Source organism: Passer montanus, unplaced genomic scaffold (genome assembly GCF_014805655.1).
Source record: "Passer montanus isolate IOZ18808 unplaced genomic scaffold, ASM1480565v1 scaffold19, whole genome shotgun sequence".
NCBI lineage: Eukaryota > Metazoa > Chordata > Aves > Passeriformes > Passeridae > Passer > Passer montanus.
The window spans coordinates 3,992,750-4,063,889 of NW_024366480.1; the positions used below are offsets into that span (position 1 = coordinate 3,992,750).

The 71,140-nt window shown below is 39.4% G+C and overlaps 4 protein-coding genes across 7 annotated transcripts in view; 2 read left to right on the forward strand and 2 right to left on the reverse strand.

The window, feature by feature from the left end:
- Window positions 1-321, reverse strand: part of FBXO43 (F-box protein 43) — a 9,458-nt gene extending 9,137 nt beyond the window's left edge. Inside the window, exon 1 of the mRNA XM_039706237.1 lies at window positions 1-321. This exon is cut by the window's left edge and continues 6 nt beyond it. The gene's annotated coding sequence lies outside the window, so the exon portion shown is untranslated.
- A 3,485-nt stretch (window positions 322-3,806) lies between these two features.
- Window positions 3,807-7,785, forward strand: POLR2K (RNA polymerase II, I and III subunit K). 2 transcript variants are annotated; one of them, XM_039706360.1, is made up of 4 exons: window positions 3,807-3,982; window positions 6,104-6,167; window positions 6,882-6,974; window positions 7,399-7,785. In XM_039706360.1, exons 2-4 carry the CDS (start codon window positions 6,107-6,109, stop codon window positions 7,419-7,421), a joined length of 177 nt encoding a protein of 58 aa, XP_039562294.1. In that variant the 5' UTR covers window positions 3,807-3,982; window positions 6,104-6,106; the 3' UTR covers window positions 7,422-7,785. The 2 variants fall into 2 exon arrangements, with proteins under 2 accessions (XP_039562294.1, XP_039562295.1); XM_039706361.1 differs by having other exon boundaries at window positions 3,814-3,908.
- A 2,489-nt stretch (window positions 7,786-10,274) lies between these two features.
- On the forward strand, window positions 10,275-46,182 carry SPAG1 (sperm associated antigen 1). Its single transcript, XM_039706320.1, has 18 exons — window positions 10,275-10,416; window positions 10,955-11,114; window positions 11,432-11,557; window positions 15,593-15,660; window positions 17,562-17,680; window positions 18,142-18,247; window positions 20,445-20,575; window positions 21,183-21,289; window positions 23,796-23,958; window positions 28,046-28,459; window positions 28,842-28,941; window positions 31,039-31,191; window positions 35,397-35,569; window positions 38,111-38,252; window positions 39,134-39,260; window positions 42,396-42,560; window positions 44,467-44,844; window positions 45,013-46,182. The coding sequence occupies exons 1-18, from the start codon at window positions 10,277-10,279 to the stop codon at window positions 45,142-45,144; spliced, it is 2,904 nt and encodes a 967-aa protein (XP_039562254.1). The 5' UTR covers window positions 10,275-10,276; the 3' UTR covers window positions 45,145-46,182.
- A 4,487-nt stretch (window positions 46,183-50,669) lies between these two features.
- Window positions 50,670-71,140, reverse strand: part of RNF19A (ring finger protein 19A, RBR E3 ubiquitin protein ligase) — a 58,104-nt gene continuing 37,633 nt past the window's right edge. For 2 of the 3 annotated variants that reach the window (XM_039706180.1, XM_039706179.1), the window contains exons 4-11: window positions 65,487-65,695; window positions 63,416-63,560; window positions 62,691-62,853; window positions 58,147-58,261; window positions 55,971-56,132; window positions 55,108-55,321; window positions 53,250-53,393; window positions 52,199-52,883 (exon numbers count right to left, since the gene is read on the reverse strand). In XM_039706180.1, coding sequence (XP_039562114.1) covers window positions 52,199-52,883; window positions 53,250-53,393; window positions 55,108-55,321; window positions 55,971-56,132; window positions 58,147-58,261; window positions 62,691-62,853; window positions 63,416-63,560; window positions 65,487-65,695 — 1,837 coding nt within the window. Of the gene's footprint in view, window positions 52,884-53,249; window positions 53,394-55,107; window positions 55,322-55,970; window positions 56,133-58,146; window positions 58,262-62,690; window positions 62,854-63,415; window positions 63,561-65,486; window positions 65,696-71,140 lie in introns of all 3 variants that reach the window. The other variant, XM_039706181.1, reaches the window with a different exon arrangement.

Here is a 71,140-nt window from a genome sequence, read left to right on the forward strand (position 1 = left end):
ATGGCGAAAATTGAGACGTAGCTGAGGACCAGCACCCGAGGGTCTCTCAGTCACCTGCGATGCCGGACCCGAGCAAAGCAACCGCTTCGCCTCTCGTCTGGCAAACGGGGGCACAGGAGCAGAGCCCGGAGGCCGCCCTGCCACCGGCTGCAGCTGAGGCGGCGGCGGGGCACCCTGAGCAGGGCTGAAAGCGAGGAGCAGGAGTGACGGCGGGCTGGAGGAACTTGAGCGGCTCTCGCCGCCCGGCCCGGGCCCGTTGCCCTTGGCGAGGAGCTGCTTCGCTCTCCCCACCCACACCGGCCCCTCGCGTGCGGCCGCCGCTTTCCCTCGCTCGGCTTTGAACTACCCGCCCTCACCAACCGCTGCCTCCCCGCCCCCTCCGCGATCCTGAGGAGACCGGGAGCGCCCGGCCGTGCCCGGCCCAGCCCGCCCCTCGGGGACGTGAGGGAGCACCGGCGAGGCTTGCCACGCTCCTCACGCTTTATGCTCCAGCCCCGCGGCCCCCGCCGCACCCAGCCCACTGTTGAAGCGCCCCTGAATCGTTCCTGTCCCTGCTCTGCTTCTCCAGAGGTGCGCAGTGAGGGCGAGGTTTTCCCGCCTCTGCCAGAGCCCAGTCCGCTCCCTACGGTGGAGGGGAATGGGGGGCGGAGGCGCTGAGGGGCGGCTGAGGGGAGCCTCGGGTGTGCCTGAGGCATTCACAGCTGGTAATCCTTATCTGCACCATAGCCTTTAATCTTGCGTTATAAGGGTGCTGTTAATTTGAGTTAATTAACACCTTTTTGCCTGACAGCCCAGGACTAAGCAGTAACAGCGTTTGTCAAGTACATCACCTTCAAAGCAGTCGGGAGGAGGATCCCCGACTCCAGCACCGCATACACTGTCCTCTAATCTCCCCGTGTACTTTTTGCCAGAGATTCCAGGAAGGACCATTCTCCCTGGCTACAGCGTAGAGCACATTTTCCACACCTTGCCCTGAGGTGAATGGCCTTGTCCTGTTTAATTTGTTAAAAAGCTTATAGTAATTCAGAAACTGGCGTCTGGGTTTTGCCAGGGTTTTACCCTGGCTTTAGGGTTTTTTTGGGTTTTTTTTTGTTTTGTTTTGTTTTTTGTATACTAAAATAAACCCAAGCAAAAACCCGACCCAAACACAAACCCGCCAAAACTACCACTACAGGGATGGCTGGTTTTCCTGGGTTCGGTAAGGATAAACGTGAGGCTTCTCACCGGAGGGATGGGGAATGTCAGACCTGAACGAGAGTCCCAAAACCGGCTCTAAAAGCAACACCTACATTTTAAAAAGCAAACTCCCGGCTTAAGTAACGTGACCCCTGCTCGTGGGGTCTGGCAATTTCTCAGCATTCCCCTTTGGTAATTCCGCTCCTCCTGGTGTGAGGCAGCCTGAGAAGGGCTCGAGCAAGCAAGGGATTAAAAGTTCCCTACCCAGAGCAGGCGGAAATCTGACTTTTTAGGGAAAGAATATCGGTTTATTTGACTTCAAGGTAACAGTTATGGCTAAAAAGGAAAAGGCTCTTGGAGTATCTTCCCCCTTCCTTTTTAAAAGAAGAAAACATTAAAAACTTTCTTTAAGGTAGTAGAACTTTTCTGAAAGTGCTTTCTGTAGTACCGTCTGTTTCTCAGAAAATGAATAAAATTGTTTTTCAAATATTTGTATTTATTTATAAAATGCCTTCTCAGTAAAATTGGAACCTTACTAGTGGCACACAGCCACTGCAAGCTCTGTCTCTGTCACTCAAACCTGGATAGATTCATGCGAGCTGAATCAAAAATATCCAATAAATTTAACAAGTCGTAATTGCGACATTTTATGGAATACACAGAAGTGTCACACTACAAAGTGTGTTTCAACAAAAAAAAGTCTCCCTCCCAAAAACCCTCCCCAACAAAACCACCACGCAAACAAACAAAACAAAACAAAACAACCCCAAACAAACAAAACCAAAACCTGAGAACGCTACTTCGAACAAGTGAAACGAGGTGGGACATTCTGCAACACTGGCCCTGCGCTCGGTTACGGCTGCATTTCCTTCCCCCGTCTGAAGTACCTGTACCCCTGTGCCTACCCCGTGTCGACACACAAGCTTTTCCTCTCATTTCCCTGCCAATTCCCCAAAACTATTTCACTTTAGAGTACAGTGGGAGTCTCTCACGCACTCTCAACACTGTCTGCTACTCTAAATCCGAAGGAGCATCTTTAGAGCTAGAATTTACCAGCACATGGGAATGGGGTTTACCAAAGCGCTCCTCTCGTAAGGGGCGGATTTTATCGGAAACGGCTGAAGTAACCGAAGCTTTAAGATCTGGCAAAGCATTCTATTTTTTCAAGAGAATGTTTAAAGGATGCCAATAATCAAACGATTATATTATTTCTTTATTAACAATGGAAACATTATTTTCACAGGATTAACTGAATTCTTCATGGAGATATTTTTAAGTCCTTTTAAATTTGTCGGTTGACAAAGGCGTTTTTAAAATACTAACGAGCCTAGAGAAATAATACCCGGGGCGGGGGGTTGTTATTTGCTTTCTAGGACTGGGTAATTTCTTACCATGCGTTTACCAAGAAAGAGCTCGGGCTGTTTTCCTCCTCTCTTTAAACCCCTTGGTACCCACCCATACCCGCGGCTCTGTAGCAGAGGAGCGGATGCAAGTAGCAATACCTCTGCCATTTACAAACCATTTTTCTTGCCCGTGCTTTATTCTGGCACCCCAAAAGTTATGTTTAGCTTTATTCATAAAGAGCAGTGTGAAGAAGCAAGTCTAAAGCCATTACTGTGATTTCATTTCGCTTAATCGAAACACAAAATTAGGAAAACTACAACTATTTATTATTACCCGAGTTCATTTTAAGTAAGATACAAGTCCTATATGAAGGTGATTTGCTGGTAGGAGAACATCAATTAATTACAACTGATAAAACCTCATCCGTACTAATTTGGATGCTTAGGAAACGATTTTTATTCAGCATTTAGAAACAGAAAGAGATCTTTCCTTAATCCAGGGAACCTTAGAATGATCTAGTAGTTTAAATTGGCATATTCACAAAACATAGTATTCGTTAAACATGGGGGTGGGGGGAGAAATACAGCAAAGACATCTAATTCTGCAAACTGTCAGTCGAAGATTCAAAATTCCTACCGCAAGGGAGGTGGAGCCAGTGACAAAGAGCAAGCGGCGCCGTTTCAAATCTTGCCTGCACTATTTTATTTCAGCACATCGGGAAATACCGACATATGAACTTCTTTCGTAACAGAACCTTACACTAAAAATGTGCAATATATATGTTTGTGGTATGTAAGTTTGGCTTCATGTGGGTACGTATGATGCCGACCACGGCATCAAAATATCAAGATGCCGGGTTTATCCACGAAATTTTAGGTAAAATGCTTCTGAAAACAGAGAGGACCTTGAGGTAGAACACCTCGGTGATTTAAAACTCCGCAGCCGTATGACCAGACCTGGCGCGGGGCATTCTCTATCCCGAATATGTTTGGTACAGCTAAATAAAAGAATAAAAACACCGGGTACCTTTGGGCTCATTTTACCTAGCCATGCAACTGCCTACTCTCTTCACTGGCAACTGACGCTGCTATAATGGAAGCCTGTGTCTTAAAAAAATCTGTGTGCTTTTTTTTTTTTTTTTTTTTTTTTTTTTTTTTTTTCCCCAGGTGGTTAGCGCACAGCACGGAATATTCATTGCTTTCCCAGCCTCATTACTATTCACGCACGGAGGCCGGAGCTCCGGCGGGGCCGAGCAGGGCCCGCCCCGCGGGCGCCGCGCGCTCGTCATCGGCGTGCGCCGGGGAGGCGGTGAGCGGCTGCGGCGGGCCTTCGGGTGTTCCCTTCGCTGCTGCGGGCCTTCGGGTGTTCCCTTCGCTGCGGCGGCTGTGGTGGGCAGGGAAAGGCCGGGACCAGCCTCGTGGGCTTCGCTTCTGCGTGCCAGACCCGCAGGACCGCGGGGGAGGTCGGAATTGGGGCGGGATGGGCAGCCTGGGGCCCGTGGCTGTGAGAAGGGCTGCCTGCCCTTCTTCGTGAGCTCTGCGGGACGTGAGCGGGTTGGCCTCCTTTACGGGTGCATGAAAGATGCTCGGAGAGGGGGTCTCATTAATATGCAAAAATATCTGAAGCGAGGGGTGCCAAGAAGATGAAGCCAGGCTTCTCTTGGTGGTGCCAAGCACTAGGACGATAGGCAGCAGGCAGACCAGCAGGCAGAAACTGAGGCACAGGATAGGAGGAAGAACTTCTTTACTGTGCGGGTGACCGCACACTGGAACAGATTGTTCGGAGAGGTTGCAGAGTCCCCCTCACTGGAGACACTCAGGAACCATCTGGGTGCACTCGTGTGCCATGTGCTCTAGAGTGATCCTGCTTAGGCAGGGAGGTTGGACAGATGACCCACTGTGGTCCCTTCCATCCTTTCCCATTCTGTGATCTGGTGAGGTGACTTGCACATGGTATCCCCATGTCTCTGCAATGGATTCTGGCTGCACCCCAGCACGTGTTCATGCATGAATTGGCCTCTTGGCTCTGTCAGCTTGGTGGCACTTAGTGCTGCAGGGTGTGTGAAGGCCAGCTGAGCTATGGTACCACCTTGCAAAACACAGAACTGTAGTTCACTGCTGCCCTGAGCAGCAGTATAATTTTGCTGCACAAGCAGCACTAACCCAAGTTATTTAGCTACAACTGTCATCCACTTTAGTTCAGCTCTGTGTTTTAGAAGAGTCTGCTGTTTTCCAGTGGTAATGGGTGACTACTCATATCTTACTGCAATGTGCTAACACAAAAAAACTGCAGCACGTGAGTTAAGATGCCACTATGACACTATGATTGTGGTGTAGCATATTTGAAAGCTGTAGATTTTAATGGATTCTTTCCAGTTCTCCTAAATGGAGTGACATAGTGGGAGTTTTAAAAAGATGGTTTATTAAGTGTTGATCAGGCTCCTAAAGTATGAAATGTCCCTGTCCTGTTTTCAGTATCATAGTTTTCCCAGCTGTATTTATGCTGAAACAAACTCTAAAGATGAGAGAAATAATATTTGCTGTAATATTAAGCAAAAGCATCTGAGAGCTATCATTCTAAGGAAGCATGAAGAAGGCTATTCACTGGCATAAGGGTTAGGAATTCTTGTCTTCTGTGTCAGACAGAAGAGCAATACAGAAAACAGCAGCCTCAAAAAACTTAATAGGAAATGTTCTTGTCTAGACTTAAATTTGGTGGGGGAAAAAAGTGTTTATCTATGTACAGTAACCACCTTAGAATTCACTGTTGCAAGTACATTTACATGTTAGAATAGGATTACTTAAAGATTTGTAGAGTGTGGAGAATATGTAACTATTTAGTCTGATGTCATGAAGAAATACTTGTCTTCAAATAAGTCTGAACAATCAGAACCATTGCAGGACATTGAGAGGTGTTTGGAGAATAGAGTTATTACTCTTGATTTGGTAGGATTTGAAGGGTCGAATTTCATCTCTATGGCCCCTTCTTGTTTGGGGATTTGTTTTGCTTTTTAATTTCTGCTACTCTTCTGTTCCCAGTTCAGTCTGTTCCCAGTATTTCTAATACCTTAGAACAATAAATAGTGTATCAGGTTAGGTAGTGTGTCAGAGGGGGACAAAAGATGACAAGGCTTACCTTCTTTGTTAGCACCATTGTTACATGAGTTGCGTATAAGAAATTATTGAACTTTATATTTCCAGGAAGAAAATTCTTAACGTTGGCAGGAAGGAGGAAAAAAATATTACTCATTGGTCATTAATGTTTAAAATACTGTTTAATAGCTGTCCTCATTGTTAGAGGTTTTCTATATCAGAGTGGTAAAGCTCTGTAGAACCTGGTGTTACTTTGCTTATACGAAGTTGAACTAAATGACTTTCTGAAGTCTCTTTCAACCTGAATTAACCCATGTCCTGTGCATCAAATATAAATGGAATTTGTTTGTATTTACTTTTAAGGAAGTGATTTCATGTTCTCTTATCTTTGGTTTGAGATATTAAAGTGACTGTGTATGCCTTGGAAACAAAAAACAAACCAAAAATCCCAAACCCAAGCTAATGTGCATGCTGTGTATTTTTTGTTTTAGAACATGGATTCACAGAAGGACGTTCAGCCTCCAAAGCAGCAGCCAATGATTTACATTTGTGGAGGTAAAGAAAAAGACATTAGTGATTTTTTTATTACTTGTTACTGGACATTTGGTGTTTTAATAATGAATAGTGCTTTGTCATTATACTGAAGGGTACATAGATACAAATAGTTGCGGTGTATATCCTGATGATGTTTAAAGCTTTATGCAGTGATGGTGACACAGGTATGGGGTACATACACAGTGTTGTGGAGGTAATTCCCTAGAGCTTGTGTTGCTGTGTGGAGCTCCTCAATCCCTGTGTGTTTTATTGACAGTGCTGCAAGGGCACTCAGCTTTCCCTGAAGTACAGTAGTCAAATTCCATCTTACCTATAGATAAATCAACAACTTAAAAATTGGTGATTTTCAGGAATCCCTGGAATATTTTGTCTTTTAAGACAATAGACTTCGGGCTTTGGAGGGATGAACTGAAATTTTCATTAGTAGATGATCTAGTATCAAGTGTGGAATGTGTTCTGTGCAGTAATATTTGAGTGATTTTTAGCAAGATTCTCTTTTATCTTAATTTAAGTGAAGCTTGCTTTTTGTTTTCTCTTTTTATTTATTTCATGGTATCTTGTTGTCACTGATCTCTTGATACAGTTTCATTACACTTGCTGTGTTTGTTTTCCACAAATAGTAATTTGTCTATCACAACTTTTCAAAGTGATCTGTGCATTAACAGTGCTGTTCTTCTTTGCCCCCACTTCCTTTTTCTTCCTCCATAACATCAGAATGTCATACAGAAAATGAAATAAAGGCAAGAGATCCTATCAGATGCAGAGAATGTGGCTACAGAATAATGTACAAGAAAAGGACAAAAAGATGTATCCTTTTACAAGTGCACTTGAATACCTTTGGAAAGCTGTGGATGGAGACAAGGGGAAACAGAACAGAAGATTCAAAAAAGTCACATAGAAATTCTTCAGGGTCAAAAATCAATACAGTAGAGCAAACTACTATAGCACAATCTCTGTCTGCAGTGTTATTTGGCACCTGTTTTGGTTTTTTTTTCTGGCACTTTCTCTTTTTTTTTTTCTATTTTATATGCATGATACGTTAAGTTACTGTAGTCTGCTGGGTACTGGGTAACCTACTGTGAATTGTTGATACTATTCAGGGTCTTATTAAAGATCACTTTTGAAATAATTTATGTAGAAAGTTGTGATTAGACTTAGACAGTCTCTTTTCCTCTCCCCCATTCTTTTTTTCAAACACAACATATTTTTTTCTTTAACTGCAGTATTCCAGTGGTAGTTTTTGATGCTCGATGATGTCTGCTGAAGATAGTGACTTCATGATACAATCTTTTCTGATAATTTTGTTCTGTAAAACTCTTTGTGTATAAATGCACACTTTTATTTGTGTTTTAAGAGATTGAAATATTAAAGTTTACTGTAATACTAAATTTTGTCTATATTGTCTTCCATCAATAGATTTCTAAAGCTGTTGTTTAAATTGTAGTCAAAGTATGCAGTATTTTTAAGGCTCAGTGATAATTGTATTCTTTTTGAGTTATCTTTGTTTTCATTACTCGCATCTAAACTTTATTTGCATTTTAACTTTGCTAAACGTTCTTTGGACTCCTATGAACTGCATAAAATCACAGTGGTTTGAATAAATTTTACTGAAAATAAATAGAAGGCTATAGAAGGCTAGATTTGAAACGGATCTGGATTTCAAAAAAAGAGAATCTAAAAGGATGTCAGATCACCCGATTCTGGCACCCAGTTGTGGACTTGTCAAAAGTATTGATGTCTGAAAGTGTGAAAAAATCGTTTCTCCTGAAAGAAGAGGGGGAGAGCAGTTTAACATTAAGAAGCAGTGTGGAAACAGAAATTTCTTAAGTGCTGTTTGACTTGTTTGTATTCAGGAAAAGAATTAGATCTGTGTTACAAAGATTATTTGGGTAGCACCCCCAAAAAGTGGGATCTTGTTTTGCTTTTCAGATGACTTTTCAGGGGTCTGTAATAAGTGGTGGTTTGTGATGATGAGCCAAAACTTTTTGCATCTGGCTGTTTGTAATGTGTGTTACATAATACCACTGAAGGCTACTACAGCATACCGCTGGTTTGTGTGTGCCTGGTGGTGCTAACAGTGCTGAGATAACTTGCTTAACTCATCACTGTAATAATATCTTTTTTAAGGTCTGCATGACTGTGCTGGCTTGTAAATGAAATGCAGTGATTTGTTATAGGGGATAAAAAGAGCATTCTGAGATGCTGTTTTGGAGCTGTTAAGATTTTCTTATGTACCTGATCTATGTTATAAAGACTAGATTTATTTTTTTTTCCTGGAAACCAGATACGCTCGGGTATAAATGATAGCCTTTCTTACTGCACGGTTGCTATCAGTTCACAGCCTGGCCTGCGCAGCGTGCACTCGGCTGCTCGGCAGGGTGAGGAGGGGCGGGCACGAGCAGCGCTGCCGAAGCTCGCCGGCAAACGGAGGCGGGCTCGGCCCCTCTGGCTGCGGGACAAAGGCGGCGAAGAGCCCCCGGCGCCCTCGGGAAGGAGCACGGGCCTGCTTTGGAGAGCAGCGCCGGGGCCGTGCAGAGCTGACGGGCAACACTGCTGCGGGCGCCTGGGGACACCAGCGTCGGGAGAGGGAGCGCTTGCTCCCGCTGAGCGAAACACTACGCTGAAACCCAAGGGTGATGCTCACCAGGGCTGCACCCCCGGGCGCTGCATCCCGTCCCGCCCTCGGCTGGCGCTCCCCTCAGCCCCGCTCCCCGCCTGAGCCCCGCCGCGCCTGCGCCGCCTGAGCGGGGACCGGGCGGTCCCGGCTGCGGGGCGGGCAGGGCCGCGACCGTGTCCCGGCGACAGCGCGGCACCGGGCAGGTGGGTGCCGAAGAACGACAGGCGACGGCAGTGTCGCCGCCGGAGCCCGGCGGGGCTCTGCGGGAGCCTCGGCAGGGCATGCCTGGGGCGGCGGGGCGCGTCCCCGGCGCCATGCTGTACATAGCAACAGTTGCCGGGCACGGGCGGCCCCGCGGCCGCGGAGCGTGAGGGGAGCCCGGGGCCGGGCCGGAGCTGCAGCCCTGGTCCGGGCCGGGCGTGTCTGGGGAAGCTGCGCTGGAGCCGGGCTGTGCCACCAGCAGTCCTGCTCACCGCGGTGCCCGAGAGCTACGCTGGGCAGCTCCCTCCCGGCCACGGGAATAAACGGGAAAAACCGCCGGTGGTGATGAGCTTTTAATGCTTCTGTTCTTCTTTAATGATTTCCTGCATTTATCCCTCTTTCCATGCCTCTTCTTCCTTTTCCAGTACTGAAACCGTAAAGTCTTTGGGCAGAATCTCTATGCAACACCTAATTATGACAAGTTATTATTTAAGTGATACTTAAATTGTATTGTAAACATTTTTGTGTAACTACAAATTAATGTGTGTAATTATGCAAGACATTAGAACACAATTATTTTAATTTAGTTTATAACTACACATGGTTATTTTCGCATACTAGCTAGTTGCCCTTATTGTATTTCATAAAAATTAACTGATTGCTTTGTGCAGTATATAAAAGGGGGGGGGAAGAATTTCATCTCTGTAGAGCTTGTGGTCAACACAGAAAAAGATGCAGATGAACAGATCAAAGGTACAGGGAGACAGAAATGTCTGGAAAAGATTCAGATTAATCCTGTAATATAATTGGAGACCCAAAAAATGCAGTTAGTGAGGAAAGAAAATTGAATTTATTTTGTCTACAGAGAAGACAGATTTTCGTTCCTTTAGATATGCTCCATTGGTTAATGTCTTCCCTCTGAAAAAGGAGTGTCCTTCACAATCTTCTCCTTTGTGATTACCCCACTTGGTTAAAACAGGTATGTGTTAAATAAAACAGAGAATGTGCTAGGCAAAAATTGGCAATTTTTCTTTAAGAGGTCTTTCTGAATTGTTCTGACTTGCAGTAGCGTTGCATACTCTTACAAAGCATTTTTCACACTTCTGTCAGTAAGCCTCTTGTCAGGGACAGTTCATGTGATCAGGCCTTCAAATCTGGTGTTTTTTCTTTTATAGCTCTGCTTGCATGAGAGAGTGGGGTGTGAGCAATTTTATTCCTTAAATTTGCATTACTTCAAAATGTAATTAGAAGCTTACAGAATCACTTTTTTTTTTTCTTTTAATATTTAGTTATGGGTGATGAGTCAGTACCATATTTCCTGGGTGAAGGAACCACTAAAACATATCAAATACCTATTAGTCATCTGGACTACAAATTCATTGAAAAATGCACAGATGTTAAGCACCTGGAAAAGATTCTCAGGGTATTAAGGTAAATTTATTTTTTTACCTTCATTAATAATTATATTCCTGTTCTGTAAAATTTGAGGGAACCCTTTTCTATTTGTCTGAACCTGCCTGTGACTTTCTAATTTAAAATCAAAGTACAAAGTTAAAGTAGTCATGCTAAAAGTATCCCAATGATAACACTAGAAATCCAAGTCCTTTTTTACCCACCCAAAAGTTTGAGTAGCTCAATGCTATTTTTTTTTAAATGCTGCCACTCTCTTTTAGTTCTTTCATGATCCATGTTGTGTGACTTGCAATTTCAGGTGCCACACCTGCTTAACTTTTACTTTAAATGACACAAGTTTCTTTTTTATGAGCACTGTGGTGATATTTTGAACTGTGTATGTGGGCATTGGGAAATGGTTGAAGGTTAACTGGAATTTTCTACTAAAAATGTTATTAGGTGTTTGTAAAATTGGGTTGTATCAGGAAAATAGTCCTCTGCAGTCACTGTATGGACTACACATGGAGGATGTGGTGCAGTTCTTTTTTGTTAACATTTCTGTCTTTGCATTTGAAAGGTCTGGTGAGGAGGGGTGTTACCCTGAGCTTACGTTGGCTTGTGAGAAGCGAATTGAGCGTTTGGATCCAAGGAGCAGAGCTCTGAGAAAAGACAAGCCTGCAGCCACAGCTTCTGATTTCACAGCTGAAGAATGGCAAGCAATTAATAGTGAACTGATGGTACAGGATCTAATTTATAGTGGTCCATAATACAATCACTGTGATCTATCAATCTTCTTCTTGTGCCTAAGTAGAATGTAATTATTTGATTAAAAGAGGAAATGATCAAAGGATTATGTTTTAAAATTTATTTTCTTGCTTAATGTCACTGAACATTAACTGCCCATTTTAACTCTACAGATTTTTTTTTGAGATCACTTTTTATTCAAAAAACCACTAGTGCTCTTTGTCTTAATTGCTTTTCCCCATTAAGAGCACTGCTTTTTAAGGATAATTGCTCTAGTGCCTTAAGGTAAAAATATATTATTTATTTTCAGAGCTGGCTGACAGAAATGAATGAAGATGATAAGAAATCACAGTTCCTGAGAACAGACACACCAAATGAAAGACAAGATAACTTGCCTCCCATTCGTTGCTCCAGCAGCTGCCTTCCCACTAATCAGGTATCTCCAGTTTTTTGTGTTAATGATACGTTTTTCTAAAACTGGGAGATTTTATATGTATGAACTTCTAATCATTGTGCTTTCTTACTAGATTTATTTTGTTAACCAGAAAATAGAAACCTTTAAGCTCCCTTGCAAGAGACCAATGCTAAAACAAAAATGCTTTTATAGTATTAGCATGTGTATTGCAATAATATTTTAATTCTGATCAAGAATTCACTGCCAAAGCAGATCTCCTTAAACAGCCTTTTATGTTCTTTGATTTGTATTTCCAAGTACTGCTTAAGCATGTGAACTAGGCTTCTTCTGGATGAAATTATGCCAGGAGATTTTCTCCAGCTGCCAGCAGGCTTTTGTTCCATGGGGCCAGTCAGAAGCCAGTCCAAAACAAACACTCTGGAACTCGGGGTGGATGTTAGAGCCTCTGTTACTCTATAGCCACTCCTGTACTGGGCAGTGCTGGTGTATATGTAGCCTTTGATTGTGTTGGTATTCCCACAGCAGTTGTACAGCATACTTCCTAATTTAGCCCTTAAGCAGACTTAAATCTTCATGACTACAGAAAAAATTAATATATTCTTTCCCCAGGTATTAATTTCCTTACATTTTGGTGGGTTTTTCTTTTTTCATTTATTTATCTGCCTGATATCAGTTTTTTTTTCTGGCCAGCTTTTCTTGCTAATACTAAATACAGTGGTACTGAAGAGATTGGCAGACAAGTAGGTATGGATGGGATTTTTCTGAATTGTCAGGTATTGTCACAAGTCAGTTCAGTTTGATTCTCAAAATTTTCTTTGAAATTCTGGGACACTGCAATAGGGAATTCATTAAGCATTGTTCTTTTTGGAGATTTGTGAGTCAGAAACATTTTGAAGAGATCCTTACAGGTCGTGTGATCTTTCTTACTAATTCCTATTTTTCTTGAATAATTATGTGTTAGTAAATGCCTGATTTGTGTTCTTATGTTGTCAGAAACTACTTCTTGTTGTCAGCTGGTACATAGATGTTGGACCAAGACATTTGGGATAGCTAGGCAGTCTCTGTTATGTGGTTATACAAAAGGCTGAGGTTATACAAAAGGCTGAGGATTCCAGTGAATGTTTTGTAAGTGGTTGGTGTTGAAACTAAGGTGTGCTTATGTTTGGTTTTTTTGTGGGTTTTTTTTTGTTTTGTTTTGTGTTTTTTTAAATTAATGTGTGCTCTTTCATATTTTGCAATGTATGTTCCTCTTGACTGTCCTGCTTTGCTGAGATGGATTGTGCCACTATAGCTTTATGCTTGATTCATATCCTGTATAAAGGCTAGAACAGAAAATGGTTTAATACCATGTGAACTCAGTAAATCCAGTTTAGAATGCCAGTATAAAATGATGGAAACTGTCTTGAAATCTAGGATACACCATGTTACTAAAGAGGATGTGTTCTCCATTCAAAGACAAAATATTCACCCTTTTTTTCCCCCTCTTCCTTTAAACCATACAGCAGTCTTCAGATCAAATTCTTTTGTTCTTCAGCTTTTGTTCTCCCTACTAGGTTTTTGTGTTAGCATTATCACCCAGGAAACCTAGATATACCTTTATGCTTTACCTGTGGTATGTGATTTCTATTCCTTTTGTCTAAGCAGGCTGCCTCTGAAGGAATTGTAACCTGTCCTGGAAGAGAGAAGGAAAGCCTGAAACATTTTATGCAGCAGTACAGTTATATCACTACTAGATCCCTACTGAATAAAAAGAAGCTGTTTGTATAGCATACACTAAATTTATACCTGCAACATGAAATTTCAAAAAAAAATTGAATAATGTACATAATCAGCTTTTCTTTTTTTTTCTTTATTTTTTGTTTTCCTATCATGCTGCCCAGAACTGTCTTAACTGTCCACACTGCATAATTATTATTTTTGCTGCCTCATTTTATCCAGGAGAGAAGTAAAGCATATGTTTAAAGATATTAATATTCAAAAGACTGTATTCATGGGATTTCAGCTTAGGCTTCTTTGCCAAACACGGCTTTCTAACACTCTTCCAGAAAGATTTGTATCCTAATATACCTCCTCATGCCACAGCCCAGGGCATCCAAATGCATACAAGTTTTATGTTATAAAAATCCACCATGGTAGGATCTAATAGCCTTTGTGTTGTTTTGGATATTCTGAGTTAAAAACTAACACTGGTTAGCTACCACAGAATAGTAATGTTTTAGGACAGCACACAGGGCCCACAGGCCCAAGTTGTGTCACCTGTACTAAAGCCAATTTGTGTGTTCATCTTTGGTCCAGAAAATGTTCAGTGAGCTTCAGACCCAGTGGGATTCATGCATTATGAATTATGGCAGAAAACATGACAAGCACAGAGATTTCTTTTTTTTGAGTTCCATGGCATGCAAGTGTACATTTTTTATCAAAGCCTCTTGGAATGAGATCCTCTGAAATATTACTGATCGGGAAATTCCTGATTCTGTTGGAACCACAACTTGATTACAATTATTTCAAAGATAGAATTTTTTTAATTGTGGTTTTTTGAGTCAATGTTTCTTCCTCATTCCTTAAATGTACATGTTGTAGTTCTCTCTCTAAGCTGGAGTTGCATTAGTGTAAGTACATTATGAGAGTCTCTTCTGAGAGCTGCAGTATTTTTTCTCATTTAAGTTAAGGACTTTGGTTGAAAAAAAAATGCTTGATATTCATTAAATTACTAGTATGCACCAGGATGGATATATAAGGATAACTCATGTTTCAGGAAGGCATATTTAAGAGTTCCCTCCTCTAAACATGTGTTGATTACTGAACATATTTGTCATTTTATCTTGCTTCCTGAGAGACATAACATTAAGAGTAATTCTGGAGTTATATACTACAAAAGTTTGTGTAACCTAACATTATAGATAGTCAGAAGTGTTTACAGGAAGGGTCACATTTGCATTATGTAAATTGAGGTGTTTACATCCAGCTGCAGAAGCATGTCCTCGTTACAGTGTCACCACTGGTAAAGTGAGTTTGGGAAGCTTCTGGTCATTTCTTTGGTCTAGTTTATCATGCTGAATTGGACTGGTACAGATATTTGGAGATTGTACTGTGATCTCTATCAGATTGTTTGTTTAAACAGAAAATTGTAAATATGCAATTCTACAAAGAATTACACTGGTCTAACTGAGTGAATGCTGGATTGCAAGGTAAGAGGAGGACTGAATGGCCAGGATAGGGTAGATGGGAATTTATGAACTGGCTGTTCCACTGTGAAATACCTGTTTGGAACCACACCTTGCTATTAAGTATTTTGAAGTCAGCAATCAGGGAGGGGCATAGAAGAAGTATAGTCTTATGACAGAGGTAGAAGAGATGCCAAAGGTGACAGCTAGAGAAAAAGAGTCCATTAGTGTAGGAGATGGGTTGAGATACAAGGCAGTCAAGTCTGATTGTCAGAACTGATTGCTGCAGGAAGGTCCTCAAGATAAATTTTAGGTAAGGCAAGCTTCAATGATGGAGCTTGTCTAAAATCTAAAATGAATGTAAATAATCTTGGAATTGGCTTTAGTGAAGTGATAAATGGTGAAAAGAAGTCCAGACACTACTTTGAAGTCATTTATTTGCAAATTTGTTGTGAGTGTTCCAGGGACTACCAAAATCTGTGCCTTGAATTCTCTTGGGAAAGGGAAGCCTAAAACCAGGTTACTGACTCACTCTGAGTGTCAAACACCTCATCATGAGGCTGGGTCTTCCAAAGACCGAGTTCTCCCTTGCTGTGTTGAAAGGATGGTTGGGGAGATGGCATCACAAGATACTAATTAGAAAGTTTCACTCAGTGCCTCACTGATGTGACAGGACAGTGGAAAAAAAGTGTGGAACTCAGGAGCCCCTCAGATTGCAATGATATGTGAAATGTGAAAGATTTTCTTTAAACCACATTTTCAAGACTGAACTTAGTCATGAGTACTGTTGGTTATTAGGAATATAGGTACTGCAGAAACAAAACCAAAAAAACCACTGTGAATTCCACTGCAACAAATTGTCTTACAAGATGGCTGTTTGTTTCTCTTTTAGAACAAAAAATTGCAAAACAAACAAAGAAGCAAGAAAAACATACCACGGGATTACAGTGAATGGGACAAGTAGGTTTAATCCCTTATATTTCAGTTTTTAATAAATCTTAACTTATTTGTTTAACTAGGGAACACAGTGTATTTTGCAGAAACATAGTATTAAGGTCAGCATTTTAGGGAACTGTAACACTGATGAAACTTTGGCTTTTCTTAATAAATGTTCTGTTAAAATGCAAATGACACATTGTGTTGCTAACAGCTGAGAACAAGTTAATCTACACTTTTGTACAAGCTGTGTGAAATATAGTAAACCAGCAGAAAAAAAAATAAAAATTGATTACTTAATTTATGAGATTTTTGAAAACAGTTCTAGGGTTAGTTAACGTGGACTTAGAAACATGGACTTTTCTGTATCTAAAGCCATAGTTCTACACTGAAAACAACACTGATGAATACTTACTCCTCCACTGAACCTCACTAACCTCAAAGAATGAGCTTCAGGCAGGTGCATCAGTTTACTCAGATGCAATTACACGTAATAGAGGTTTAGACAGTAACTATTTTAGAATGGATGGAGCTCTGATGCAAAGAGATTCTACATCAGGTAATGGTGTCACATCAGCCTCCCAAGTTATGTGACAGGTTCATGCCCAAATTGTTGAACATGGAAAGCAAAAAGCACATTCTTGTGTTGTATATAGTAGAAGCTTTTCTGTAGTTCCTGAAATCTGGAATATAATGCTCTAGAATCAGAGTGAGGAGACACAAATTTCCAGTGCAGTAGATTGGGATATTGTGGGGTTTGGGTAATGAAACTACCCCAAAGCCCTTACAAAAACCCTGTTCTGCATAAGTTTCGCATATCAGTTATTTTTATGCACGTATCTTTCAGAAATTGGTGTCTTTCTGCTCAAATGGGGACAAAGAAATTAGGATATAAAAACAATTTCTGCAACAATTAATAAATTGTTCATTTATTAATTGTTGCAGAATTTTTCTTTTATTCATTTATTCTTTACTCTTGGTACTGTATCTTTCCAAAGTAATTGTACAGATTTTGTTTACACATTTATATACACAATCTTTAAGTGCTTTAGCATGCTGATAATAGTACAGGTTGTGAATTTTCCCATAGAGTATATTTATTTTGGATTATGGGTACACTGAAACAGAGCTGTCTGAAAGATGTTTTCCAATTTAAAGCATGTCATGGTTTTAAAATGCCTTGAGGAAAATTTCAAAGCTTTCAAATAATTGTTTAGGCAATTTCTAAACAAAGTGTTCTGCTTCTTATTTTACAAACATTTATTTGAAATGTGGTTAATTTATAATAAATAGGTAAAAGTAAGTTAGCAAAAGATCAGATTCAAAATATAGAACAATTAGTGTTACATGAAAAGATTTTGAGTTGGAGAAATTTTCAAAATAGTATCTTGATTTCAGAAAGAAACATTCGTATTGTCCAGATTATTGTGAAAAGGCTATTTTCCATTACACCCTACACAGAAAAGCAGTAAGAACAATGTTTCTGTACAGTTACTATATTTTACTATATTTAGTAAAATTTTAGATTATTACTATATTTATTTACAGTATTACAGCAGCAATATTTCTTTGATATACATTCCTAAACACTGTTTTCAAAAGCTGCTTTAGAGCTGCTTTGAAATGTCATGTCTCAAGTTTACAATATAAATTGCTTTGAAGTGGTTTCTTAGTTATTTTGGCAAAGGTTAATGGGGATGTTTGATGGGGCTGGGATAGAGCCTAATGATACTGTTTCTTAAATTTTACCTGTCTTTTTTGGGGAATATGGTGGGGAGGTGAGGCAATGATTTTTCATGGTCACCAATAACTGAACACAGCCTGTATCTCTTTTCCTTTGGTCTATAATGAAAATACAATATGCCTTTCTGTCAGCTGAGTCTTGCTATGCAGCATTATTGAATTGGTCATTTTATTAATTAAAGGTTTGATGTGGAAAAGGAATGTTCTAAAATTGATGAAGACTGTGAAGAAAGTAACTCAAAAGCAAGAGTCTTCAGTAAGCCAAGTCTACCCATAATTGAAAAGAAAATTGACACAACTGGTAACATAATTTTTTTTAGTTGTAATACTGTGTTGTAGAGTATGAATGCTACTTAAAGAAGTATATCATAGAGTGCCTTTAGTTTTCAGCACCTAGAGATGCTAAAAGTTGTTAGATCATCAAGTGAGCTTGAAGCCATGTTTGAAAAAAATCTAGTCTTGCTTAATAAACAGTAAGAATGTTTATGTTTAGTTGAGAGCACAAGGTAAAGAAGTAGAGCATACATCTGGTATTATAAATGAATGGTAGAGGTTAGACAACTTTTTTTCTGCATGCTGAATTGTATGCCTATCAGAAGAATTTAGTGTTTTATTACAGAAAATAAAATACAAATTTGTCTTTTAGCAAGCCCTGTACTTATAAAAAATGCAGACTATGAGATTCAGAGTCTTTTATCTCACTGTTTTGGTTACATCTGTGCAAGTTGCTAGTTGTTGTTATGTAGAAATATTTTTTGCTAGGAATGACAAAGAGAGAGAAAATTTTTGTTGCTACTCGTGAAAAAGAAAAGGGCAATGAAGCCTTTGCCACTGGCGATTATGTGGAAGCAGTGACATACTACACTCGGTGAGTAAATACGATTGTGTTCTTTTATTTTAACAACTCCTACTTGGGAATGTTGGTTTTAGACCAGTGTAATTGAAGCAACTTCTTATTGAAGCAATTAGTGCTTCTAATTGTCTTAGTGACAGTTAGACTATTTTCAAAAAGGCAGAAAGATTTGATAGAAGAATATTTCAAGCACTGGTCCATCCTCATATTAATTTTGATTTATCAAAAGAAGGGACTAGAAAGTGATGGAATGCAATCTGCAGGTGTCACAAACTTGCTCAGTTTTTTTTAAACCATTGAGATTCAAGGGCATGTTTACAAAAATAAAAGGATAATCAGAGCGCTGAGAAAATAAATAATTACAAGTGTAATTTAACTCTTTGCTTTGAAATGATAAGGACTTTAAAAAAACCCAGAAATCAGAAGTGTCAAAGTTGTTTAGAAATTTAGAGTACATGGGAATCTTGGGGTATTAATTACCAGTAATGATATGACACTACTGTGAGATGAAATGTGAAGATAATTAATGAGCTATGATATTATAGTGGGATAACCTTAAAAAATAGGAGAATGTAAATACATTTGTGGTTGGTGCAGAAAAGTATGGAGAAAATAATGAATAGAAATAGTGTGGAACAGCAATAAAATAAATAACAGATTTCTGTTTAGGAAGTATCATTCATACTGAAGGAGGCAGGATTTTGTAGAACAGCTTATGAAAATTTATCAGGAGATTGCTGATCTAGGTAGATATGTGTATGTGAGTCTGTGTGTGCACACTTTTAATAATATTCATAGAGCACAAGCTGCTTAACTGAGGCATTTGATGTCTGATGGGTTTGGGTTTTTTTGTTGTTCTTTAATTGCAGCCTAAAGGTCTTTCCTGTTTTGTTTGGGTTTTTTACACCAACATAAAAAAGTCTATAGCTGTATTTCATATACAATAAATAAAATACAAAATACAGAATATAAAAATAAGTAAAACTGTTTCTTTTGGTACATAAATAAGGTACTAATAACTAAGGATAGGCAGAATCCTTTCTAATGGAGAGTTTTTCCATTTTTGACCCTCGTGGGGCATTCTATGCCTTCTGAAATGTATGACAGTGACACCATGCTGTTCCAGCTGGTCACTTTTCTAATCCTATCTGGAATCTATTTTCTTAGAGTTATAACTATTTAAGTAAAATGTTTTGGAGTGAATTGGAAATAACCTGAAGGGGTCATCTGTGGTGAGAATGGAAATGTAGAGTCTGACCTCTTCTTCTTACCCATTGGCTTTCTTGACTGGCTTGTCAGTCTCTTGCCTGTTCCTCTTGTATGAAGACAAACCTTTGCACATTGAATCACTGCTTAGACTAGAATGCATCTCCTCTTCTTCCTCATCCTGCTACCCTTTCTAAAGAGCATGCACAGATTATCCCACTGAGATCATAGCTGCATAGAGCTTTTATTATTTTTTTTGTTTTCCACCTGTTGTACATTTGTGGACAAGGATTTGAGATTGTTCTTCAACCATGTTTTGTTTTTACAAGGAAATTGTGCCTATTGCAGTGTGCTGTCCCCCTGGGGCTTCAATTGCTATTCTTTACAGTGAGCACAGTTTAGCATCTTCCTTGCAACATTAACAAGGTTGTTGGCAAAGATTCCCTTACACCATTTTGTTATGTGGATCCTAACTGTCCTTGTTCCTCAGAGATGATCCTGTTGTTACAGAAACTAAGACCCTACCTACAATACCAGCCCTGCGGCCAGACGTGGACCTGGCAATTCATCCACTGCTACCTGAGTCTTTCCATCTTACAAGCAAGACCAAGGAGAATCCCATGTGTTCTCCCCCACCACCATGCTTTTCATCATAATCCCCAGAGCTGTGTAGTTACTCTTCATCTCTCAAAGGTTCCATCTGGCAGGTTTTTTGGAGTCTACATGGATGGCAGGAGGAGGTAGTAATCTAAGTGAGAGACAAGCCACAGCATCTCCTCTGCAACATCTCAGGTCTAAGTCCTGGCAAGCAAGAGGTCTCTTAAAAAATCTAGTTGGTGGATGATTGCCTGGGGTCTCACAGGAGGGAGTCTCTAACCACTACTGTGGCTAGAATAGCAGTATTAATATTGCCATAATACTGTTTTCAGCTTTCAGTAGTGAAGTGTTTCTAGATTCAGGTTTTCTAACTCTGACTCTAACATGATCAATATTCCCTTTCTTTTAGGAGTTTATCAGTAATTCCGACTGCAGCTGTATATAATAACAGAGCTCAAGCAGAAATCAAACTTCAGGACTGGGACAATGCTTTGCAGGATTGTGAGAAGGTACTAGATATGGAACCTGGCAACATAAAAGGTAAAGTAGAAAATAAGATTTCAATCTTTTATTTTACCTCTAGCAAATAAAATGGTACATGTTGTTAGTTGACTTAACTGAGCTTTAGATCAGGTCTAAATACAAATAAGGGAACAGCATAGCTCCCCAAAGCTGTTTTAATGGTTCTTTGGGGATTAGTGAAGTTTTATGCAGTTCATCCTATTGATATGTAAAGGGAATTCTTATATGGCAGCATGTTTTCCATATGATAACTATAAGCCCACTTGTATTCATGCAGTTTCCATAATATCCACACTAAATTATAAATTAATTTAAAAGTGACATGAAAACTATCAAAGCTGTTGGTTTATTCCTTTCTGAAGTCAAGGACTTGAATGTAGCTAACTGTATTTGCATGGGTGGAGGTGGAAAGTTTGAAATTTATGAAAAGGTGCTTCACAATACATGACTGCTCCTCAAAAGACCTCATGTGAAATTGCATAATCAAAAATCATCACGAATAATATAGAATTAACTGCAGAATTTTAAAAACTGCATAACTGCACTTAGTATATCTAGAAAAAATAGTGTATTTTATTCACTTTATACTTTAAATACATAAATAATACACTTTGTTCTTTTGTAGCTTTGATGCGTCGTGCCACTGTGCACAATCATCTGCAGAATTACCAGTCAGCTATAGAGGATCTGAATGAAGTGTTGTCTGTTGAACCAGAAAACTCTAGGGCTAAGGTAAAGATCAGTGAGTTGAATATGGCTAGAAAGAGGTTGTACACAGCTGTAGCATAAAATGAGTACAGTTCATGTTGTTTGATGTAACTATGAGTTTTGAGGACACACTCAATCTGCTGTGCCATTGATCAGCTTCCCGAGACCACGTGGTGTAAATTAGGTACTTGAACGTGGCCAGATCTGTTTATGACTTGATTGTGAGGAAAAGCCTTCTCTATTAGTGTAATTTAGGTGCCCAAAACATTTTCTGCTGAACATGCTTGCAGTATTAGTGTCTTGCTGATCAAAGCTATTTGGAAATTTCTCTTAAAATGATCCATTGAGATAGGTGCACTGAAGTTTGAATACATAATGAGAAGAAAAATTCAATAGAGATGCCAAGCTTTTGTTGTTATAGCAGTAAAGTTAACCCAAAAGAAGAATAGCTGGATTCTGTGCTTGCTTCAGTGTGGTGTTATAAATCCTCATTTCTCATCTCCAGGGTAGAATGAAAAACCTTTCATACTGGATAAATCTGGACCCTTCATAACCAATTTTGGATCAAAGAAAGCCAGATGGTAGAATGAAAAACCTTTCATACCTTCTGATAAATCTGGACCCTTCATAACCAATTTTGGATCAAAGAAAGCCAGATTCTTTCTTTGAAAATCAAAGTCAGGATGTGGTCCTTGATCTACTATTACTTTGGCTGTTTAGGAGAGGATTGGTTTGTGTCCTTTCATTGGTATCTTAGGGATGTTTTGCAGGTCAGAACAGTCCTTGCATTTGGATTGTATGTGTCCTGAGAATTTTCAGTACTGGGCAGTTTTGATAGTAAACTGTTTGTTGTATGTTAATTATGAGTCCATCATACTACTATCCTCCCAATGTTTTTGGGACTCCTATATGACTTCTGGATGCTGTGCAATTGTCCCAACTTCTGACTTCTGTCCAGGTCTGGTTGGTGGCATATCATAAGCTGCTAGGAGCTTGTTCATTGCTGCTTCTTTCCATGGAGTTATTTATTACTATTGCTTGAACCAGAGAAAGTGGTACAAGCCTCTTACATCAAATTCACCACATACAGCATTTATCCTTTTTAGGGTTCTCCTGAAGCAGCTAAGTTCCTGTCCAGAATAGTTCCTGAGTTTCACATCAGTTAAAGAATTACATGTCTCTAGATCTGAGTTCTGAAAGAGATTTTGGTCTTTTTCTTTTCTGTTTACAAGACTGCATATCTAAATAGCTTGTGAGTCTGTGATGACAAATTGTACAACACTCTTTGTGAAGATGTATCAAATAGGCTGTGCTGAGACTTCTTATAATACCAGACAGAGATAGTCACTCATATTGATTACACTCTTCCATTACTTGCTTTGCTGAGCAATGCTTTTGTAGCTGAAAGCAGATATCTGTACTTTGTCCTTATTCATGCCAGCTATTATGGTTTGGCTGGCACATCTAGAAATGACAAGTGCTTGGCAGGGCATTTTTTCAAGTTTCTCACTGCTTGGAGAATCCTCAAAACTCTCTTGAGCTAAATATGAATGTATGGAACTTATGCAGAATGCATGTTTATATCCAGAATCACTAACACAAAAATGAATTGATTGTCAGTAACTGGAATTCTTCAAGGTAGTTTGTCCATGTGAATCTTTGCTTGATCCTGTTCTTATCTTTTTCTTGAGACAGGAAGTACTGAGATGGCACTTTCTTGCACAGCACTGAATTACATTCAGAACACCACATAATGCTGGGTGTGTCTTACTCTGCTCTGACACTGTAAAGTGATTTAGTGGTTTATGGGTTACAGTGATAGTGCTGGGTTAACAGTTGGCCTTGATCTTAAAGGTCTCTTCCAACCTTGATGATTCCAAGTGCAGTTAAAGGGTATTTTTTGAGTAATGGAAAAATATTATGGAATGAGAAGCTGTTTGATCATCTAATTGCAGTTCTTAGAAGGGGAGCAAACCTTATTATTATTCAGCAGTGTCCTTCTGCTACACTGTTAAGAGACTGTTGTCTCTTGGTTCTTGTTTTCTCAGTTGTATTTCTCCATCAGTTGTCCATCTGACATCAAATTCTCTGTAGCATATTTTTTGATTCTGATTGTAGGCTTTTTTTGTGCTTCTCTAGAGAACCTCTTTTCCACATCTCTTCTTAGTAGACCATGCCAGATCTCACAATCATAAATCTACTTTTTTCCTTTGAATTTAGTTTTTTCTTTTTGATAACCAGTGCATAGTATTTATTTATTTATTTATGTGATATCTTCACATAAAAATGTGCAGATATCTTGTGTCTATTTCTTGTGAGAGAGACAGAAATTAACTATTAATTTTGGTTTGATGCAGACTCTTGGAAAATTCACATTTATTTACAATGTTTTTACATTGCCAACATTTATCTTGATAATTCTTCAGGATTTCACATGGATTATTTAACAGAATGTACTTGCTGTATGTAAACTCTAATTTATATACATACTAAAAAACTTCTGCTATTGCTGATTTTTTCTCTATTTTAGAAAAGTCTGCTAGAGATTGAAGAGAAACTGAAAGGTTTAAAGCCTGTGTCTGAGCCTCAAGGCAAAGGAAGAAAAATACTTATTCAAGAGATAGAGGATTCAGAAATTGGTGAAGGAAGAGGGGAAAATACAGAAGAACATGAAAGACGTGGTGGAGATAAAAGTAATGTCTCATCATTTCCTATTTTATTTCAACCTAAGGAAAAAATAGTTGTCTTTGAGTTAGTGATGTTTATTCACACAATTCATCTATATATTCTTGCAAAGAATTTTGCCTGTTCTAAGACTAAACTTACATTGACTACTTAAAATAGATCTAAGAGTGAAATCTAGAACCCAGTTTTATTACACATCTTTGAAATTCTTTCTAGAATGGGCATAACAGAGACAAATGGAAAATGTTGCTATAAATCCCCTGCTTCCCTGTGCCCTGTGAAATTTTACACCAGTCCTTTGATGTGGACCCTGTTAAAAATTTCTTCTGGTGAGAGACCTTTTTGTGTTCCTGAGGTCTTTCTCTCACACAGCTTTCCCAGCAGCACATTTTTCTTCTGCTTTTTTCTTCCCGTGCTTGTTGCATCAAAGGGTGTAAAAATGATCAAGTATAATTTGTTAACATCTATAATTTTGTTGTTGTTTGTTTGGAAACTATAATTCTTTGTTTGTTTGTTTGTTTTGTTGTTTTTTTTTTTATTATAAGAGCTCATCACAGTGCTCTAGAAGTTTGTATTAGAGGTAAACAACATGTAATTCTTCTACTGGATGTAGTTTACAAGCAGTTAAAGTGTATCTCCCATTCCTGGATTAGTGTGTGGTTAGCTGCCAGGCTCCTGGGATGAAACCACTGGCATAATCAGAATCAATCAGAATCCATGGCTTGCAGGAGGAGGTGAGGCAGCAGGGGCTAGGAAGGCTTGCATTGGCAGCTTCCTTTTAGATTCAGCTGCATGGCTGGCCTCTGGCCTGCAACAGAATAAAATGCCTAGGCTGATTTCACCCTTCTCCTTTCTTTTAGTTATGTTGGCTCTTTAAGGTATTGTGGCATGACAGTGTTTTGTCTTGAAATTAAATCAGTCTGTGGGTTTACTGTATATGTGTGATATAATAATGTATTATTGGCACACAGGATTAGGGAAAATACATTTTCCCACATCAGTTGGTATCTACCAAATCTCCCGAGCTAAAACCTTGGAAGAAAGGGGTGCATTATGTCCTTAGCCTTAAATGTCTGTTCATTTTGGGGGTGTTTCTATTGTGAGCATTCAGATGACTGTGTGCCTTCTAGCTCCATAGGAAGACTTCCATTCTGTTGATGAAGGGTTAGGCCTTTAAACATAGGGAAGATTGCCAGCTGACACCAATGGCATATGTGTTCCTGTGATACACATAAGTACTTCTGAGATTTAAGTGGAAAGCATTTTCATAGAATAGGCTGTATTTTCTTGTTCAGCTGGAAACAAATATGAATTCAGTTCAGTTAATTAACAAAAAATGTTCTGTGAACCTAACAGCAATAAGTAGAGTAAACATCTAGTCCTGTAATCACAGGCAGTCCAGTCATGGAGTCACATTTATTTCACATTCCAATTGGCAACCCTAATGCATTCTTACTGAACTTACAATTTAGAGATTGGAAAAAAATACTTTTTGTTTTCTTTAGGGCTGAAGAGTTGATTTCTGAACTTTGAAAAAAACAACATTCTAAACAGAGTATAGTCTCTCTTTATCTTCTGTTTAACTGAAAGCAAAAGTAAATAGAGCCCTTTCTGTACAATAGAAATGGAATATTGCTTGCATCCTAGAGACTATAAAAACCAGTATTCAGGCTCTCCAAAACCTAAAAATCATGTATGTGCTTGACAAAGCACCTGGTATTTTGACATGTTTCTGGAAGTTATAACCTCAAGTGATAAATACAGTTTAAAGATAAATTGATACATTTTAAATAGCCCCTTTAAATTAAGACAAATTTGTTGAGCTGTGTGGTATATACTTGATATATTACAATATCAAAGAATATTAAAAATATTATATTATTATATATTATATAATATTAGACATTCACCAAACCTCAAATGTTCCTGTTAGAGTATTCAGTGGTTTGGGTTTTTTTTTTATTTTTATGATGGTCCTTCCATATTAAGTCTGTTATTTTAGTAATAACATGAATGAAAATTCTTTCTCCTGTGTATTTGTTGTCAGTCTGGTCAAAATTCTGTCCAGACTTTTCAGTACCTTTCTTCATATTCTCCTTGGAATTCATAATGTCTCTTGATTTTAGTTTTTTTTAGTTTTATGATGGTCCTTCCATTTTAAGTCTTTATTTATTTTAGTAATAACATAAATGAAAATTCTTTCTCCTGTGTATTTGTTGTCAGTCTGGTCAAAATTCTGTCCAGACTTTTGGTACTGACCTTTCTTCAAATTCTCCTTGGAATTCATAATGTCTCTTGATTTTATTTTTTTTTTTTTAACTTAAGAAAAGTTCAGAAATATTGGTATTTTTTAGCTCAGAATACTGTGTTCATGAATACATTTCTCTGTAGAGACCAGTACAGGAACATTGTTTTTAAAGACTGAAACTAAAAAGTAATGAGAATTATATTTGAGAAGTACAGCTGTACATTTTTTTGCATGCTGTTTACTCAGACCTGAAATATTTAACCAACTAGTATTAGCCAGCAGCTAAGCAGGGTAACTATCAGCATTCCTGTTGCCAGGGGGACTCCAGACTCCAAATGTTCTAACTGCTTCCTGGTTAATCCAGGACTGATTCTGTACACTTAATATTTAGGAAATTTCCTCCTGTATTCAGGAATTACACATTATTCACGTTTACAACAATCACATATTATGTGCTTGCCTTGCTTTTTCTTTGTCTCTAGGAGCTGGGATGCTGTTTGACAGTGTTTCACTATGTTTTATAAAGCTTGTCCTATCACCTGTTAGTCTCTGACATTTATTTTTTTTTCTGTTTTGGTGTATGTAAAATGAAAATATTTTAGCATGTATGTTAAGGAAGTTTTTAATATACTGGTGTCTTCATTCATCTGCCTAGCAAGCCTTTTACCACCATTCTCCCTAGCAAATAGACTTTAAACCTTTTTGGTGTATTTGGTACCACCAATTGGATGAGTGGGTGGATGGCTTGCAGGCGGATGTCTCAAACAGAAATAATTTAAGTTTTACAGAAATGTCTGTGTGGGTAGATTTAGCCTATCATTGTTCCCACTGTGGAGTATGAACTTATTATTAAGCATGGTATTTCAAAACAGGCATCTCAGCTAGGTAGGAGGCACTAGAGAATCTGTTGTTTCCACAAATCTTTTGCTTTCCCATCTTGTTCAGTTTTGATTTCAGTAACATACTGTGTGTTTAAAAAAAATTATTTCTTTCATTTTGGACCATCTGGAGTTCATCCCTATTGAGTCAGTGTCAGATGTTTTGTTAAAGTCAACTGAAAGTATCATTCCAATATGTGAAAAAATTCTGTTGGACAGATAAGAGCATCAGGTTAAGGGAAGGAGAAGGTATCATCTTAAATAGTACCAAAGGCAGAGTTGTTGTGTGCTCAGTAGTACTGAGAGTCAGGCTCTGCAGAAATGTCTTTGAATACTGCGGAGGTGATCTGGTAGGAATTCAGATCAACATGGGAGATAGAGATTTTATTATCTAACACCCTTATTCTATGATTTTTTCCTAAGTAAATTTGTAATAAATAACAGTGAAAGTTGAATGATCACAAGTATGCATAAAAGGGTTTTTGAAATGTTTAAATGAAATCTTCTTGAGGAGAATTTATAAGCCTGTGGAGGATTTATATCCTGCCTATTCTGTGTTGTATTTGAGGAGAGTTTTGTATAACGTTACTGGTTTGACAGCTTGTGATCTAATTTTAACACGCAGGCATTTGGTTTGGTCACGGAAGCTCAGAGTCCGTGTGCTAATAGGCGGTATTTAAAGAGTTAATGTCAAGGTGAGCCCTGTACCATTCTGACACCTCAGGACAGGGGTTCCCCTGTGCCCAGCAAGGGGCAATGAGGCTTCGTAGGAATCCCTTGTCAATAACAACTGCAGGTTACTTGTAAGAAGGAATTTTCCCGTGTCCTTAGCGGCGTTTTCCGCGGCAGAGAAGCCCCCGTGGCGCTGGGGTGCCGCGGTTTGCTCGGTGTCCCTCGCCGCCCCCCCCGCGGCAGGCGGTGGTTGGCGCCGGTGGCGCGGCCTAACGCGGCTCTTTAACGCCCTCGCAGGCGGCGGCGCGGCGGCGGCAGCGGCGGCCGGGGAGCCCGCCATGGGCAACGCGCACAGAAAGTCCCGCGGCAGGGGCAAGGCGCACGACAGGGACGCGCGCAAGCACAAGGACTCCGCCGAGAGCGGCGTGAGGAAAGGCGCGTCGGAGAAGAAGGCTGAAAAGCATTTGTCAGAGCATGAAGGCGAAGTCAATGGCTATTTGCGCAGTGATGAGAAGAGTGAAAGCGCCGAAGCTGAAGAGATCTCCAGCCCGCATGGAGAAGGGTCTCAGTCCGCTGGTGGTGGCAGTTCCACTTCACTTCCTCCGACTGCAGCAAAACTAAAAAGTGAAGGAAACGAGTTATTTAAGAGTGGACAGTTCGGAGCGGCTGTGCTCAAATACTCGGAAGCAATTGAATATGTCGCTGGTCTTGGTGAGTGTAATGCCTTATACTTTAAATCTAGAACTGTTTAGGTGATTTAAAGGAACTACAAGTGAACGAATTTAGTCTGCTCCTGGATTTTTGACAGGAGTTACCATGCAGTAAATCTTGCAACGTTTCAGTAGAGAGCATTTCACGTGACAGAAAATATAGGACAATGAGTGAAATAATGTTTTAATTTTGTAGGGGCAGAGCTGTTGACATTTATGTTTGAATAGTTACATATTCTAGGCAGCATGATAAAAGAAAGCTCTTTACTGCTTTGCAGTGTCAGCAAACTGCATCACTGCAGTGCAGCTTGGAGGATGCAAATTTTTAATTCTTAAGTGTAATTTCAGTACTACTATTTGATTTTAATTGTAACTTCTTTTAGGAGAACAAAGTCCAGATGATTTAAGTATCTTGTACTCAAACAGAGCAGCATGTTACCTCAAAGAAGGGAACTGCAGTGACTGCATTCAGGATTGTAACAGGTAAATTGAAACCTCCCATGTAGAGCAACAGCATTCCTGGTGATGATTAAACACCTTAACTGATATATTGCTAGTGCTGTTTGACTCAGAACAGTACCAATAGTCTGATTCCTGTCTAAATGACAGATACCTTTGTTACATAAACAATCACATGAAAACTAGGAAAGAAATAACTTTTATCTTACTGTTTTACTGTGTAAGGGCAGTTTTTAAGCTTAATATGTTCACAGAAATGCATAGTGGGATTTAAGTTTTTAATACAAAAGCAGGTTTACAGTGGAATTTTATAGTGACAAATATGTAAAAGCTTTGTTAAGCCAGATACTTGTCACGGTATTGGAAATTGCTTTAAACACATGTGTGTATGTATGTGTGTATAGTCTCTGTTAGTTTGTTGTTTTGGTTTGGGGGTTTTTAATATATACTTGACATAGTTATAAACAGTAATTACAGCTGTTCAGGAATTGAGCTAAAATCGTTTCTGCTTATTGTGGTTTTTAAGGATACAGGAGTTAGAGAAAATCAGACACCTTCAGTAACTTCCAATCACTGTGTCCCACTAAATTAATACTGTATTTTTGATGGTTTGGGCTTTTTTAAATATTTCCATAGATTGAGTTTATAATGCTGAGGCTTAAGGTGCAAAAAAGTATCTTAAAAGAATTAGAAATCATTTTAATTAATCGGTGGGGTTTTTTGTACAGCACAACTCTACTGTTAAAAAAAGCTTTCCAAAACTAAAAATAAACTATGCATGTGCCTTTGTAGTACAAAGGTACAAAACATTTAACTTGCTGTATATATTCTAGCTGACAGAATAAGTGCTCTGAAAAAGGTGACTCATTAGCAGTATTTTGTTAAAATGGATGCAGGATCACAGGCAGCTGGCCAAGATGGTGCATTTAAGACCCATCACATTTTTCTGTTCAGGAAGTTTGAAGTATGTAAGACTTCAGCTGAAATCAGTAATACAGAGGTTTTAGGTTTTGTATTTGTATTCTTACCAATTAGAAGCTTTTTTTTCTTACTATCTAATGATAGTGTCCTTAATGTCATGCATATTTCCTGGATGCACAAGGACTCATAGTGCTTAGTGGTAGGAATAATACAGAGGTAGAAATAATTTAAAGACTGGGAAGCAGAGCTGCAAACCTGCAAACATATGTAAATTAGGCAATGTCAGATCTTCAGTAGGCAACACAATCTAATGGATGATCTACAAATAGGTTATTTGATTTCAAAGTAAAAAATTATGTAGGGTTGTATTATGAGAAACCTTCTCCCCATGAACACTGCTTGGCATTGCAGCAGGTTGCCCAGAGATGCTGGGCACGGATTCCTGTGGAGGCTTTTCAGGCCCAGCTCTATCAAGCCCCAAGCAGCTGGGATATCTCAGTCTGGGAGGCTTTATGAGTTCATGAAATCAAATTGTCTAGACTCATATTAATTTCACTATTTCAAAAGTTCTCTTTAGCAAGAATTAGTGAAAAGAAGCTAGTTGTTGAGAAATAAAGCCTTTGACTGCTTCATACTGCTGGAAGAATGCATGGTGTTGGGAAGGTGTTGTAATTGCACAATGATGAGCTTGGTGTTGACCAGACAGACAATCAAAAATATAAACAGACAAAAGGCAGGCAAAAACATAAAGTCCAAAGAAAGATGTGTGTTCTAGTACTACTGTCCTAGTCAGTGTGTTTTTTTAAGTGCATACTTTCATTTAAGGAAGAAGAACTGAAAGTCATGTAAGCAAAGGCACAGCACCACCAAAATCCTTGTAGATCTGGGCATGACTTAGGAAAAATAGCTTTTGCTCATAAGCAGGTGCCATTCCATTAATCATATCATGGTGATGAGAGCAGTTTTCCAGATGGGAGACAGAGCTTTGAGTAGAGGAAGCTGTAGTAAAGGCACTAACAATTTAAAACTGGGTGTAATTTAGGGTGTTGATATGAACCACTCAGACCCATTTTCCTTAATAATTTTACTGTAAGTTCCATCTGAAATCACAGAGTTGCATATAGTTGTGTATCTCATAAAATAGTTCTGTTAATTCAGTTACTCCTTTTCAATCCTGCATTTTGCTTTTGGTTTTCCCAGGGCTCTGGAGCTTCAGCCATTTTCCCTTAAGCCTCTTCTGCGGCGAGCAATGGCAAACGAGTCAATGGAGCGCTATCGACAGGCCTACATCGATTACAAAACAGTCCTGCAGATAGACAGCAGCATCCAAGCAGCACATGATAGTGCCAACAGGTAACTGCACACAGAAGTTCTCTGATAACAGTCAGAATAGAATAGAATTCAAATTTGTTTGTTGTACATGCTCCCTCTGTTCTGTACCCTTGGAGTTGTTGCACAACTAGTTCATTATAGGTTGAGGATTGGCTCTTCTTTTAGTTGTTTTCCCATAATTTCAGTTTTCTTCTCCTAGCAGTGTGTCCCTTTCCCATTTTTCAAAAGTGCAATATTTTAAATATTTTAAGGTTGTTTTTTTTTAATAGTGCTTCTGCTTGTTCTCTTTCCTAACTTCTATTTTGTACTATAAAAAGTAATGCTTAAGGTCCATGCCATTTCTCTGAGATACTGTTTCCTTTACATACTAACAGTCTTTCTGTGGCACTTGGAGATTTATGTTAAGTGTGAATCCTTCTGTATGCTGCAGTTGTGGAAATACTGAAGTAGCTTGAGACAGTGGTTGGTTACAAAGCTTAGAGGTGTAAAAAATACAATTGAATATTATTCTCAAGTATTAATACTTTCAACATTAATTCTTTCTGCTAAGAGGGACTTTTGAATTTCTCTAATTGTACTTTAATACTATAAAGTTGAAAACAGAACAGCCATTAATCACTGAGCAGAAACCCACATGCATGTGACTTTTACAGTGGAATCTAGTATGGTTTTTTCCTTCCTAAGGCAGGACCTAGAGCACTCGCACTATTCATTAAAAAGTCCATGATAGCTTTCTTTAAATTCTGTTTATTTGACCAGAGGACATTGTGGCACTTTATAATCTCTTAGAAGTCCTATTTTTTTGGTGTCACAAAAATTGTTAGTGATCTTCTGTATCCGTAGTGATAATAAAGCACTTGGATTGGTGGAATAGCTGCTTATCCTGGTACCTATGTGATTATTACACTTTTTAAAAAAATCTTGTTGGCTTATTTTATCTGCAGATACTCTTTTCATATTTCTTCTTGACTTGGAACTTGCTTAGTAATAACCTTATTTCCCTTTTCTCCTTAACACTCTTCCTTTTCTCCTCTCTAGGCCTTCCTTATGTTTTTAGCCTCACTGCTCATTACTCTTTTCTTCCCTGGCAACCCATCACCTTATTTCAGCTGCTTCTTCCTTCTTCTCTTCTGCTGGTAATTCATTTTTGCTTGCGAATTACTATTTTCTAAACCATAGACCTCCTGCATAATTGAACTTCCACTGTATTTTTTAAAAAATATTTTATCATTTGAAGCTTCAACTGAAACTCTACTAAAACTTTTATTTTCATTTCCAAAGTAAGAGACCTTTCTAAAAACAAATTTAAAAAAACTATTACTGTCTTTTAACTTAAAGAGACTACACCAAATGTAATATTTTTTTTTGGTTTTTTTTTATATTAGGAAGATCAGATCTTAACAACCTTATTTTATTGGAGGAGTTCTTGGTTTTTAATTTTCTGTGGGAAATTGTGTAGTGATGCTTTAGGATGCTGACAGGAAAAATTCATCATCCTACTTGTGTCTGAGGGTGGGTTTGATAAACCACATTGAAGCTTGTCTCTCTGTGCTTATATAGCTAAGCAGACGTCTCAAAAACCTTAGAATCAATTGTATATTTTTAATACTCACATAAAATACAAGGATTTTTAATATCAAACCTTTGTCTGATAATTTTGCAATCAAAAGGAAATAATTAAGAGTTTGGCTACATAATGGAAATAAGTATAAACAGTTATTTGACTGTTTGTTATGTTGGCTGGATTATGTTAAATTGTGTCTTTTACTGGTTCCTGAGGTGATTTTTTAGATAAACTGGAAGGACTGCCTCTTTTAATGGTGTGTGCCAAATAACTGGAAATTGCATTTTAAGCATGCTTTTAATTAGTGGCATTTTCCTAACTTTGTGAACATCAGTGGATTTCTTACTTCGTGTATTTTCATTTCCTCTTGAGTGTTTCATTATTTACTTCTCTCTGTTAGAAACACAGAAGCTCTAATGTGTGGGAATATGTTTATGCATTTCCTCCTACTTAACTGAAGTTTCATTCCTGTTGTTCCAATTCCTTTAGTATCAGTGAGCAAATTGCCTGAAATAGCTTGGAAGCTGTTTTTACAAAGTCCCATATGAGTACTGTGGTGCAGAAAGAAATCTGTGATCAGCTCCAGAACTGCAGGGTTTTTGGGTCAAGTTGGGGTGTTTTTGGTGGGAAATGAGTGTGCCTGTCCCAGCTTTTTCATGAGACACCTGTGTTTTTTAAGCTAATCATGGCACACAAGTATGCATTTTTGCAAAAGACTCTGCTTACATTATGATATTACAAGAAGTCAGTTGATCATCAGATACTGCAAGATTCTTTCTGTGGATTTTGAAGAATTAGAGTTTTTTTCTGCAACTTTTAAAGCCCATTATGATTAATGAAAAAACAAATAGGAATTCAATATGACTCTGGTTTTGTGTGGAATTACTCCATTACTTTCTATGGGAAATATCTGAAGTTAATTAATTGACATGTTAATATGACATGTACTATTTTGTTGCCTAAAAAAACAACCTGAGTAAATCTTTGGGTTGCTCACTTTGTGATGGTGTTCCATGTTTTTTCTTAGCAGTTGAGTTCAGGCTATCATTAAAAATCCTGAAGTTTTAGTAAAATTAGAGCAAAACAGTACTTGGACAAGCCACATTGTTGGTATGTCCTCTAAGGTACTTAGGAGTGGTACAGGCAGAGCAGAGCTCCTGCAAGGGCATGTGCAGTTAACACGCATGAAAGTAGTGGTTTTGATCACTTAGAAAACAAAGAAATTAAATTATACTATAGAATGTGATATTCTGTGAATGAAGAAATTTACTTTCAAGTCAAAACCACGTGGTTTTTATGCAGCATGGTGTAAGACATAAACTCACTCATTATGTAGCTCTACAAACAGACTTTTTAATCTCTATAATTCCTTAAAATATTTTGGTAATTTCTGTTCTACATAAAGGAGATTAGAACTGGGGCTGCTTCTTGTGTTAGTTTTTTGATCAGACCACAAATGGGAAAACAATATGGTCTTGAGTGCTCTGATTCTACTGCCAAAGTATTACACTGGCTTTTTTTTTTTTAATAGCTGTTATTCAAATGCTTTAAAAGAACAAAACTAAACAAGAAAACTCCATTGTGTAATTTATGTTCATTCTGTGTTGTTCTTCATGTCACTTTCAAGGTTCTTAATTTTTTTTTAATGTGCGTTCATCTAGTATGTTTTTCACACTATGTTAGATGGAAGTGCACCTAATTAAAACAATTTAGTTTTATTTCCTGCAGTATCCATGTGACTTGCTTTGCTACTCAATTCAGAATTTTCCTCTCTTAAATTATGAATTAGACTTTTTAGCAGTTGAACTTGATTCTTAAACCCATTTTGAGATTAGGAGATGTTTATCACACTGTTATTCTCATAATTGATTTTTTTTTTTAAATACTACAAAATTTCTAATGGAACCATGAAATCTTAAATGGTTTCACTTACTCTGTCAACTTATGTCTGTGTCCAAAAGAGAAAAAGGCAATAGGAAACTCCTACTTAAATAGTTTTAGATTGAACCACCACATACGTGGAAATAGTTGAGATAAATATGCATGTTGGTTTAGGAAAGACTAGACAGTGTTTATATGTAATTAAAATATTTTTAAATGGGGATTGATCAATAAATTTCTGACTATATAACTATAAAATGCAACTTAATGCAGACTACTTTGTGACCTGCATTCCTTTCTTTAGACAGTTGTTGTGGAAGAGGTTTCATTTGGCATTTGCAAATTTAACTATCAAATTTTGCCTGCAAATATTGTAATCTCACTTACTACAAGTAACATCTATGAGCAGCTGAGAAGAGTAAACAAAATAAATACATTGTTTTTTGGGTTTTTTTTGGTATTTCTTTACTTGATGTGGTAGGCAGCATTTAGAGTTTAGTTGCAGAATCAGTCATTAGGTTAAATATTTACAGATCATGCTGAAGTCAGTATGACTTTGAATTCTAAATGCCTCCATAATACCCTAAAGTAGAAAAAGTCTAAATCTGAAATGAATGTGATACTGTTGACTGCTGTGATAGTATTTTATTACCCTTAAGGATAATTGTCCAGGTTGTTTTGTTTTTTAAAATTGGAACATTGCAGTATTGAATTGGTTGTAAGTTATTAAAGCACAAGTTAAATATATGAAAAGTCATGTTGGTGGGGTCTTCTTTTTCAGAATAACGAAGACTTTAATAGATCAGGATGGTCCCCTTTGGAGGGAGAAGCTGCCACCAATTCCAGTTGTTCCAGTTGCTGCTCAGCTACACAGGTGGGATGGAGGAAGCCTCACTTCAGAGAATAAACCAAGTACTATAGACATCAACAGAGAAGAAGAATTGCAGATGAATTGTACGTATAGCTAATGCAAATACACATTCAGAAAATAAACCTAATTAGAAAATGGAATGCATGTTAACAATGTCAAAGAAACTGCTTTAGGAAACACTCATTAAGAGACCTTTGTGAAAACCCAAAGTAAATTACTGTCATTTATGTGATGGAGTTTAATGTACTTTGTGGAGCAGTTATGATAATTTTTTTAAACCAAGTGATGTAGTTTGCAGAATGTAATTTAGTTATATAAAGTTATATAAAATCTTCAGTGATACTCGTCTGCAAAATATCAGGATCACCAAAGCCCAGCTGCTGGCCCTGCCCAGGACACCCCAAGAGACACACCATGAGCCTGAGAGCATTGTCCAAACCCATCTTGAACTCTGTCAGCCTTGGCACTGTGACCACTTCCCTGGGGAGACTGTCCCAGTGCCCAACCAGCCTCTGGGTGAAGAGCCTTTTTGGGATATCCATCCCAAACCTCCCCTAGCTCTGCTTCCCTGAGTCCTGTCACTGGTCATGAGAGTGAAGAGATCAGTGCCTGCCCCTCTGCTTCCCCTTCTGGGGGTGTTGAAGACCTCAGTGAGGTTTCCTCTCATTTTCCTCCAGGCTGAACAGACCAAGTGACCTCAGCCTCTCCTCATACAGCTTCCCCTCTGACCTTCACCACACTCGTGGCCTCCTTTGGATGCTCTCTAATGTATCTTTCTTACCTTGTGCTGCCCAAAACTGCCCCCAGCACTGGAGGTGAGGCTACCCCAGTGCAGAGCAGAGCAGGACAGTCCCCTCCCATGCCCTGCTGTGCCTGATGCCCCCCAGGACATGAGCATCAGTGGTTTCCTTGACATCATAACACAGTTAAAAAACAGTTTTCCCCCAGAGAAAACACCACCCAAACAAACACCCAACTTTGGCAGGAGATTAGGAGACACCTTTCAAAGATGTTCTGGACTTGTCCATACATAATCACTGAGTGCTGAACTCTGGGAAACTTAACTTCCTTCCTGACTTTTTTTTCCCTTCATTGTAGTTTCCATTTTTCTCCTTCAGTAAATAAGGTGAAGGAAGCTCTCTGATTCAGTTGTTACTGACATTAAACACTCCCTTTGCAAAGGCTTTAACCCTGTGATTCCTTATTCAAGTATTAATGGGTTTCTCTTTGAGTTTATTTCAATGTAAAGTAGTATTGAAAATAATCTCCCCTCGATTAACAATAGAGGGACTGCAGTTTGTACCTGGGCTGTTGGCCAAATACATACTGCTGATGGGGTTATGTGTCTGTAATGCATTACTGCAATACTGAGTGTCCTCCAAGTGCTTGGCAGCATATTAATGCAAAACATGTCTATTTCCAATAAAGCAGGCTTTGGTTGGGCTTTGTTTTTAGAAATAGTAAACAATGATTGCGTAACTGTTTTTTTCACTGAAGGCTGACTCTTAAGGTTCTGGTTGCCTTCTCAGGCCTCTGCTTCATCAGTGAGACCTGACAGTGATAGCTGGTACTGAAAGGCTACCAACAATAATGTTCACTCAGTAGTTAATCCTTACCATTGGCTGACAGTTTTTTGCAACAATTGTATGTTTTTCCTTGTGTTTTACAACTTAGGTTATAATTTAGTTGGGTGTTTCATGTAGTTTATTTTTGCCCAACTCCACGTGTAGTTTTCTGGTATAGGAGACTGTCATGTTTTTATAAAAGAACTCAATGAGTTCAGTTATAGGTTTAAATTGTTGATTATATACAGTGTTGAAAACCTGAAGCTTGGCAGGAGGGTCATATTCTTTAGCACGGTGCAAAAAGTAGATTATTTCATTATGATTTACTTAGAGCTATGTTGATAATTACTGTTTGCTTGCAACAGAGTCATGAAGCTGCAGTTGGGATCAGTTTTTCACTGCAAACACAGCCAAAAACTGTAGCCTAACCCAAAAGCATCTGCAGCAAATGATGTGGACTTAAGAAGGAAAGGCAATTATGGAATAACACAGTTACTACACTAAAAAGTCTGGTTAGGTGTTTCAAGGTTCCTCACTGCATCTTTTAGAAGTAGTTCTTAACAGAATATTACTGATGTATCCCTAACTCCAGCTGATGTGATGATTTGATTGTCACTGTCAGTTTAGCATAGTAACTGTGGTATGATTGCAAAGAGAATATTAGATCAAATTATAGCCACCTTGGTGTGGTGGTGGAGATCTGGAAGTCCTTTAATCCTGCTGGTTAAGTCTGCACCATTGTAAGTAAAAGCAGGGTCTCAGTGGACATAGGTGGGCCCCCTTCACCACACAAAATCTGGGAAAGCTTAGAGCTGTCTTTGCATTCCCATCATTTTCAGCAGAGAAGCAATGCTGGTGGATGGGGCTGTATTTGTTGAGCCAGATGTAGCTCTGGCTGTGCCTTGGCTGGAGCAGCAGGGGAGGCTGGGGACAGGAATGGCCGAGTGCAGGGTGACAGAGGGACTCCACTGCCAGGCATTAATCCTTAGACTGCACAGATGATTCAGGCACCCTTCATGAACTGACCTCATGTGACACTGTGATCTTTCCTTGCTGTAGGTGAAGAAGCTACTGAGAAGTTCAAGAGGTTGAAAAATGAAGGGAATGATTTTGTAAAAATGGGGGAATATGAAGAAGCTGCAAATAAATACAGTGAGTGCATGAAGTTAAATACTGAGGAATGTACTGTCTACACTAACAGGTAAAGATCCAAAAGCTAATGCTGCTTTGTGGGATAACAGTAGTTACATTTTCTCATTTCAAATAGAGATTTTGTATCCATTCAGTCATTGTTGAGACAAAGGGATTTTGTTTCCCTACTTGGTAAGTGTTTATAATAACAAAATGGATTTCTTGTAAAAACATTTTTCAAGGGGAGCAAGTATTAATGTCCCTGATAAATATCTTAAAATCTGATATATAAATAGAATAAGCAGTAGTAAAAGTTATAATAAGCTTAGCATTTTTGAGATTTTATTAAGAATACTGGTATGATTTGAATTGAAAACAACATGCAATAGCAATATCTCAGATATGAAGAGTAATAATTTAGAGAAAATGTACATTCTGAGGAAATAAAAGTAAGCGCACAGTCATATATCAGCATCATTTTAAAGGCTGACCTAATTCAGCAGTATAATTCTTTATGCTGTAATCTTATCAGCTCCTACAAACTAAGAAGGATTTGATTAGACCGGTACTTGAATAGGAGAGTTGCAAGTAATAATTAGGTACAGAGAGCAGTGTTGTTTATTTAATCCAGAGCACTTTTTTTACCCAGAATGGCTGTATAAAATCTGTATTACATTAACCACTATACTCTCATATTGTACTAATGTAGGCTCTGCTTTTAAAATATTTGCATAGCTGCTTAACTTCAAGCATTAGCCATACTTGCATTCTGACTTTTTTTTTCAGGAATTAGCCTTCTCTAAATCCATCCAGTGATGTTCTTGGTAGTTAATGTTACTTTAAAAAAATCACATTGAGGCTGAATTGTTTGAAGTACTTTAATTGAAGATGTTGGCACTACAGCACTGTAGAATTACTTACATTGCAGTATATTCTGTTTTTCTATGTTAGAGCTCTCTGTTACTTGAAACTGTATAAATATGAAGAGGCTAAGCAGGACTGTGATCATGTTCTTCAGATAGAAGATTCTAATATTAAAGCTTTTTATAGAAGAGCCCTAGCACACAAAGGATTACAGGTGAGGAAAAAGAACCTGCCAGGTATTCTTAAGTACTTCTAAACTTGCTTATCCCCTTCAAAGGCAATGAGGTAGTTGCTGTCAATGGGTGACTACAAACAAAGTACTCAGTGTGATGATGTATACTTTGTAAGAGCATTAGACATACATAAAACATTATATAAATATTTTTGCTACATCAAAACCTGCATGTTGATGTAATAATTTGAGTAAATACAAGAATATTGCAATAAATAAGGTTTGACTGGAGATTGGTTAAGCAAGTTTCAAATCTGTTCTAATGTTCTAGTATTCTCTTTCTGGGTATCCCAATCTCTTTGATCTGTCAAGGAGTTTACTATAACTTTGTTGATGACAAATGAATTCTCTCCAAATTTGTCTTCATCTGTCCAAACCAAAATCTCAAGCTGTCTTGGCATCTGCTCATGTTTAAGTGTCATGTTAAACCAGGGTTTTAATTATCATCATTTTCTCTTTCTTCCCCCAGTGCATTACAAGCCTTTGTCAGTGCTGTACTTTGTCACTCGGTGGCAGTGGCAGTGCTCAGCCTTTTCCTTTCCATCTGCACGGTGGTGGTGTCCCCACAGGGCTCATCTTACATACAGTGTTTAGAGTATCCTTTTACCTGATCATCATAAATGGAGACACGTTGATCATTTCCATCCCAAATGTAACTTCAAATCTCATGTTGCATCACTTGAACCATGTCATTCTGTTTGTCCCTCCCTCTGGTGGTTCCCCATCTTCAGTGACTTTAATTTAGCCTTTACACTCCACAATTCTCCCACAGCAATCCTTGCTCTACCCATCAGCTCTTACTTGGTATTGAATTACCAGCTTCTTGATTTTGTAGGCTCGTGATGGCAGCTCTCATCACCTGCTTTGTATTAAATTTACAAGTGTCTTTAAGCATCTGAAGTGCTGTCTTCAGTGTTGCAGAAGTGGACTGGAGGTCCACCAAGTTTCATCATTATCCTTCAAATGAAGATGCTTACTCAGACCTCCATTATGTTTGATGCCTTACAAAAAATTACTAAATAGTGTCTCAGCTTAAAAATCACCTGAGAACCTGTTTGTGCTTAGCAGCATACTGGTCTGTTCTCATCCCATGTTATAATTCCAAATGCAGGTCCTAGGAATGTGATACATTTGTTCCTGTGTTGCCATAGCTATAAAATTTTTTAAGTGTGCTAAGTCCCAGTTTGTAATGTTTTTTCTGTGACCGTGCTAATCTGCTTGGTATTAATCATCTCTAACCTTATATTGTTAAACTTGGTAAAATATCAGTATAAATGTGAGTCTACCAGATAGTAAAAAAGGATTACACACCCGTGAAGAAGGCTGAGAATTGCTTTTTTCATATCCTAGGAAAAAAGTACTGCTTTTGTATTCTTGAAGACAACCTGAAACATAGTGTTGATGAAGTTCTTCAGAACAGCCTGAGCTGGGGACTCCCAAAATGTTTTGTTGTGGCCAGATTTAATCCCTTCATTATTGCTAATTTCAGTGATGAAATTGATAGGTTAAATCAGATAAAATGACAAAACTTATCTGAAGTTGACAAATTACTCTGTAATGAAGAATTGTATGAGCTAAAAGCATATAGTTTGGTAAAGACCTAACTAAGGTGGGAAGTGTTATTTGTATGTAATTAGACAGACATTTAACTAAAAAAGCTGCAGTGGAATTTAATGTAGTAAATGAGGGGTTTTTTACAGATTTACCAGGATGTAGTTAAGGGAAGATGAGGAGAAAACGTTAGTGAGATGTGTTAGGCCTGTGACACGGGACCCAAATGGCATCTCCTGCAGCTGGTAGTCCACCCTCTTGCTTTGGGTGCAGTCATCTTGTATGATTTTTGTTGGGCAGTCAGGCAGGCTGCAGTTTTAAATTCAGTGCAGTTGGTTGCTGACCCTTGTTACTGTTTCCAGAAGTCTGTTCCAGAATCTCTTTTCTATGTAGTTGTGAATCCTCACATCTGTAGTTCAAATGATTTAGTTTAATTAGTAGTGGATTTCTCATGGAAGCAACCTGGCCCCTTTGTGCATTCCTTTGTTAGGGGTACATAATTCTCATTCTCTGTTCTTTCATGACCTAGCAGGCTTCAGTTCACTGCTGATGTCCTGCAGACTCTGCACCTTGAATACTGGCCACCAGTTTGGAACAGAATGTGGGAAAGAGTGTGGGTGACTTGGACACTGGCTCCTCTGTTACAGTTGAGGTGCTGAGGAAGTACCTCAGGTGGTACATGAGGATTTTTTTTTCCATGATAATACAAATGATTTAATAGTAATCTGATGATGCTGTTTGGGAACAGAAGAAATACTAGACCACTCACACAAGAAATTATGTTGGTCTTTTACTGTCTGCATGGTCTTTTACTGTTTACTGCTGCATTTCATCTTTATTTTTGATACTCCAGCCCTTGAGATGTCTTGATTTTCGTATGTGATAATTCCAGTCTTCCTCAATTGATGCTATTTACTTTGTGACTTCAGAAAATCTAGTTTAAAATAGTAATGATACATTAAAAAAATGGGAAATAAAAGCATTAAACAAATTACAAGGCTGATTATTGAGGAACTGTGTCCTAATGCCACTCTGTCACTGTGTTTGTCCTAATCTTGTTTAGCCCAGAGGTCATAACAAAATCCCAGTCTTCTCAAGTACTAGCAAAATTTCACTGTAAGAGATGGTCTATTGGATTGAAGCCCAGGAAGATTAGATATATCTTTAATCAGTGCTCAGTTTAACTCTGTTATTGGCAAAGCAAGTATGCAAACTTGCTGGACTCACATTATATTAATTGTGAAGCAGTGGTACACTGTAAGCAATTGTGCTTAAAAGCAGCAAACTTCAGTAATTTGCTCTCTGACACAGGGACTAGGTTTCTGAGAATAAATTATTTCATATTACGTATTTAATGGGAAATATTTAGTCACAGAGTATTAACTTGTTCTCTTTTTCTTTTTCCCCTCTAAAGAAATCACACTATCAGTATTTAGATTATTTTTGTCTACTTAGTGTCCAGATGCCAGTATTTTTACCTTTCTTACTTGTAAAGGACAGTATGGTACTTCAGATTTATTTTTCTAGTGATGTGCTTATGAGAAAAATATTTTCTTCTACTTACAGAATTATCAAGCCAGTGCTGATGATTTCAACAAGGTGCTTGTAATAGATCCAAATGTTGTTGAAGCACAAAAGGAATTGGAGGAGGTAACCCAACTGCTTCTCCTTGACAGCAGTGCTGGAGCTGGCAGTCAACAGACTCATGGGAAGAAAATAACCATCCAAGAGGTGCTGTACCTGTTCATTTCTTAAGAGCAAACACAACAGAAGCTGCACATTTGAAGAGATAATACTAAAGCTTTTGTTTGCCCTTCTTGAATCTATATCTTTGCAGGGATGGTATTGTGTTTTTCACATCATTTTGAGGGCATATTGGAGGATTTTTACATATGATAAAGCTTGGACTGCTCACAAGTGTATTCAGAATTACAGCAGGAAGGAAAATAGTCCATTTAGATGGCACTAAACTCGAGGATATGCTCCTTGCTTAAGGACAAAAGCTGCTTAAGCTTTCAGATATATTTTACATGGTGCAGCTGCGAAATAGCAGTTCCATTTTTGAAGTCTGTGCTCCTTGGGCAGCCTCTGGGGCTGTGCTGGCAGAGGTCTGTGGTCAGCAGATGTGCTGGCTGCTCCTGTGCTGGTCCTAAAGTTACGGGTCTGAAAAATGAAATCCTACCCTAAAGAGCAAGAGTAAAACATCTGTAGGATCTTACAAAAGAAACACAGGATGTAATGTTATGTACAGGATCAAAATGTTAGCTTTGCACAGTTCTGGGTAAAATTAGGTGATGAAAGGATTTTCTCAGTCATCTGATATTTTTGGATTGTAGCTTTTCTGGTTATTAAAGAATTCATTTCCCCCTTTTCATTTAAAAATGTATAGTTAAAATACATAGTTACCAGTCTGTACAGTGATACTGTAATTTGATAATGTAATTTCAGAATGTGGTATAATTGAAACTGCAGTTATTAATATAGGGGGGGAAAATGTTCTTGAAGTACTTCAGGTTGTCACGAGCTCATGGGATTTTATGTAACAGGCATAAGCTGGTATAGTGTTAGTTAAGCTCTGAGTTGTGACAAGCAACAGGACCTGGAAAGTGTTTAGAGGCAGTTTGGGAAGTGCCCACATAATTCAGAGAGCAGCTAACATTGCTGGCACTGCTAATTTTTCTAGGCTCATGCAAGAAGCATTTGTGTTTGCTGTCATCATTACAACTTCCCCTGTGGAGAGGCTCCCCTCTTTCACTTGCTGTAGTACAAGGTACTCTTTTTCCACGAAGACAGACTGCAAAGAAAAACAAAATTGGAAAAATAATTTATCATCATTATTCTTTGCTAATCAAGCTATAATTATATAAAAGACAGTCAAGATTTCTCCCTCAATTCTAAGGACTGTTGAAATATAGAACAAAACATCTATAAGCCAAATGCAGTATTTTCTAAAAATTACTAATCCCCTGCTCTATGCAATACAGTATCTTCAAACTTTTCAAAATACATGGCATTGAGAGGCCCTGCCCTGTTCAGTAAGTTTTAGTCAGGTTATAATAATTTCACAACTCTTGGTGGTTGAAATAGATTTTAGCAAATTTAGTTGGCCCCATGGTTAATTTTTAGTTACTGATTCATGAAACTTGATTGAGGCTGCAATCTCAGGAGAAGTTCAGTGGATAATGAAGCAGTTTATCCATGCTGAGCTCTCTCTTTCCAAAGCAAGACTCCAAAGCAACCTGATCCAGCTGCCCTGTGCCTGTACTGCCCTGGAGGCACAGCAGAGAAATGAAACATGGGTGTCTGCTGCCTTGACTCCAGTTGTCCCTGTCTTCTGGAACTTCACATTTAATACATGTGTAGAGTCCCCCTTTCTCCCAGTGCTCTCCACGGGTCTCCACAGTGCAGTGCCAAGCAGTGAAAAAGAGGTGTAAAAAATACACTTTTGATTGTGAGCCTGTAAAGGTGAATTAGAGAGCTCCTGTTCTGGGGGCAGTAGGACATGGAAGAACATGGGTGCCTTTCTTTGATGAAGAGCAGCTTTAGTCCAGTGTTGTGATGGATAAATGCAGCTGATGAAGCTTCAGGTTATCTCTGTGTCCACATGAAGTGATCTGTTGCCACTTTGCTTGTGAAGGTGACTGACCCTGATGAACAGGAAGAGAGGCAGTTTGCTCCATCAGAAGATGCTGGGGCTCACCGTGCTGCTGCTGAGGAGGCTGTTCCACAGGCAGGGCCAAGGAGGTCCTCCAGGAAGCTCCGTGGTTCGGAGCCCCCCAGCGCCTATGACTTCGGGCAGATTGTAAATGCACTGAATGCCAGTAAGGATAAAGCTGCTTGTGCAGATCTTCTAACAACTACTGATCCAAAAACAATGCCAGTGCTGCTAAGTAACAAACTTGAAGGAGAAATCCTTCTGATTTTTATCCAGTCGTTGGAACATTACATAGCTGGAAAAGATCCTGGCCTTGCATATCAGCACCTGTTCTACTTGAGCAGAGCAGAAAGATTTAAGGTAAGAACCTAAACTGATTGAATGTGTACCTAAATTGCCCAGAAATCTAAAGCAAATTTTCATATCTTAAAAGGAAAAAACACACTGACTTTTGTACCTCTGTCAGATACTATGATTTTCAGTCAACCTGTGCTCATTATAAAGTAATTTGTTGCGGATTTTTTTCAGGTGGTGCTGGCCCTTCTCAGCAAAAATGAAAAAGAAGAGGTACAGCATCTGTTTGACTTACTTACAGAAAGCCAGAGTGATCAGTACTCACTGGAAGATCTTGAGAGCCTTAAAAAGGTTTATGAACTTTAACAAATTAAAGTTTATTGGCTGCATGCATATAGTTCATGTTAGAAGATGAATGAATGAACTCTGCAGACTTGCCTGGGTTCAAGTGGGTCTTTACCTGGACTGCTGGAATTCTATTTTGTTTTGACAGCATATGCACATTTAAAACTTGCTGCTCTTTTCTTCTTGTAGTTGTATACATCTCTAGAATTTAATGCCCATCTGTGTTAGTAACAGAGTTCATTTCATTTGGCATACTGATTTTATTTAGACTCAGAAAAATACATTTTACATTATATATGCAATGTGAAATACCTTGATGGTAAAATAGGTAAATACACATTTAGTCATCACTTGTTACATCATTTTGTGAGTTCTGTGTTCTTGTGATAAAGAAGTGTCTTCAAGATAAATGGGTCAGTTAGCACTAACTTTGCTAAAATGAGTTTACAAGAAGTATTAACATTTTTTCAGAAAACTCCTGTGGGCCATCTGTTTGTTCACTATTCCTGGTCTGTACAGAACAGATTTAAATATTTTGGCTCAATACGGCTTAACAAAAAAGGTGAAAGAATTATTGACTAGCTTGTCATGGAAACAATTATTAAATGGATGGGTATGTTTTTAACAAGTGAGTAATTTTTAGTGCAGAGAACTTTTTTCCTGTGTGTGCAGGAGGATGGCTGGTTTTCTGACTTCTTTTGGGCAGTGACAGATGCACAAGTGGCTGCACTGCACAACAGAAATACTTAACTGAGTTTTATATTCAGGTTATTTAAAATACCAGCTATTTCTGTTTACAGATATATTTATAAAACTATTTTTGGACCAGTATGATTTTTTTTTAATTTCAGGCATTACTTATGTTTTATATTTGATTCCGATAAAGTTTCTTCAAAGGTGAAGCTTTTAAATTTTTTAGATACCCTGATGCCTTCTTTGCACAGATGATATAAATGTATATCAAACTCACTTAGCACTGCAGAAATATCATTAAGAATGTTGTTCTAATGAAAATTTTTCTCAGGTGTATATTAATTAATAAAGTTTTTTTCTTGAGAAGTACAATTATGGCTGCTGTTCTGGTTTAGTGCACTTTAGTCTCATAATTCTGACATGTGGATTATGAGTTTTAGCTTGGAGTGCCAAGAATGAGGCTTTTAATTCCTAAAGCATCATCAGTACAACTGATACTTAGCAATTAATGGGTTTTCCCTTTGTGTGTGTGATCTCCTCAGATTAAGGCAGACCCTAAACTTTGGCTGTTGAGGATGTCAAAGACCAGCAGTGCCTGCAGTCATTGTGGTGATGGTCCTGCCTCCTTCAGGTGTCATTGAGATTGGCTGCTTCTTCAGAAAGCATTTGGGAAGGGCTGATGGACAGGCAGAACAATTTCTAAAGACATGGAACTTAGACAAAAATTGAAACAAACACATGTAAGGGACTGGACTGCTGATTGGGCCTGAACAGCTCCAGCCAATGGCACCAGTCTTCAAAACTGAAGGGGCAGCATTAGAGCACTGGAAGGCATTTTGGGGGCAGGGGGTGCAGAACAGAATATCTTTGGGTGTGGATTTCACCATTTGTTTGACAGGTAAGGGCTGCCAAGTCTGTTCCTCTTGCCTCAGTCTGGGAAACTGCAGGAGAAATCTCTGCAGCCCCCAGCAGCAGCAGCTGAGGAGCAAACGTGGGGTCACCTGCCAGAGGCAGTGTCCCTGGCCCAGTGAGTGCCCTCTGCACAGGGGCAGCCACAGCGTCCCAGCTCTGGCACTGGAGCAGCTGCAGACCAAAAGCAGCTCCTTGCTCACCATGGACCTGCTGCAAAGTGTGTTTTGTGTCCCATCTGTGTAATGGTCAGCAGGAGAAGCCACTGAGCTGAATTTACTGCTTTCCTCATGCTGGGCTGGGAGCTCATCTCTTCCTGGTCTAAGTCTCCCCTCCTATTTTTGAACACTCCCATATTTTAAATATTGTTTCTGCTCTGTGCTTGGCCTTTATTTATGCTGTTTTTTTGTTTCCCTCTGCCCTCCATAATCTCTTCTGCAGCTTTGGCTGCTCTGCCAGGCAAAGGTGGGACTGTAGCTGCCACCTCAGCACTGGAGGGCATGGCCTCAGTGTGGACACAGCACCTGGAAACAACTCAGTGTGCAAAAGGGGGTTGCAAGAGCAATCCCAGCATGGTGTTATGCTCTTGGCTTGTCACTCACCACCCCCTCAGTGTCACCATCCACCTCTGTAAAAACAACCGAGCAAGAACACCCCAAATGTCTTACCTGGCTTTGTGGCAGGGAGACCCCAATCCCAGCATGGTGTTATGCTCTTGGCTTGTCACTCACCACCCCCTCAGTGTCACCATCCACCTCTGTAAAAACAACCAAACCCAACAGCAGGAGAGCACTGCTTCTGCAGGTGATGGGAGCAGGGGAGTGAGTGTGACCCTGCCGTGGCAGTAATGCAGCCAGTCACAAGCACAGAGGACGTGTCCTGTACAGCTGAGCTGGCCAGGCCTACACACACCCAGCTGCTCCTGGACACAGATCCCTGGTTTTCACACAAGAGATGATAGCAAAATTCCTTCTGTAGCCACTAAAAATGTCGTCAGTGGCCAGGGAATAGCATGGGAACAGGGGGGTCACACTGTTATTTTGATCCTTTCGAAGTATTTTTGATGTTTTTTGAGAAGCCAGCTCCAGGCTGACAGGTGCCACCAGGGCTGAGTGTCAGCACGGCAGGGTTGCTTCCCTGGCCAAAAAAATCAATGGACCACAGGGCCACCACTCTTCCCACTCTCCCTGCCCAGTGGTGCAGGCAGTGGTGAGAGCTCAGTTACTGGCAAACCACACTCCTTGCCCTTATGTGGGATGTATTTCCACTCACCAGAACCTGCTTTGCTTTACATAATCCAGTTGCACAAATAAAGGGCTACTCCTGTGGCTGCCAGGCCTTTCAGAAGACTTAGACTTGTTCATTACAATAATCAAAATAACATAGCTTTGAAGAGCAGGGAATGAAGTTTCTTCCGTGCTATAATCAAGATTTATGACCCAAGTCAGAGTAACTCTGCTCAGAGCCCGTGAGGGACAAAGGGCCGGCAGCTGGGGCAGGGGCTCAGCCCGGCTGGCTGAGGAGGATGAATTAGCAACAACCTGAGTCCCTGTCCTCCTCTGGGCCCTGCCCAAGGGGATGTAACACACTGCAGTGCAGACCAAGCCTCCAGAATGCCCTGCTCAGAAATGTCTGAGAATGGAGCCTGTGAGTAAAGGGAAGCTCCAGCCCACACAACCTCAGCAGCCCAGCTCTGGTGCCTAAACACAACCACTCCAGCTGAGGCTGTTGGGAATTTTAAGGTCTTTTTGTTGAGATGGAATCAACAATACAGCCAGCCTTCGTAAAGCCAGCTCACCAGGACCTGGTGCAAGGAGAGCTGTACCTGGCAGCTTGCTGGGTTTGCCCCCAAATGCTTCCTGCTGGTCCCTGTGTGCAGGCAGGTGCTGAGACAGTCACACCCCAAAGATACTCATTTACCTGGCCTGGCACACGAGCCAGCGAGGTGCCACAGCAGATCCATCCCCAGAGCCATCTGCCAAGACTTGGGCTTGTGTTCAGCACAGAAGCTCAGTGTCATCCCTCAGGCTGTGGATCCAACTCCTCCTGTTCCTCCAGAGCAGCTTCGATTACCAAGTACCTCACAGCCACTCTCCTCTGTTTCTCCAACCCTTTGAGACTGAAGGCAACAAAGACATTGTCACCAGTCTGGGATTGTGCTGCTCACCATGGCTGCACCTGGGGGTTCTTCAGTCCTCATGGGGAAACCACTTCACTCCCACAGCAGCACCAGATGATTCCACCTGGGAAGCCCCATGGGTCACCTTTGGGACTAGCAGGAGCAGCCAGAGTGGTAACTGTGCTCTTCAGATCTTAGTCATTTCAGAAAGTGATTCTAAATAAATCTCAAGATCATTCCAAAGTTTCTGCTCAAGGCTGCCACAATTTCACCTGAGTTAGAATATTAATGGGGTTTAAGTTCATTAATTCTAGTATTTTTCAACCTTCTGCTTGATTATCCATAAAATGCATTATTATCCATCAGAGTGGTGGTGTTACTAAGTAGGCAGCTATTTAAAAATCAATCTGAATGACTGGAAGAGATGTCAGTCAGTCAAAAATCCTTATGCAACAGTAAAAAGTAATTAGCTCATACATGCAAAACTTTGTGACACTGATTGAATGAAAGGATGGATGTACACCCCTGTAGTGAAGCCTGGATGCTTCACTACAACAAAGACATGCAAACACCAAGAGGAAAGCTTTTATGATGGCTTTTATCTCATGTTGTAACTATCTCAAATAGTCTCACATACAGCAGGTATTAAAATAAATTTCCTCAAGATCCACAACCTGACATGAATTAGTCAAATTGGCCAGGAATCATGAAAAAAAATCTGAAAAAACCTCACCATGTTGGGACATCAGATGTAAGCTTGATCTTTCCTGTAATTTATTTCAGTGCAAAAAAAGTTATTGAATTCTTACAGTATATCTGTAAATAAGAGAAGCATCTTCTACATTAATGTATTAATAGAAGTGTATATTTTACTTTATAGACTCGAAATTCATTACTGCATTAAATTTACTGGTGCTGTTAAGACTGCCTCACATATGAAATATGACCTCTGAATTAAAAAATACCACAAAATTAATCAGCAAAATTATTTTCTGCTAAAATCTTATCTCCAGAATAAACTTACCTGCATTTTAACATTACCTCTTCAAGTGATGAATAAATTTATCAGATGATTTCGGAGTGACTGAAAATAATGGCATTATTTTAGAAAATTTATTTACAAGAGTAAAGTGTATTTTCAATTACCTGCACAGCAAAAATGAGGTCCTGACAAATTAAGAGGTAGGTTTAAACTTGCTGAAATAGCTTTTCCATCTGGCAGAAGTAGAACTTGCATATGGGTTTGGGGTGAGGCAATCCAGCTTGGGCTTCTGCAATGCATCCCCATGGGTTTTAGTTCCTCACTTCCCTGGCCTCTCATGATGCAGGTGAGAAAATGAGCCTAAGGAACAGACAGTTCAGCTCAGCAAAAACCACCAGGTGTTACCCAGAAACCCTGACCAAGCTGTGGTGTTTCAGAAAGAACTCTGTGCAGGCCATGTGAACTGAGAAGAGTGTTCTCCACTTTAGATGGAGAAAACAGTTTGAGTTTAGGAGCCACCTGACTTGTGCCAAGATACTGCATTTTGTTTAAAGAGCCCCTGCCAGAACTGCATCCCTCTCCCAAAACCACTTACTGTTCTGCCTGCCAGAGGCAGATCAGATTTCTTTTCATCTCGGAGAAGGCTGAGATCTTGTACAAAACGCAACTGACTTTAGATCTTACATTTCCAAGAATCAGAACATTCAACTTCCAAAGCACACCTAATCAAATAAAAATATTTAAAGGCAGCAAGAGATAAGAGCAGTCAGGAAAAAAGGCTCCCTGGGAACATACACATTTCCATAAGGCTGATGAGCACATTAAACAACAGACCACTAGAAGTCAGTATTTAGACATTTATTTCAGATATGCAGTTTACACGCATATTATTGAGCAAAACCGAATTGCAAATATACAAATACTGTAACAAGCATTACCAAATAACGTAACTGGCACTAGTGTTATAAGCTATTACTGAAACTGGTGAGGATAAGTCATGGAAGAGGACTGTAGCTCATGGCATTCTTTTCATCCAATCAAACCTCCAGTAGCACCATAATGGCAATACATGAAACACAAGACAGAACATTGTTAACTGTTATTCTGAGATTCACAACTTTTTTCATTTTAGTGAATTACTTTAGCAAAAAATGTTAACAGTGCAGGCGCTTTGGCCAACTTCAGCTTGTGTTCAGCTGTACATCTTCCATATGCAAAAAGAAAAAGAAAAAAGCCAGCATATTTGGAACCCATCTTTGCATCTGGGCAGTCATTGCACTGCACTTAAGATTCTGGGACTGAAGACAGGCATGTCTTGCAAAGAGATGTCAAGTCCACTAAAGCCTGAGTGAGTCTTTGGTAGGCCAATACCTCATTATTATATCTATGACAGTCATTTTATTCACTAGGATTTTCTTTTGTGATCCAAGGTGGCCAAAGAGGACATTCTGGAAAACATTACAGTAAAATCCTCAGACGACCAGGCACTTCAAACCCAGTCTTTTCCAAAGGCACCAAGAATGGACGGGGCACCGATTTTCCCCCTAATGAAAGGTGACTGCATCTGCTTTTCTACAATGCTTAGAAATCACTGGATTGTTATTTTACAGTTTTTATACACTATATAGTAGCCTAACCTGCTGCATGATTGGTTGCATGAATAAATAGGTAACCCCACTGTTCTACACAGGTGATGTCTCCATTCCACCATATATTAAGTACCAATTTCTTATGTTTTGAAATTATGTAAAAGCCATAACCCTGCTCAAAGTGTACACACATACAAACACTTCTGACACAGGCTACATCCATCTGAAGATATGCAGTTCATTCTACATGCATTCTAAATACAGTGTGTCCAGTTATGAAACAAAATTGTCATTCTGAATATTCACTGTTGAAGTATGTTTGTATAGGTCTCTGCAGGTCTTTGCTTCCCTTAAATTTAAGAGTTCACACAAGAATGGTTTTAAGTCACTAATGCTCAGCTAACACCCTTTATCCCAAACCCCATATTTTCCAAGTGAACAGTGCAGGACATATTATTCATTTCAGCATTTAACATATTAAGAATTTACCAATTTTTATCTAAATACACCAAGTATACGCTTTCAAGCAAAGTTGTGGCAAAAATACAAAACATGGACATATTTGTACTGCTGTAATGCACTTGGTTAAAGCCTTCATGTCTCTTCATACAGGTCGAAGATCCATAGGAAGTATTTTGCCTTATCAGACAAGTATATAGAAAATGCAGTTGTATCAAAACCTTGCTTCTGCTGGTCACCTGAAACTTACGGAAGTCGCATGTGATTCAACCAGCTCTGACAGGGTTCCTTAGTGGCAAATATATTTTTGCAGCACTTACAGATTTACATTTCAGTCTGAATAGCAGTGCTTAATTCCACAGCCTGTTGTGAATGGTTGTTGTTAGTTTCTTTCGGTGTTTCACCAACACCTAAATCTGCATCTGTCGAAGATCCATTATTAATGCTTTCCTCAGCAATGTAACTCAGCTGTGGAACATCAGTGCTTGGGGCTGTTGGAACAGGCACAGGGATTCCACTCGGCTGTGGAGAGTTTTCCAAGCGATCGTTTTCCACCTCTGGGAGAACACTGACTGTGGTAAAGCGAGTGTGATAGTCGCTGGAGCCATGGCTACAGGAAGTTTTCATACTTTCCATATCTGAGCAACTGAACTCAGAGAAATGGCTGGAGTGCGAATCTGCTACCGATGGAATACTGTCGCTCAGAGAGGGAGAGTCAAATTCACTGGAGTTTGTGCTTTGCTGCTCCAACAGCTGAGCATCCATGTCCTCTCTCGTCTCATTAATCTTCATGCTGCTCTTCTTCCTCAGCTTACCTTTGCACTTCTTCCCCGCCGTGCTGTCCTTGGCCCCCTTGGCGGTGCCGGCCTTGCCCTCGGGCGCGCCGGAGCCGCCGGCGGGGCCGCGCCCGGCAGCGCCGCCCTCCTCCACGCTGCTGCTGCCGCTGTGGTGCCGGAACTTGGCTGGCTTGGACTCGATGTCCACCTGCACCTCCAGGCTGTTCCCTTCCCTAGAACAGGGGAGAATCCGTCAGTGTCAGAGGTCATCAGAGGGTGGAGCAAACTCTTGCTGCTTTCCTACGTACATCCCTCTCACTTTCACTGTGTATCTTGTAAGGGAAATGTTTAACCAAATAAACAGCCCAAAGGAAAACACAAAGTCTGAACCACCAAATGTTTTACTGAGCTACAGCAATGGCGTTCCTCTTTGGAAATAAGCCTGGCAAAATGCACAAAGCAGTCACACGTAATTCCATTTCTAACAACATCTACAGTTTCAAAGTGTAATCTTGAATGCAGAACAGCTGAGGCATGCTTAAAATATCCTTTAATAAGCAAGGCTTATAAATATTCTACTTTCATCACATTTCCCTTACCTGTCCAAAGGGATGTAGGAGTTCAGAATGGATCCTGCCATTGCTTTGGTACTGGCATTGTCACTAACTGTTCCCAAGCTAACTGTGCCAGATTCTCCACTCAGACTGTATCGTTCTTTCTGCACGTCTGCTTGGACTTCCAGTCTTTGAAAGAGAAAGAGAAAGTTACATACACTACCACAACAGTTAAAGCACACTGTCTGAAAATTAAGGTCACATTGTACGTGGCAGTAAGTCAGTAATTATTAAATAGAGTTCTTGAGTCACTCCAGTATAGTTGGGCTTATTCACCCTACTGACACATGTTCTCCGTTCCCAATGTCAAAATCACTATTTTTTGATTAAAACCAAGCAAACAGAAACACCTCAAAGCAAAACCAGAGTAATTCCCTAAAGGTGTTAAGTGAAAGTTCTGGATTCTTTCCCTCCTGAGATTTACAAGGACAGCTTCCAGGTTCAGCTACAGATAGTACACTATACTCTAAAAATGGTAAAAACAACCAGAAGGGTACATAAATTCAAGACATTATAGTACCCATGTATCCCCTGCTGCAAATTACTACTAATCAAATAAGAGGCAGAGAACTGTGTTCTGTACTCTGCTTTACATTGTATTGCTATCAACTGCAACAGGAATAACAGAAACCTGAGCAATGTTAAGCTGGGCTCAGCATATGCCAGAAGCCAAATTACAAGCTTTTTTCCAAATGTCTTGTTTATCTGTGTATGGACATTGAAACTGGAGTGGTTTTTTTAATTTTTGTTTGTTTGTTTTTTGTTTGGTTTTCATGTTGTTGTGGGTTTTTTTGTTGTTTTTTTTTGGTTGTTTGTTTGTTTGGGGTTTTTTTGCTTGTTTTAACTCTCAGCTCTTTAAAAAGACAGTATGTATATATCACTCAGCAGTCACAGCCTGGTACACCTGTCCCAGCAGAGGGGAATTCTTTATACTATCCCACTCTCTTTATTCTATATAGCCTGGAATGCCAAATTACTCAAAATGAGCAGTGTTGGCAGCTGATTTAAGGAGCAAATTCCATTCTGAACCCCACATGCTAACAATCCTTTCTACACACTCCCATTCTTTCCAGGGTGCAGGAGAGCCAACTATCAGAAAGGTCCAAATTCACAGAAGGCATTGAGCATGTGACAAGAAGCTGCCCCCTTGGCAAGGCCAGCTGCTCATCTGCCTCCCCTCCTGCCTGAAGTCCCTCTGGGGTCCACACTCCACCCAGGTGTTCTGAAGGCACAGCCTGGTGCCTGCAGACCAAACGAGCCAGCAGCTCTGACTTCTGGGTGAGGTGCACCAGAGAACACAACTGCGTTAGAGATGAGCTGCCTCCCCCTGACTCCTGCCTACAGGCAGCTCTCCTGGGGGAGCAGGAGAACAAGATCTCAGGCCCCACTCAGCCTAAAAAAAAAGCAAAGTCTAGAGGACTGTGGTCAGGCAGGATCTCTTGAAAATCAGTAAGTTAGTCAGGGATGAACTGTTTATCTCCCAGAGATATTTCCTTTTAATAGGAAGCGATATTGAAAAGCAGAGCCTGGGGAGGCGAGGCAGTGCCCTTGCTGGGCAGGGCTGGCAGGGCAGGGCAGGGCTGGCAGGGCAGGGCTGGGCAGGGCTGGCAGGGCTGGGCAGGGCTGGCAGGGCTGGGCAGGGCTGGCAGGCGGCGGGGCGGGCGCACCCCAGCCGCGGGAGAGCGCGGGGAAGCCTCGCCGCCGCCGGTGCCCTTCAGCGGCGCGGCTGGGCTGTGCCGCCCTGAGCTGGGCTGGGCTGGGCAGGGCAGGGCTGGGCAGGGCTGGGCAGGGCTGGGCTGGGCAGGGCCGGCAGGGCAGGGCAGGGCTGGCAGCAGCCCCTCACCTGTTGAAGCAGCTGACCATGGCGCTCCCCGAGAGGCTGCCCGTGATGCTGGCCCCAGCCAGGGCCATGGTGCTGGCCGTCTCGCTCAGGTTGTCGCGCATGGCGCCGATCCTGTCCATGTGGCTGCCGCTGGCGCTCAGGCTGCCCGTCAGGCCCCCCACGCTGCCCTCCCCGATGCTGGGGTTGTGCCGCGCCTCCGCCACCGACGTGCTATCTACAGAAACAGAGAAGGCTCCTCAGCTATGCAAGCAGCACTTAGGTGTTTCTGGAATGTGACCGTGAAAGCTGTTTCGGAAATTATGCTGAGAAGAAGGATTTATAAAACACGTGGTCACAAAAAGAGAACTCGGCAAAAAAAAAATCCCAAAAAACCAGAAATAATTTTAAAAGACACCTTTCTTGGTGCTGCTCTAATGACTATGCCTGACATCCTATACTCAAGACAGCAAAAAATTAACCACGGATAGGACATGGATAAAAGGAATGCAGAGAGACCCCATCATACAGGATAGTGCCATGTAATCAAAAAACTGAAGCATCAGACCAGTCTTTAGTTGGCCCTATCAAAAATAAAAAAATCTAAGCAGCTTCCACAAACCAGGATTCTGAAAGAGCAACATTAATGCTATGCTAAAACTTCTACCTATGGAGAAGACTTGAGTTTGGCTTTTCTTAGAATGGACAATAACTTTGTAATACAGCCCAGCACAAAATGACACAGAGAAGCAATTATCATCTGAGAGGTGCAATTCCAGCAATGAGCAGAAGCAGCCCCAAATGCAAGTAACTACTCTAGTATCTAAGATAGAAAATACAAGTCACAAAGCCCATATTTACAGAAACACAACACTGAATTTTCTTACCTACAGCTGCATTTGTTCCACCAACATTTATATCGTTTTCATCATCAAATTCTATCCTGACACCTTTTCCATTGCCAGCTGACACACCACAGCCTCCACTTCGGCAGAGGGAAATTGGAACAACTCCATACACATAAGCCAGCATAATAGGAACACCAATACCTGCAGAGGGAAGTAGAGTCTTTCATTAAATTGACTTTTATTTTAGAGCCTTTCATAAAGGCAATTTCATTTTCCACAATTACTTAACATTTGATTAATATTACACTTGAAAGAGATCAAGAGGGAGAAAAATTAAGAAATATTGGTAAATCAAAGGTGAAATGACAGGAAAGTACTTTTAGCAGGCAGCATGTCCTCTGTCAGCATTGATAGGAAGAGAAATGTAATGATTGATAAATTAATACTTTCCATATGTCCATAACATAATTTACAAACAAAATTAAAGTCCTTTAAAGATTTACAAAAGCTCCACTGGGGACTCCACTGTTCCACCCGAGAGACAGAAATAGCAGACATCCATTTAAATTGTTACTCAACTGAAAATATTAGTACCTCTACTACTTTAATAAGGGGCTTCAATTTACATCCACTTAAGGGAGACATGGCTTTGCTATCAATTTAATAGACTTCACATTATTGTTACTCTGGGATTTTTCAATATAAATTTTCCTTTAAAAGTAAACAATTCAGTGGAGTACAGTGTCAGGAATTAAGGGAAACCAGCTAAAGGAGCTGTACACTAAAGCACACACAGATACACACACATATCCATCCCACCACTTTGAGTGGACCCTGGAAGTTGGTCCTTTGACATTTGAATTAAATCATCCTATGGCTTGGCTGATGGAAGGATACAGAAGGTACAAGAACCAGCAGATTGAAAAATGTCAAGCTGGCACATTCTGAAAATGTCAGGAGAGAAGCAGACCTAATAGAAAGGCTACTCAGTCTAATCTAAATTAAGCGTTCTAAAGTCTTCTTCAATAGAAATTGTTCACACTCAAGGAGGAACTCCATACTCTTATGGTCATTATTTTGGAAACCACACAATGCCCTAAGACTGGAGGCCATTTGTTAATGGCAATGGGGCAAGAGCAAAACTCCTCAAAATAAGACCCAACTGCTTTCCCTGAAAAGCCACATTTCATCTCTGTTCAGGAATGAGAAACAGCTTGAGAGAAATGAAGTAAGGCAGACCTTTAAATATAGCTATGAGACTGTGTCCCACCACCTGTTTAGCAGGGATCTGACACCACAGCCACATGAGAACAATGCAATGCAGACTGACACCACTTTCATGGCTGGCATATTCTCATTTGCACAGTGGTCCCCCATTGATAACAAGCAGTTTAAAGCCACAGCTTCGTGGCCAAATTGAATTATCACTGGCTAAAAGTGGCCTCATCTTCTGCACATTACTCATTACTCTCTGAGCATTGCTTCTGGCACAAGGGGAAACACTGCAGACAAAACTGTGTGCACAGGGGGCTGATCCAGCTTAAAACTAAATGGTGTGAGTTAGCTATCCACAGCAGCTTACTGTGCAGCTGTGGAGGTGCCTGTGCTGCAACAAAGAAGCAAGGCAGTGCCAAGCAAGTCCCCTCCTTTCAAAAACAATCTGGGCTTACAGTGATCTTGAAATTACCTGGGAAGATGAGACAACTATTTTGCAAGGAACAGCAAGATTCTCCTTAAATGTTATACTCAACAATCACCATGATAAAAAGTGTGATGCAATTTGAACTGACTCCCAGAGCAAAACAAGTGGTTTGTCAACTACTGCAATGTAAAGTGTAAGAGACTATTTTTGTTCTGCATGGAGAAAATTTTGATATGAAGTTATTAAAATTTTAACAGACTCTGTGGCAACAGTTTTTTTCTTGGTCATTTAAAATATCTTTAACTACTTGAATCTTAAAAGCCAGAAGCGACAATGTGGAAACTTCAATTTTCAAGATAAAAATTAGTTTTAATTCTTCAGGAAATGCTACATTAAAATCAAGTACTGTATTCTTGACTCTGCCCCAAAAAATGTATAACCTCAGACTCCTCCTTCTCTTGGTTCCTTCACCTATAAAAGGAAACCACAGCACTTAGTTGTGTTACTCATGAGTGTTTACAGAGTTCTGGTTGCAAGGTGCTACCAAGACACAAAACAGTAGTATTTGCTTACCTACAGTTACTGCAGCTACAACTGGAGAAACAATTACAGATAAGGTTACACCACCTGCTATAGCCAAGTTTCGCTTGTGCTTTGAAATGTCTTTGCCTTCGTATCGATTGTGAATCTTGAAAGAAGAAAAGAAAGGGGGTTTAGAGTATTATCAACATCAATAATACATTGCTGCAAGGATGGAAGAAGTGCAATCATCACTTCTATGCAACGATTTATTTCTTATCTTAAAGAAAATAAAATTTACACATATCCTAATTTTAGGCAATCTCTTACAAGTAAGAAATCCTCCCACCCAGCAATTAAGCATTTATTCTCAGCCTCAAGTTTAAAGAGCTAAGTAATTGAAGAGTTTGTTTAATCATTACTCCAGCTTACAGGGCTGGGAAAAGTAGACAAACTTTCAGGATAAAGGAATTGCCACATATGATCAAACTGACACATCTTATTCCCAGCTGTCTTTTCCATGAACATTATGGAGTTCAAACTTTCACAGATTACTAGAACTATAGGAACAGGCTGACATAAGAGCCACAAGAAAGCCTTCACCAAACATAGCAGGGAGGGAGGGGAAAGCAGGAACTCCATTGCTCCAGCACCCCCTCATGACAAGCTGTTGAGACAAGAAATATTTCTGCAAATCTGAGTCTTAGCTGTGCTTCTGTTTAGTGAGGAACTTGCTGCCCAAACCTCTTACTGATTGAGTCTGCAGTAACTCTGAAATGTGATTGCCTTAAACTCACATGCCACAAACCCCACAAGAACCTGAAAGGCCTTTAAAAATCACTGTTCTACAGAGACTTCCACATTTGTGTTTCATTTACTCCCCCTAGGAACATGGTTTCTCAGAGGTATGCACTACATCTGTCATCATGCTTGGCTAAGATACAATTACAAAGGAACAACAGGTATCTTAATGGCTGTCACAAAGCCAAGTTAATCCTCACTCCATCTAAGGAAGAACACAAAAGATAAGTGCACAAGAAGACAATGACCAAAAATGAGTTGCATGTCATGCTTTCTAAATAGCATGTTGTTGGATGCTGTGCTTTCTAAAATATAATTTCAGTTAGAGATTTGGTAGGGCTGTTCTCATTTTGGGATAAACCAAGTCTTGGTTCAGGCAAGGCAGGCAAGGAAAGGGCAGGGAAGGCACTGTGCTTTGTGCAAGGAGAATGCATTTACTTGCTCTGAGGTACATTGTGCAGAGAGCAGTACAGAGTGAGGGAGCACTTGAATATTGAACATGCCTATGGATAAAAAAGGAAAAACTGAACACGAACACTCTCACAGTGTGAGTGTGTAAGAATTATAAACCCAGAAAGATTAGGTTTCATGGGGCTCTGAGCAATTAGCAGGATTGCCTAAGGCACTGAATTTTACTGTTATGGACAATTTTAACTCCCGAAACAAAAGGCATAATACAACAAAACAGACATCCATAAAGGTTACTGGATTCCTTAAACACAAAGAAAAAAAAAAGAGAGAAATAAAAAAAGGAATGGAAGGAAGAGGTTACAGAGTAGAAATTGATTTAAAAGATCAAGATAGAAGATCACACTGGTAGAAAGTATTATGAAATAAGAAACTTCTGGATATTGACTAAATAATAACCAAACAAAAATACTAAGCCAGAAGAGAGATTTCAATAAACACAAACCTATCAGGTTACAAGACTTATATCTATAAAACCAGAACACTAGCACTTCCTCAAGGAAACTCTATCAAAGCACAAGCCTCTTCCAATGCAAAGGACAGACAGAATGTTGAAAAGAACAATGAAGCTTCCTTTACCAAAGTAGCAGTAGCAGCATTAAGAAAATAAAAAGTAGGTCACATTATTATGAATGGGTATAGAAGAAGAGCATGAGGGTGTTAGGCCAAAATCAGAAAGGTTAAACTAGAGGAGACAAAAAGCAAGGGATATCAAAGTCAAGAAGAAATTATTCTATGAGTACAGTGCTAGTAAGAGGAAGACCAAATTGGATCAATTTGCTGTTTAACAAAAATGAAAGACAGCCAGCAGACGAAACTGGAGACCTGTTCCTATTTTCTTTTCCCTTCAGTTGTCATTGAAGATCAACTGTGAGCCAGACAACTGGTGACAAAGAAGTAAGATCTGTACAAATACAGCAGATTGGAGTGTACTTACATGAGTAGATCTGAGAAATATCTCAGCAGGCCAAATTTCAGAGTCATTAATAGTAATTTTTGAAAATTATTATTAGTAGATGTCTGAAAAAAAAATCCAGGAAAACTGGAAATGGTTAAATGGCAATGATAATCTCACAAAGGGTACAAACCAAGAAGGTGATGAAGTAAAAGACCACTGAATGAACTTTCATTTCCTGAAATTTGGGACCTTGTAAACATCAAAGCAAAGGTAGGAAACAAAAAGGTCACACTGATTTTTTTTTTTTTCAAGCAGACATCATGCCAATTTAATTTTCTCCTGTAACAAGATAAGTCAGCCTTGAGGATGGGGAGAAACAGATGTCACACACTGACTAATTAAATTCTTATATTCCTGTATGACACTCAAGCAGTTATAATAGTCCAGACTGAAAAAAAAGGATGAGAGAAATCTACTAAGCTTCATGTGAAACTACAGAAAACATGTGAATAGTAATTTTTTGTAACTACCCAAATTGAGATTTTTCACTCCATACTTCTGATAGATGTGCCTTGGATCCAAGAGTACTGAACATTTTCATTAATGTGGAAGATGGAAGGAGAAGAACGTGCGTGTTGAAATTCAGGCCAGTACAATTTGGCATGGTTGCAAGAATGCCAGAATTCACTCCAGTTGTGAGAAGCTGAAAAAATGGCCTGAAATGACCAGATGCAGCTGAATAGCAATGAGTTCAAGACTACCTGTAGGAAGAAGCCAACTGCCTGAATTACCAGTACGTGGAAAAGGGTTTGTGGTTTAGAGCACACAAAATGAAGACAGCACGTTGCTGAAGAAGAGGTAACTGGTAGTTACTGGCACAGAATCACCCTTTAATTTAACTCAGCAGTAGTGATGCTGCAGCTTCACTGCTGTATTCAAATTGGACAAAAAGGCAGCATGAACAATTACAAGGAAACCCAGAAGAGGAGAATCAGAAACCTAAACCAGTGTTTTCTTTACAGTTCGTCAAGAAAAGCTGGAAGTGCTAGGTTTGTTAAGAATGGACCTGAAGTATCATTAAATATGTAACAGCATATTGCAAAACAAAAGGATTCTCCACATCAGCAGAAGAACAGAGCAGTAGGAATCCAATGTAAATTCTCTTCCTATACCTGTGTTAAAAACACAAACATTTTCTAAGAAAATCAAGCTTGAAGGGCCTGTGGGATCCCTATTATCAGATGTTTTGAAGTGCAAATATTTGACAGTGGTCACAGAGAAATGACCACTAAGCACTGGGGTACCACAGAAATTCTCATGAGGCTGCCCTCACAGACTAATGCTCTGAGACTTTAGTACATGAAAGGTGCTCTGTGATGGGGTCCTATTCCAAAATATAACGAGAAAAGCTAATCATGCAAATGCAATTTGAAACAGGTAATGCTGTCTACTTCCTCTCCTCACTTAGAAGGTTCCAGTGACTGTGTGGGACTAAGCCATAACAGAATAAAAAGGTCAAAACCCAACTGTAGCAGAAAATAGGGTACTTGCTAGAAAGAAAAAAGATTTAAAAAATACAGTGGAAAAGCTGCACCCCTGAACATTTTGTCTAGCAGACACACTCCCCCTTCCCTCCCCAACAAATGCAGAATTATGAGTCTGTGCCAGTCACTGTGAGAATCCACGCTGGTAAAAGCAGAAAAACAGATCTTCTAAGCCATCACTTCAAAAGGCCTATTTCCAAAAGATCTAGGTAACTCCTAAATTACATATAAGAATTGTTAATTACTTTATAGTAAAAGGTATTATATTTTTTAAGAGGAAATATATCAACTGCCTTCTGATTAACACGATTGTTTTTAGCTCCTTCCCAGAAGAAGTGAAATGAAGGCAGGCTAGCTAGCACCAAAGACTGTTCCACACTGGTGGACTGGCCCAAGGCAATTAACAAGCTGCTGAGTCTACATGCTTAAATATGTGTATACAGAAACCTGAACTAGCTTAATTTTATACTAAAATTCTGGTAACTAGCTGCTTTAAAAAAAAATCCTTTTTTGTCTTCCTTGTGCTCTAAAAATCGTTTAATTGTAAGGGACAGAAGGGGAACCAGAGATTAAAACCAGAGCAATCCTGAACAAGCATGCAGGAACTTTCATGGCAGGATGTAGAAATTGGAAATTGTTCAGTGTTTTGCTCTGCATGTTTTAAGAGAACCTAGATTCTTAAAAACACTGCTTTTTGTTCCTCTACAACTGACATAAATATCCTTAAACAAAACAGGGGTTGGTTGCTTTGGTATTTTGGAGATTGTTTGGTTTTTTGTCTTTTTCTTTTTGGGGCCAGATAAGATACCCAAGTGAACATAGTATCACCCAAGCCATACAACAGAAGGTAAAACCTGAAGCATGTTGGGAGTTGAAGCACTTTTTACCTTACGTCCCACATACACAGGAATTCCAATAATCATAGCAGGAATAGCAATGCCAGCTATTAGGGCAATTCCTACAGGAGCTCCAACAAGTGTCCCCAGTTGCCAGAGGATTTTCTTCTTACGGCTCCATGGTTTCTTTCCCCAAAATGTGCAACCTGATGGGCTAATAGAGAGAAATAAGAATGCTGTAAAGAAACAGTAAGTAAATCAAGATACCTATTCACTACTGAACATTTCTCTAGTTACTAAATTATTGTCCCTAGGTTCAAGTTACAGATGTAAGACATCATCAGTTATTTAATCAGATTTTTTTTTTGCCTTGAGAGCATATTTTGCAATGTAACAAGAAGCATATTACATATTGCTACACACCAATCTATGGTTCACAGTAACCTGTATAATCAGAACTTCTGTATTGCCTAATACAAGGACAATACAGATGTATTAAGACATCAGTAAAAAGAGGGTGTTAATCCAAAATACTTGATTTGTACTAAGAACATGTTGCATGCATAAAATTTACTAAATAATTTAAAATAAAAATAATAAAGCACTAATTTAAATACATATATTGAAAACTGATTTAATTCTCTAATATAAATACTTCAACTGTGATTCTCTATTCCAAGAAGAAGAAAGCCAGACTTAGAGCACTTGGGAATCTCCTTCTAAATACTTTAGAAAACAAATCACCAACCACAGAGAATTGTTTTTCTTAATTGTACCTTAAATAATGTAAATCTGAGATCTCTTTCATACACAGCCAACAGAATTCACAGCCGCAGACAGCACAAGTCATATGATTGCAGCTTCCATCATTCATTTTTATTATATAAGCAGCACAGCGTGGGCATGGCTTTATGTCATCAGCTGTTTAAAAATGAATATTAGAATCATTAGAATCAGTTCCTTAGACAATCAAATATTATCACAATACCGACATACATTTGGGAAAACTAATTGAATCATTATCTGAAAAACTGAAGAAATTTTTTATAAGGTTGCAAATCTTCATTTGGCCATGACTTGGTATCAAATCTGTTTTTACGAGCCTTGGAGCGAGCAAAACTAATGAAAACAAGGTGTAGTAGACCACATTCAAGTAATTGAATAGTTAATGCATGCTCTCTGTGCAAGGACTTTCTAAGCTTAATGAAATATATATTAGAATCTGACATTAAATATGTATGCTAACACAGGACTGATAATAAGGTCTCTTTAAATATAATCCTCTTTTACGTTTCATGGTGTTATGAATCCCATACTTTAATATTCAGTCTCCCCTCTGTTAACGTATCTTAAACCCATCTCCCCATTCACATTCATGTACTTCTTTGGTACTGCTAACCTCCTCTTGAGTCCTTTTCACAGCCCTACTTATACCTACTAACTCCCCAAAAAATATAGTGTAGCAGAAGAAACCTCTGGAGAATCTCCATGTTCCCAAGTCAAATGTGGAAAAATGAGGTAAAGTGACCAGCTCTGTCAAACAAAGGGTCATTGAGCAATAGTGAAATACACACACACACACCTCACAGTTGTGATCTTCACTCCTGTTTAGCACCTGCACTTTAGGACAAGCTGTTTATACACAGCAGCAGAAATACCTTGCAGCTCCTAGCACAGAATTCCAAGTTTACTGCCTCGATGCTACTAGGTAAGACAAAGGGAAAGGAGAGCTCATACTTAATAGAAAGAATACCTAAAGAGGTGCAGAACCAGCAGAAAAAAGTATCTCTACCAAGCCCAGTGCACAAGGAGTAAGCAGCTGAAAGGATTCATTAGCTACTCCCACATGGGAGCACATGCACAGCCTACAGGGCAGAAAGTAAACAGAGCAAGTTCTTCAGCACAGGAAAGGCAGAGCTACTGCACTACAGGCTGAGAGGAACTGGAAGGGTAAGGAAAGGAGCTGGTGTGCTAATTCATTTAGCTTACTTTCAATTTATTTGAAAGCTAGAGCAAGATGCTAGTTTTTAGGGCAAGATGGGATGCACTGTTAAAATAAGCCAGTGCAAACTACAAATCAGAGACTCTTGAGTCTGGGGCTCAGCAGGAGAAAAACAACTCTGACTACAAGCTGCAAGTGAGGTTCTTTACTCCAAATATCTACCTTGCTTGCTCAGCCAGACAAAAGCTGCCAAATAAATCAGAGCTTGGTGTAATTCAGAGCCAATTCCTATCAACAGCAAACTGCAATTTTGATGTGCTAAACACTACTCTGAATAGTTTATCTGCCTTTTTTTTTTGGAGTTACAAACAAGCTCAGCTTAAGAGATGGAATTGTTTGCCTTCTGGTAGACAAGACAGATTAGCATTCCCTAGAAAACCCAAAATTAGTACTAACAAAGATATCAAACATCAGAGCTGGCATCAGAGTAATAGTCTTTTTGAAAACAGAAAATCAGTGGTTGTGAGTTTGAATTCTAACAGCTGGGGAACTTCACCTACAGTGAGGAAAACAAGTGTACTAAGTGATGCAACTAAAAAAGTCAACATGCTAATGTTGACATGGGATGCCTTTCAGCAAGCTCATTTGATTTCCCATTTTTCAACGACAATTAAAATGGTGACAAGCTTTTAAAACTTAAGTCAGATGTTCTGGTCACGGAGTACTTCAAAGCATAACATTAAACATTTTAATTCAAATTTAGAATTGTTATTTTATGTTTCTGAAGGACAAAGCATCTGGTATCTACCTACCATGTCACTATTCCATTCTTTCCTTCTCTAGGGTTTGTTGTGCAGATGCACAGAAGAGGTGTTTTACAGACACAGCACCCCAACCACAAATACCTGCTGCTCCAGACTCCTGGCTGTAGCTGATGGATGAAGAGCGGATGGTTCTCAGGCGCAGGCTCTGGGCTCTCTCCTGGCGAGCAGCATCACAGGTCTGGTTGGGATGCCAGATTTGCTTGCAGTGGTAGCAGAACTCGGTGCCGCAGCCCTCCCGCCCACACGTCAGTTTGGGGCAGCTGGCACATCCAAACGCGATCACGGCGTATCTGTACCAGCAAGGGGGGCAAGAGAGAGTCTTGTTAATAAAACCAGGTCTAAGTGTAGAACACAGCTGACTAGAAAGCTGTCAGGGCAGCTGAAGCAGGTACAGAGGCAGTGGACATCAGAAGCTGGCTATTTCCTTCAGGAGGTGGCCAGCACTAGTTCCTAAACTCCTCTTTCCACAACTCTGTTGCCGCTGCATTGGATTAAGATTGCACAGAAATACGATAATCACTGCAACACTCACTCACCTTTACTCCATGCAGTACTCAAATACACTGTATTTAAAGCTGAATGCAATACTGTAATGTTTACAGTCACCAAGAAACCACAGTTTAGAAGAGTGGAACAATAAACCCAAAAAAGGTGTTTAAGCAATTAGGAAGTTATAGTTTCAGAAGTGTCCCAGTCACGGTGGTCATGTCTTAGATTGACCCTGTCCATGAGGAAGGATCCCTGCTAAGTGACCTGCAATGTAACCTACAGCTGCAATGACATCTGGTTTGGCACTGCAAAACATTTTAGGGTTTACTAGTTGCCTTTTATCATGAATACCACTACGTACTTTAAATAGGTGTTTGTTAACTCTTTGTATTTTAAAATGGCAAAACAACAAACCAAGTATTTTATAACTAGGATTTCGGTTTTTCAATAATTAAGGTATTTTAAAAAGTACATTTCAAATGCAAATGCAAAAAACTGATAATAGTTTGGGTCTCAATGCCACCTTTACTCTGACAATACTAGAGAGCAAAAAACCTCCAAGAATGTTGAGACTTTCAAAACTGTTACACTATTTTATAATCAGACACTACAGAACAGTTCTATAAAATGAGAGCTGAAGTGACAACACTGTTCCTTCATTAGACCTGCATTTCAAAGTTCATATGATAAAAACACAGTGTGTTCACATTAACAGTAAATACAAACATATGTATATATGTTTATTAATTCATACCCATTGTAGCTTTTTTCCAATGATTTTATGTAATAGCTGTCTTTTAAATATATAATACTAATCCACTGGTATGAACATTTAAAATAGATGTATGCTTTTATTCACATGACCAGGGTCCCTGAGTAGACTTCAACAGATTTATAAATGCAATAAAACTTAAGTTTCTGTCTGTTCAAATCAAGGTAATTTTATTTAAAAAGACTGTTTATTTTTACCCCATCTATTTTATAGCAGTTGCATAAGTTAACTCAAAATATTCTTTATTAGTAATAACACTTTAAAAATATTCCTACTTACAAGCCTATCTTAAAATTTAGCTATTTTTAAGTAGCTAGATCTGAAACTCTGCAAAGTTAATGCAAATCCTGTCCCTTCCATTATTGTTTTAAAACAGCATATTTGATGTTCCTCCCTAGGAAATCTTGCAAACAAATAGGACTTTCAACATTTAACTTACAGATTATGCAGTAACAAATGAGATACATGCCTGTGTGTTTACAAATATTTCTTGCTTTCCAAGTAGAGATTTATTTCAATAATTGCTACTCTTCTATATCGCTGCCAAGTTAATCAGCTTCATTTTCCCCACTTTCTGCAAACTGAAGAGATAATTGCTTTGCATGTACACAAAGAGACTCTGATCCAAACACTTCAACATACATGGATACATTCAAGGCTTGCTAATGTTAGACCAAAAAAATCTCAAGTCTAAGACACAGAATAAAGTATAAATTTATATCCTGCAACCTTCCTATCACTAATAAAGCATGGGCACATCCCTGAAAGCACTCCCTAACTGGGACTGATGTATTTGGCACACCTTTAGAAACTAACTTTTTAGACCAGAGAAAATCTCAGTTCAAACTGGATTACAGGTTTAATTTTAACATTTGTATTCTTTCTAAAGCAGATGTGAAGGCCTACAGTCCTTGTTTAGGGTGAGAGAAGGGACAACCAACCAAACTCAAAGTAATACCCAGTAAAACAAAAACCAGAGGCAGTGAGCCATTAATTGAAGGCTGCACAGTGAAAAGATGGTTGAAGATTTTGTACTCTTTTGCATGATCTGCTTTTTGCCTGATAAAGGTATGAAAATTTAGGAATTGCTGCTCTCTTCTAATGATGTCAGCAATACAATCTCAGAGCAAAACTATTAAATAATTCAAATAGAAGAAAAGACAGCACTCATTCGGAATACTGATTCAGGGATGCTTGTTAAAATTACACTGGAGAACTGGTATGAAAAACAGAATATAAAGATATTGGTCTAGGAGAAGGCTCATGAGGTTTTGTACCAGTGCTCCTTCCCCAGGGAAAGATCACCTGTGTGACAGTGTCTCCTATCAAGCCACTGCTGGTAGGTTACAGACTTTCACAGTGCTTCCTTCAGGTAACAACCATGGTCAGGATGCATTTGAGCTTGCAACAGAAGCTGTGGATGAGGCAGCCCAAGGCAGAGCTGCTGCAGCAGAGCTTCTCCTCCAAAGTGATCTGCAGTTCTCCTGTGCAGAGGACAAGGAAGTTCTCCACTGGGACAGAAGTAAGAGCAGTACACCTGGTACTGTAGATAACTGTTTCAAGATCTGTTTGGTTCATGTTTTGCTGACCCTAGGACTTGTTTTTACCCAAATAGAGCTGAAACAGAGAGGAAAAATAATTACATAGTTCTTAACCATTAATTGTTGTCTCCTTAGAACCCAGGAGACCAATGATGCAAAAAACCCCCTATGTTTTAACAGATTGATCTAGTTTCCCTCAATTTTTTCATTTCAGGGATAAAACTTTTTATAATTATTTGCTCTTTATCTGGTCCACATTTTTGACTTAATGTGATGCCCAAACCCTGAAATAATATTACATGGGATGTTTCATCAATGCTGAGAAGAGCTGAAGCACTGTTGTGCACCATCCATTTTTTACATACTTGTGCAGTAACTTTTTCCTACAAAAATGCTCAATTTCACACCAATTTCCTGTTTATTACAGTACTTGTTTCTGATCTTAAAGTAAACTTCAGGAAATTATGCTACCCTCTGAAGTTATTGCACCTCTCCTACTTTGGGATAAATTGCAAATTTAGCAAATGCATTCCATCCAGTTCTTTCATGAAATAAAAGGTCATAAACCTAATGCGTTCTGCCAGTACTACAATTCAAAAACTGTTCAGAAAAAGAAATAAACCCCGGCTTTAAATGCATATTGTACAATTGGATTAGCTGCCAAAGCAATTAGAAACTGTGACTACTGTTGCACCACATAATTATTAAAGCAAACGTCTGCTGATCTGCAGTTTGTGTGCACTCAATGTCACGCATCATCCCTGAGCAGCGTTTGTTAGCAAAGGCTCTTCTGTGGAAGTCTGAGTTGTGTTTGCTTCCCTAAACCTTACACCTGTACAGTTCCTTCCTTCATCTTCCTGCTAAGCTCCACCACAACATCAAATCCCCATTATTACTTTCCACACCACTCCCACTTCTCCTTCCTGCCTCCCTGTATGTGCCTTCCCTCAGCTGGGCACATACAGACTTGTCAGACAGTGCTGTGGTGGCTGCCTGAAAGCCAAATTTCATTTTTTAACTGGAGCATTCATACACTCCTGCTGGAGGCACTACTGATGGTCTTTCTGCTGTTCAAGTAATATGTATGCCCTTTCTCCTAAACTACTTAGATTAACTTTTGCCGAATTCTCAATCCCTGCTGCCCAAAAGATCTAAGGATTCTGAAGGTTTCAAAACAATCAGGAGAAGGATGGGGAAAAGACAAAACATTATTGCAGGAGCCCTTGCTTGTTTAGGATGATAACCAGAAACAGTGATCCTCCTGAGAAGTACCCAAGTAGCCAACTTTATTCCACTTTAAACTAGTAATGAGAATTCAGTGAGGAAGCATTATCTGTGCATTAAAAGCAGAATTCATCTATCATTGTGAAGCACTTCCCTGCCACTTCAAGTATAAGGAAAAATCATGGTATCAAAAGCACAACATAAAGTTGCCCATGCAGTACCAGTTTGTTCCCTTCACACAGACACTGGCAGTGTTTATCTGCCTGGTAATTTACTATATTTTTCACAGGACTCCCCTCCAGAGTATGGAGCATGCAACAAGCAGCTCTGGAGCAATGATTTAAATACTTGCACGCTAATGCATGGCTGTGGTCCCACATGACTGCATGGAACCTAAACTTTGCTCTGAACACCCACTTTTTATTTTTATGATGGTGTTATCCACAGCAATTATCACAGTTTCTAACCACTGAAGATACTTAGAAGGCTGTTGGGTTTTTTTTAAACAGATAAGAAAATTGATGCATAAAAACCAAAACAGGTTAAACAAACCTGCCTTAGTCTACTTAATTAAGTACTAAAAAACTATCTGAACCACTGAAACATGGTACAATAGAAAACATTTTAACAGGTCTTAAATGCTTCTTGCATTGAATAATAACTGTTTGTAACCAAAAAACTCAAGGCAAAGCATGCTTCTGTCTATCACATAATACCTTCTGGTGGTTGTTTTATTTTGCAGTATCAAAATATTAAGAGTAAACTGTACTGGCTTTGTCCATATGACTTTGTTACAAGCTCGTGCAACCAAAACATCCCTCAAGTTATTCTTCCTTCTGTCCTAAAACTATGCCACAGCAATGCCATCCACTTTGGACCAGATATGAAACTATCACCTTTCCAGTCCCTGCTTTTGACTTGTGTTAGCAAATTCTGTTTCTTTCAAAGTATGAAAGCAAAATTGTATTTTAAATAAGTTCTAAACATTAAGCACTTGGTTGTTAATACTGGAGTATTTAATCTACCTAACAGTCAATCCTATCTTGCTTGTTCTCCTGCAACATTCTTCCTCTTCTTCATTCTTCTTATTGCTCATCTGTGAGGCTTTGAAACAGAGCTGTCAGCCTCTGAGTTTTTAGTGTGCACTGCACATCTGGATTGCAGTCATGCCTATAATCTTTAGAGCAGTATGATAACACAAACAATCTCGAAAAAAGCAGCTTGCTGAAGAATGGCATTATGAGACACCAGCAGCACAAAAGCATGATGAGCTGCTGCTCAGTAGTATTCAGCCTACTTAGAATTCAGCATGGTTTCAGAACTGTTTAAAGTATTAAAGCAAAGTTAAAACATTACGTTCCGCAGATAATAAGCAGGAACAAGCTGATTATCTTACATCAGAATCCTGCTGACAGGCAACAAGCGCTGTCTCAATCAGCCACAAGATGGAAGATAGCTGAAGCAGGAGAGACCTTTTAATTCAAAGAAAAGCTTAAATCATTTTCCACAGTTAAAAAGCCAAATTACCCACTGTGCTTTAACAAATTAAGTTAAATGACAGTCATCAATTCTTCAATTCTCTTCAGTTTGAGCTTTGTACCATTACCTTGGCAGTGCAACATCTAAATTTCTTTTGCTTGCTGTAAATAAATGGCTTCTACCAATAAGAGTTTCCTGACATTGCTGGAATTCCCTCTGTGCAGAAAAAA

What these genes read in the sequence shown, in the direction of transcription:
- SPAG1 (XM_039706320.1), top strand. Translation starts at nt 10,277, where the DNA reads ATGGGTGATGAGTCAGTACCATATTTCCTGGGTGAAGGAACCACTAAA. An exon ending in AAAGAAAATTGACACAACTG is followed by an intron (nt 17,681 to 18,141) that starts GTAACATAATTT and finishes ATTTTTTGCTAG; the next exon opens with GAATGACAAAGAGAGAGAAA. An exon ending in TGCATTCAGGATTGTAACAG is followed by an intron (nt 28,942 to 31,038) that starts GTAAATTGAAAC and finishes TGGTTTTCCCAG; the next exon opens with GGCTCTGGAGCTTCAGCCAT.
- POLR2K (XM_039706360.1), top strand. Translation starts at nt 6,107, where the DNA reads ATGGATTCACAGAAGGACGTTCAGCCTCCAAAGCAGCAGCCAATGATT. An exon ending in AATGATTTACATTTGTGGAG is followed by an intron (nt 6,168 to 6,881) that starts GTAAAGAAAAAG and finishes CCATAACATCAG; the next exon opens with AATGTCATACAGAAAATGAA. An exon ending in CAAGAAAAGGACAAAAAGAT is followed by an intron (nt 6,975 to 7,398) that starts GTATCCTTTTAC and finishes GCAGTATTCCAG; the next exon opens with TGGTAGTTTTTGATGCTCGA.